The following is a 66,736-nucleotide window of genomic DNA, read 5'->3' on the forward strand; positions in this document are numbered from 1 at the left end:
AAAATCCGCCTAATCCGAACACGGCTAGGAGAAAATATAAAATTGCTAAAAAGGCAGGAAAATAAATTTAAACCAGTTATTATAGTAAAACGTAAGTTTTTAATTTCTCAAAGCATTTACTTACTGACATATAGAAACTGAAATTACATTTGAAACGTTAGATGATACATACATTGTAACGGAATTTATACTGTTAATAAATGAAACATAGTACTGTACTGTACTGTATTTATAATGTACAAACCCCTACGCAAGGCTTAGCAAATAATTTGTACTTTAACTTGGACACAATAAGGGATAAAAACGTAAAACAAAACACTGCAAAACCCAACACTTTCTTAAGACCTAAAAGTCAGTGATCTTCTTTTGACGCAAACACACTAAAACGACTGGACGATGCAATGTTTCGCCTAACGCCGAATGAACATTACGTCATTGGGGTAGCAGCGGCAATGTTGCTCGACGTAGCGTAGAGCGAGGTCAAAGGCACTTGCAGCTGCGCTGTGTGGAACAATATCGGTAGTTTGGGCGTCTCCCTCATCCTCAACTGCTACATGAGTCATCAGCTGGGACTCCTTGCACCTGTGGCCACGATGTCTTCGTTGTCTGTGTACTCCTCGAAGCCTTTGTCATCTACAGCCGTCCCACTCATCAACACACTCCTTCTCTACATTTTCGCATCCCGGTATTTTTTTTACAAGAGGAAGAAGTTCACATTCATTTACCGGTGGAACAACTTCTTCAACAAACTGCAGATCAGGCCAAAGATTTTTTCCAAGATTTCCTGCAGAGCTCTCCTACGCTTGTGTTCTCCCAAGCCTTCTGCCACCCAGAAAATTACATCTTTGATCGTGATTTTCTTAAGCTTTTTGGAGAATTGTGAGGTCTTCATTTTCCTCAAGCAGGCTTCGGAGCAGCTTTTTTCCGATAATTTTGCTTCAACGCTTGTAGAACTCCTTGGTCCATTGGTTGTATGATCGAAGTAACGTTCGGTGGTAGAAAAATGGCTTTTATATCACCAATAACCAGCTCTAAGTCATCCGGATGGGACGAGCGTTATCTATGAGTAACAACGCTCTATCAGGCAGTCCATTTTCTTCATTGTAGGCTCTCACGTTGGGCACAAATTGTTTCTCAAACCAATTCTTGAAACAAAAGCACGATCCATCCAAGCTTTCTTTTGGTTTTTATAGTAAACCGGCAGAGCGTTCATATTCATGTTTTTAAAACATCGAGGTTTTTTTTGGATTTACCGATAACCATCAAAGGTATCTTATTTGGTGGCAGGAAGCGTTGCTGCATGCTAATACGGTTAGTCGTTTGCTTAATCCATTTTAAATCCTGGAGCGGACTTTTCTTCTCTTGAAGCTAGGCTCCTTTGTTGGCAACGCTTTGAAATTTAGCCCCGTTTCATCAGCGTTGTACACTTGCTGGGGTGAGTAGGAGGATGTAATTTCTTTGAACTCCTGAAGATACTCTGCGGCTGCGTTGCTGTCTACAGACATCTTTTCGCCAGTTACAGTCAGTTGCCTGATACCGTGCCTTTTTTTTCCACCGATCTAAAAAACCGCAACTAGCCGAAAATGACGGATCGCCTCCCATAAGGATGTTTAGTAGAAGCGCCTTTTCTTTAATAAGAGGGCCGGTAATGGGAATGCCTTTTTTGTCTCTCTTGAGAAAACCACAAGTAAAGTGCTTCATCGAGTTTTGTCATACGATGACAACAGTAGTAGTTTGGACGTGTTTTCTAGAGTGTTTTCACTTGTAACAGAGCAAAATTGTTCGATTTTTGCCCGCTTCTTTTTTCCAGTCACTGATCGTCGCTTTAAACCGACACCAAATTCAATTGAAAGTTGAGTAGCACTTTCACCATTGTCCTAGTCCTTTGAGAACTTCGAGTTTTTCTTTTAACGTACACGAGTTGTGTTTTACGTTTACTAGCCATAATGATATCGGATATACGCACAGAGCAGAGCAAAGAACAAACAAAACTGCAAACCACAAACTACAGAATACACAGTAAGAGCACGTGCTGCACGTATGGAAGATTGCACTAAACTGTCGTCTCGCCACTCGTCACCGGGGGTGGGTGGTGGAGGGGATAGGGGTGAGGTAGTGGCAGGCCAATAGTTTTGCGCGCCACACTGTTTCAAGGTCACCGACCAACTCGCCCCGCCCACCACAGACAGGTGGCTTCTACTAGATTCATTACGCACAAACAATGGCACTCAGTTTCGACCACGCGATGTTACCGTACAAAGACAGTAAGCTGTAATATTATTATTACGTTTAATACGTACTTACTATTGTTTATTGCATTTGATTATTGTATGCATTTACTGTAATTGTTTTAAAACCACGTAAATTGCACTTGAAAGTTGATAAATGGTACTATTTAACAATAAAATCCGCCTAGTCCGAATTTCCTGTCAATCCGAACAAGGTTCGGTCCCAATTAGTTCGGATTGGCGGGACTCTACTGTATAGAGAAAAATGGAGAAGGATGGGACTTCCAGGTATTGATAATTTTAAAATATATGAAAAATGAAGCAGGAAAGTGGGGACGACAGCATATAAATAATTGGAAAAACTTTGAACAGTTTTATAGGAGTTTTAAAGGGATTGGTCCATAGGGGAACAGAAAAAATTTGAAAAAGAACTAATGGGTAGGTACATATAGGGTTGGATTTGATAATCTAGTAACCTATGTATTGGAATTTTATAATAAAAGCCAGTATTTAGAAACTGGAATTGACATGGGAACATTCCTAGCATACATAAGCAAACATGTCCCTAGAACCATAAGTAGTGCAATTGCTGCAGCCCAAAATGTTTGAAAGATCGGAAGATCTAGAAAACCTGTTGAATCAACTTAATATACTGAATAGTGACACAAATAGAAGTTATGACAGATCATTTGATATGAGAAATGAGACAACACTTAATAGGAATGTAAATCAATACAAGAATTTAAGACCTAGAGATACACCATATAGAGGGACACAAGTTAGAGGGAATATAAGAGGAAATAATTTGACTAGAGTAGGCTCATACTACAATAGGGACACATATAATAGGGAGAGAGTAGAGTTTGAGAATGATAGGAGAAGACAAAATGATAATAGGGGTAGAGGTACAAATGATTATGGAAAGGAAAAAGAAAGGTATGGAAACAACGAAACGAGGCATCAGAGAGATCAATATGAATATACAAGGGGAAGAGGAAGTATGAGAGGTAATAGATGACTAGAGGAAAACAGGATGGAAAACAAATGGGTAGGAACAGGCTAGAATGAAGGAAACAATTGAGAAAGAAGAACCTAATTTTGAGGGATACTAAATGATAGGAGGCTCTCAACTTAGGAGATTTGGGGAGAAAATAATGAATTTAAGAGGTGAATATAGAGAGAAAGGAGGAAAGAGAATTAACTTATGCATAGGAGGTCAGACAATTGAACAGTTGACCAGAGAGCTAAAACATACAAATAATTTAGAAAGACAGCTAATAGTAATGATAGGTACAAATGATTTATTAAGGGATAAAGAAGTAAAAAGCATTTGTAATGATTATGACAAACTAGTAGAGGTTTTACTGGAGAAAGCTGAAAAAATAATCTTGGTAACAATTCCACCCATACCAAAGTTAGGTGAGAATGACAGGTATCATTTAAATAAACTTGAGAGAATAAATGAACATATAAAAAGTAAAGAAAATAATGAAAAAGTTACAGTTTTAGAAGTGGCAGAGAAGTATTATGATAACTATGATAGTACAGACTGTAATGTGAAATTATATGAAAAAGAAATATTTTATAAAGGAAAATGGTGTGAAGATTTAATACATCTGAATAAAGAGGGTCTAAACAATTCTAGCAAATGAGCTTAGAAATCTGATAAGATCAGATAAGAAAAAATCCGGACTAAGACTAGGGGTGAATACAGCTTTTATACCAGAGAATGACATGTTTGATGAATTGACCAATGAAGATAATTATAATAAAATTCCCATAAAACCAGCAGCAGAAGCACTACCTGAGATACTTGGAAAAATAAATAAAGAGGAGTATCACATGATAATAGATTCAGGAAGCCAGACGACAATAATGTCAGAAAAATATTATAATGAGATAAAAGAAAGAAGTGTACTTAAAATTTTAGAGCTGCCGGTAACAAATTTGAGTATAATAGGAGTAACAGGTATTAGAAGTAAAAGGATAGATAAATAGGTCATGATAGAGGTGGAAATAGAGAATAAATTATTTTAAATAAATTTTCTAGTACTTAAAGCAGTGAACTTGGGAATAATACTAGGATGTGACTTCTTAAGAGAACACAATGCAAAAATTGACTTTAAACATGGTAAGATAAAGTTGGAGGTAAATAAGGAAGTAGTAAATGTTGAATTTACTGAATCAAACTGTGAATCAGAGGATATAGTCAATGGTATAAAGTTAATTAGGTGCAATTACATAAATACATTAGTAAGTGAAGATGAGCTGAAGAATTTCTTGGAACAACATAGAATTTTTATGTAAAACACATACAGAAAATATGAAGGACAAAGTTAATGATGAGAAGGATAAACAGGTTTTAGAAATATTAGAACATTGTCAAGTAAAGGAAAATGAAGATTTAAATAAATTAAAAAGTATACTGATGAAAAAATGAAGATATTTTTTCAGATGAACCAGGTTGTATAAAGAATTATGAGGCCAAATTAAATATAACAAATCAAAAGCCATTTGTAGGAAGATCCTATCCAATACCTTATTCTAAGAGGGAAGGTGTAAGAAAGGAAATAGAAAATATGTTGAAAGGAGACATAATAGAGGAGTCTGATAGTCCATATTCTAACCCATTGGTGTGTGTAGTTAAAAAGGATCTGTCATTGAGAATATGTCTAGATAGTAGGAATTTGAATCAACACATAATACCAGATAGGGAATCACCAATAAACATAGATGATGTATTAAAAAAGTTTATAGGAGTCAAATATATGACATCATTAGATTTATCACAGGGATTTCTACAAACACAATTAAGTAAAGAGTCCCGAAAATATGTAGCGTTTGTCTTCGAAGGGAGGAATTTACAATATAAAATACTACCATATGGTTTGAATGTTAGTACTGCGTTGTTCATTAAAGGGTTAAACAAAGTATTAGGTCATGACTTGACAGAATTTGTAACTACATATGTGGATGATATATTAATCACTTCAAACACATATGAAGAACATTTAAAACATGTAGAACAGGTCTTAAGTAGATTAAAAGAAGGAGGAATAACAGTCAAATTTAAAAAAAATCACAATTTTTAAGGAAAAGAGATAAATTATTTAGGATACATTATTTCAGCTGAAGGAATTAAAAATGGATAAAAATAAAATTGAACAGATAGTGAATTTCAAACGACCTACAAACATAAAAGAACTACAAATGTTTAATGGATTATGTTTGCATTATGCAAAGTTTCAAAGACATTATGGCTATTTAATAGGACAGTTAAATCATTTATTGAGTAATAAAATAGAATGGAAGTGGACAGAAAAAGAAGAAAAGGCATTTGGACAAATTAAAACAGAATTTTTAAATGCAGTCATTTTAAAACATCCAGATTTTAACAAACCATTTTATTTAAATACAGATGCAAGTGACCTTAACATTAGTGGAATATTATATCAGTTAGATGAAATCAATGAGGAACAGGTGATATCATTTTATAGCAAGGCTTTAACACAAGCGCAAAAATTTTACACTATCACAGAAAAGGAACTGTTAGCTGTAGTATTAACTTGCAAAAAATTTAGATCATATTTAATAGGACATCCCAGAGTGATAGTGAGAACAGATCATAAAGCATTGACATTCTTAAAAAGTTGTAAATTAACAAATGGTAGATTGTTGAGATGGGCTTTAGCATTACAAGAGTTTAATCTTGAAATAGAATTTGTTAAAGGGAAAGAGAACATTCCAGCAGACATACTGTCAAGGATTACACAAAAGGATAGTCAGAATTCAGTAGAAAAATACAGTATCAAGGTTTTGTACAACAAAATTGATTTAGGTTTTAAAGATAGTGAGATAAAGGAAATATTAAAGAATCTAGATAAAAAACAAGAACAGGATGAGTATTTGAGAAATATAAAAAATATCTTAAATGACAGCGAAGGAGTTCATTATGGAAAAATAAATAAAATATTTATGGAGTATAGAGGAATAATTTTTAAGAGAAAGGATGAAAATAGTGATGTATGGAAAGTATGTATTCCAGAAGGTATTAAAAAGGATTTAGTTAATTTTACACATTTAAAATATGGACATTTAGGAGGTCATAAAATATTCAATATACTTAAAGAGTATTGTATTTTCAAGAATATGGAAAGAAGTGTAAAGGAAACAGTTAAAAAAGTGTATATTGTGTCAAAAGAGTAAACATGGGAATGTAAGACAAGAAGGTAGACAAATGAATATAATATCTCAGAATGTGCTAGACTTGGTGTCAATAGATTTGATAGGTCCATTACCAAAGGGAAGAGGAAATGTACAATACATATTAACAATGGTAGATGTTTTTTCAAAATTTGTGAAATTATATGCCATAAAGAAACCAAACAGTAGAAGTGTATTAAGTAAAGTAACTAAAGAGTTTATACCTCAAGTAGGAAAAATGAAAGCAATAGTCAGCGACAATGGTCCATGTTTTAATTCAAATTTGTGGAACACAACTCGTAATAACTTAAATATCAAAGTTTATCACAGTACACCTTATCACCCACAAAGTTCAATAGTGGAAAGGACAAATAAAGAATTAAATAAAATTTGTAGGATATATTGTCACAAAAAACACACTCAATGGCCTGACATTCTGTTATTTGCTGAACAAGTGTTAAACAATTCAGTACAGGACACCATTGAAGCGATACCATATGAAGTAATGTTTGGAAGAAGATCTGATAATTTTCTAAGTAAAATAATTAAGTTTCCAATTGAATATAAATTTGATCATTTGAACAAAATTAGAATGGTAAGGGAAAACTTAATAAGTAAGGCAGAAAAAAGGAATAAAAGATATGATGAGAAATTAAATCCAATTAAGTATAGAATAGGTGACAAAGTATTAGTAAAAAACCATATTTTATCAAATGCATTAGATAAGAAGATTAAAAAATATTTTCTTACTTTATGAAGGACCATATGTAATTGCAGGCATTAAAAAGAGAAAATGCATATGCATTAACCAGACTAGACAATAATGAATTCGTTGGGATCCGCAATGTAAGGGAACTAAAGAGGTTCATAGAATAAGAGTATGAAAACTCTTCAAGTGTGAATGACCATACTGATGCTGAATGAGACCATTTATTTAAGAAATTTTTAAAACATGGTCTATAAACTGGCTTGTGTGGATCGATGAGTGTACAGAGAAGCACATAAAAAAACAATACATGCTTATGAAATAAAACTTGTGACCTTCTCTTTAATGAAATGTGCCAATAAAATAAATAACCCCTCCAATTATATAAATATTTTTTTTTTACCTGTCAAAATTTAACCTTGAGGGAAATAAGCCAGTTTTTCTTTTCAAATATTGTAGGCTCCCATGTAGTCAGCCTATGCCCCGTCATAATAATGACAAATAAACTTTTTCTAAAAACGGGCTGACATAAAAATATCTGACCATAATGGTCAGATAAAACAATAAAAAATATCAAATTCATTTGAAGCCAAAATAACTGACAATAATAGTCAGATTAGTATAAGGTTGTATAAATATTTAAAATAAGATGTGACAAGAATAATGTAATATAGTATATAGCGTGTGTAATATGTTTCCAGTAGGAGATGACAATATAAGGATTTTGCAATATTGTTTATCAGTAAGAATATGTTTAGGATTTTTACAAGGTATTTGTGTATTATCATAACTTGTGTGTGTACAATCTAGTAGTGTTTAACTTGTATTGAACATTATGTTATGTCAAATGGACACGTTAAACATTATATTCAAAACGTGTAGAAGTTACATGTATTCAGTTTAAAAATATTTAAAACTTTAGTACTGTTCTTATATACAGGGTGTCAATTAAGTCTGGAACCTCTTTTTTTAATTTTTAAACCACAATTTAAAAAAAATACCAAAGTTCACGTGCTTACTGGTGATAGTAATGCACATATCTGCCCAATTAACCGACCAGATAATCCCTTTGGGGGACGGTCCACAAGGAGTCAGACAAATTTCTTAAATAGCAGCATAGGTCAAGTTTGGTATCAAATTAAAGGTCTCACTTAGCAGAGTACAATGCCGCAAACCGGACTTCAAAAGGTGGATTCATTCAGTAGTTATAGCTATTTGAATTTTAAAACAATTGAACAATGTAAATTATTAAGTATTACAAGTAAACACCAATTTTTAAGTACCTGTGATCAAAGTAAGTGTTCAAAATGTTCCCCTACCATCGTCTGGCAATGTCCTAGGCGGTTGTAAAAGCCATTCACTGCATTTTGAAGGTAGTCACAAGGAATATATTGAGCTTCTTGGACTATGAGATTTCTTAGGTGCGCAAAATCTCGAGGCTTAATACGATAAACTTTATCTTTGAGGTATCCCCAAAGAAAAAAATCCAGCAGAGATAAATCAGGGGAACGAGCAGGCCACTCTACTGCACCACGTCTTCAAATCCATCTGTGAAGAAATATTGTATCCAACTATTCTCTAACAAGGAGAGCAAAGTGTGGTGGCGCGCCATCTTGTTGGAAATGAATTCTTTGAAATTGTCGATCAAGAGCAGCTTGTAGTGCAGGAATTATCTCATTTTGGAGCATTGCTAGATACGAGTCACCATTTAAATTACCATTGATAAATAATGGGCCCATAATTTGATTTCCTATAATACCTGCCCAAACGTTAAGTTTCTGTGGATGCTGTGTATGACTCAATCTGCCACTTTCACATTCTAACAGTAGTTGTGTTATTGGTAATAATTATTGATTCCTGGCTTCGATTACTACATTGTCAGATGATGGGAGGGGAACATTTTGAACACTTACTTTGATCACAGGTACTTAAAAATTGGTGTTTACTTGTAATACTTAATAATTTACATTGTTCAATTGTTTTAAAATTCAAATAGCTATAACTACTGAATGAATCCACCTTTTGAAGTCCGGTTTGCGGCATTGTACTCTGCTAAGTGAGACATTTAATTTGATACCAAACTTGACCTATGCTGCTATTTAAGAATTTTGTCTGACTCCTTGTGGACCGTCCCCCAAAGGGATTATCTGGTCGGTAATTGGGCAGATATGTGCATTACTATCACCAGTAAGCACGTGAACTTTGGTATTTTTTTAAATTGTGATTTTAAAAATTAAAAAAGAGGTTCCAGACTTAATTGACACCCTGTATATATTCATTGATATTTGTATAGTTAAATATATTAATTGAAATTTGTGTAATTGATTTATATGTACACTGTAATTTGTGTAATTATTTAATATTAGTTGTAATTTGTGTAATTGTTTAATATTAATTGTAATTTGTGTAGCTGATTTATATATTCATTGATATTTGTATAGTTAATTATATTCATTGAAATTTGTGTAATTGATTTATATGTGCACTGTAATTTGTGTAATTATTTAATATAAATTGTAATTTGTGTAGCTGATTTATATATTTATTGATATTTGTATAGTTTAATTATATTCATTGAAATTTGTGTAATTGATTTATATGTACACTGTAATTTTGTGTAATTATTTAATATACATTGTAATTTGTGTAGTTAATTTGTGTTATATAATTGTAAGCATTTTGCTTTGCTTTGATATTTTACTTTCTTTTAAATGAATACTCTTACAGGTGTTAACAAATTATTAAGAAATTTAAATAATAGTTTAATTGAACAAAAATTTAAAAGATTTAATTACTTGGGGAGAAATATAAATTGACAACAAATATGTGATCAATTTATATTTGGGGGTTGTGTAACAGGTCAAATTACGACATTTGAATATTCGCGGGGAATTGGCAGACTGTGACGTCAGTGAATCGGCAGACTGTGACGTCAGTGAATCACATGTTGTCGGAATTGAGATTTATTCAATTAATAACGGAGAAATATATTAAAACTTTATACGGGAACAAATTTAATTAATTAAAATGAATTAAACATAACCAAAATTCGTGTTTTACAAAAGTACTAAATAAAATTACGCAGAAAAGCCAATTGTGGGATAAAATGACTTGCATATTGATGACGTCATAAAGCACATGTTGCTAAAAATTTAAATAAAAAGCTTTGGAAAAGTAATAAAAGAAAATAGAAAGACTTAAATTGATTAATTATAGTGAACTTGATAAATTTCGACAATTATAAGAAAAGAATCAAATTATATTTAATCGTGAAGACGCTGATTTGAACGGGAGAGGGGATGAGTATTGTTTTGAGTCGGTATGCGTAGTTTTATACGGAGAATCCTTCTTCTCTTTCTAGACTTGAAGCAAGGAGGTTGTGCTCATGTGGATCCTCCTGGGACAGTAGTGATAAAAATTAATAGGAAACTGTATTATGGTGTATTGAAGTTTTAATAAGGGATGGGATGTTATGTTAGATTCTCAAGTTATCAAAGCAAGGTGAGTGGAATTATATATGTATGGACAGTGTAATATAAAATAAATTGACATCAAGGTCATTTGCTTTGACTTTTATTTGAGTATCCCATCTATAAAGAAGTGTGATAGGAACTTTAATGGAGTGATATTGAGTTTTTTAACCATTATTCAACCTATTTAAAAACCTGACATAGATATAGACTTGTTGTTGGTGATATCAACAACACCACAGACATTGTATTTTGATAGTTATTTGGTATCAACTAGGAATAATATGAGTTAGCCAACACGAAGTAATTTACATAACTAATGAGAGGGAGCACATTTTGAATACCGATTGGGAGAAAATTGGGACAACAAACGTGGGTCTGGAACGTGGCAGAGTTTCAAACAAACGAGGGGACCGTAGCAAAAGGACACAGCTAGCTTTGGGCAGATCTTGAGCAAGATGGCGACCAACGCGATCCGCAGCAAAATGGCACACAACAACGTGGGGCCTCAACAAACATTGAATACCGATACGCAGCAAAATTGGCACAGCAACGTGGGACTCGCAGCAATTATCGTCCTCTTTAATTCCTAAGAAAATCAGCCTGAGTATCTCTACGACTCATCTGTTTACTATGTATATTTTCAGTATAATTTTTTTTACCAAAATGATTTTTTACTACAACTTCTCATTAACTGTCTGTGAATTTCAGTTACACAGGCTATCTTGCATTAAAAAATGGATTTAACTGCCTCGCTATTTGGCAGATTTCAAATCTGTTGCGAAATTTTAATATCTACAATTTAACAGTTGTGGATTATTAATATCGAGCTGAAGCAAGGACATTGACAACAGTAAGGATCAATTGCAATATATCAGGTAAAAATTAAATTAACTATTGAAATTTTGTGGTTAAAACACTAACATGAAATACATTACAAAAGTGTTCGATTTAACTTGAATCTTTACATGTAGCTTTTTAATTAGTGTCAAACATATTAAAGTTTTTAACATGTACTGTACTTGTAATTGATACTATAGGAGAACTGGTGCCAGTTTACAAGACAGAATTGATCAATGCCTTCCTCTGTGGCACCAGAGACGAGGATTTCTTGGTGAGAGCCTCCAGCCTGTCCAACCTGGGAGAGCTGTGTCGCGTCCTGGGCTTCCGGGTCGGTCCCATCGTGGCTGAGGTAAATACATGGTTCAACAGTACCGTGGTCGTCTCTAAATATGAATACATATTTGAAATGTACAGTAATTAAGTTATTTCAAAGTGTATGTTGTAAAAATATCAAACCGTTTTTCAAATGACAGTTGAGAGAATTGTGTAAATCTGCTTTTAAAGAATTAGAACGTCTGACCTTGCCTTGTCTATATGTTTTAGAAACAATATTGCATTCAAAATATAAATGTAAATAAATCGTTTGAGGAAAAAGATTACTATGATCACAGCATGCGATATAATCGATTTAGACCTCAGTACCACGGACTAAATGTATTTAGAACTCTTCCAACACAAGCAGGAGTGAAATTTGCACTACGGTGTTGTAATCAATTATTTTCTATCTTGTGCAGTTCCCTATAGACAATAGACAATATTCTTTATTTACATATTCATAGAGAATAGTAACAGCGTCCTTTTAAAAACTGCTTTGAGGGAACTTCGTATCTAGATGGAAGAAAGTCTGAAGATTGAGATTTTTACAAATGGTGAGAAGGGCTGATTTAATTTGAAAGTTGAGTTTAGCTCCAGTTCACCTTCCTCTTAGTGTAACATCTGGAATCTGGTGTCATGTTCGTCTGAAGAGATTTAAAAAGTCTGTGATGAAGAAGCTCAAAATGAACTCTTTACATCGTTTGACTTCAGAGACACCTAGACTATAAATTACAGTGTGATCTAGGTGAAGAGTTGTTTCTCATTGTCTCATCAAAAATCGCAAATCTCTAAGTGTAGTGTATTTAGTGTGATAAATACTAAGTTGGTAATGTACCCATAGCAATATTTAATGTCTGCACCAGTTATGTTGGCAGTATGTATTGTCAGGCGATGTATCATACGATGTAGTCTGATTTAATCCATACGAATAAAGAATGCTCAGAGGCTGCTCTCCTGTGACGTCACATCACGCCACTACCCTACAACCAACTGTCCAAGCTAGCTAGCCAGCAGTCCGCCACCAGACACCGTCATGTAAACCTCCGTGTCCCGTCTGTTCCTTTATGAGCGGTCTTAGAGCAATGGTACTCTAAAATGTAATGTCTTATTATTTATCCCGACCCATATAGTGTACAGTGACGACCTGCATATCTTACACTAAGCTCGGTGGAGTAACCGAGTTTTGTACAGACATTTTTTGGATCTCTTCAGACAAACATGACTGTAGTTTCCAGGAGTCAAATCTGTCTCAGTATCAGATTCCAGAGGCTGCACCAAGAGGAAGATGAACTGGAGCTAAACTCAACTTTCACATTGAGATTTGTCCAAGAACTAACTGACCTCTGAAATGGAGATCATCAAACAGACATCAGATTTATGAGAATTGTTGACAGGAAGTTTGAATATGATCAATTATCATTTATTATAAAAGGAATGCATTTATTGATGCTCAGGTGTTGGACTGTTCACGATGCTTGGTGGCCAGAGACCCGTCCGTGGAAGTGCGCAGAGCAGGTGTCATGCTCGTCTCCTTGCTTCTCAAAGGACTACAGAAAGACGCTCTTGTGGTAAGTTTATTTCACACATACTCGTTGTTTCTGTTGGTAGGAGTTACTGCTGAAATACAAAAAGGATGGCATATTCTGTTGAAAGGACAGTAGGAATTTTGGGTTTTTGCCATCGTTATATGTTACAAAAAATATAACGCTACATTTCTAAAAACTTATTAACTAAAAATACGGCAATGAACTGCCACTCATCCTTTGCCGTAGAATTTTAGAAAATATGCCCGATTGGCTTGTGTGAAGCTTTAAACAGATATGTGATGAAATTTGAGTAGATATGATCTTACTAGCCAAACTGTAATTTGTATGAAATAATGATTTAATAAAACAATATATAAAATTGAAAACGCTTTGTATGTAATTTACTTGCCTCTATTAATTGTTACTAATCCAGGTTTAACAATACAATATTAATAGTGTTCCTTTTTAAAAATTAAAAAGTATTAGTGAATAGTACATAGTTTTATATAATGTATTTCAAAAATATTTTACTTGGGTTTTCTATGATAGCTAATTTACAATAATATTCATACATTCAAATATGTTACCGATATCAATGAATTATTATGTGAATTATAAAGACACAATAGTTTTTTTTTCATCAACTTTATTAAAGTGAGTTGAGGGGATGGAGTGCCGTGGAAAAAAGTATAAACCTAAATGGAGACTTGAGTCCAAAAAGTTTGAGAAACACTGCCTTAGACCAGTGGATGTTTATATGTATATCAATGTTTATAGTTGGTTAGAACTCGTCTGAGAACTGTGAGAAGTTTCCAAATAACATTGAGATGATATCCATGAGGTTATTAGATTGTTGCCATTGTTCAATATTGATTATTCATCCATTTTAATATTTATTTAAATAATAGCTGTTTCCCGCAGCTTTGCAAGCTTTTCGTAAGCTTTGCCCGTGAATGTGCATGCCTGGTTCAAGTGAATTATATTTACAATGCCGATGTAGCACATTAATCAGCTCATTGACTTTAAATCAGCCTGTTCAGAGTAAAACAGTTTAGAAAACTATACTTCCTGTTTGTGTAGTGTGTTAAACATGGTATTATGTTTAATAAATAGTACTAATCAGTTGTTTTTTATCCGATTTTAATGAAACAACCACTGTTAGATTTAGAATAAAATTTACAACATTTTAATATTCTTGTAAAATTTTCATACAGGGTATCAATTTTGCGGAATTTAACATCAAAATTTATGATTGGCTGCCATTTTGAAACTGGTAAAGATAATTTGTTCATATTTTTTTTCTCAAATGGGCATAAAATAGGCCAAAACAACTGCAAAGTTTCATAACTTTATCTTTACAGGTAAAAAAGATATAACTTTTTTGGTAAAAATCACATACAGACAGATAGACAGAAAACTAAACGTTTTAGGACATACCTCCATATGAAGTTTTTTGCCCATTCTCACGTCTAGAACAAAATACCAAGATATCGGAACACCTTTAGGAAACACCCTGTATATAGTATATATATTCTTTTCAAGATTTTGTTATATTCTACAGATTAAATGCGAAAGACATGATTATTATCACACCCAATCACAATATGTTATCTTGTAATGACCTTGTGTCTGCTGACCAACCAAGTGATTGGAAGTAGTATCCTGTATTGTAAAACAATAACAATACAGACAGAAGTACATACCTGGATTTCAGGTACAGAAACCTAACATCACACTAAGTTTTTCATAGTAATCATACAACGTTTATTGTATAATAAACACAACATTGTATATAACTAAGTTTAAAATTTTATATTAACATGTAATAAATAGTATTACAATTGTTTAGATATCCCCAATGTTATGCTTAATGTTATTTATTTTTAAATATTAGGATGTTAGTAGTAAAACACTTTTAAATTTAAAAAATTTTATTACATTACTGTAATTTGTTACATAAATTAATGACGTAATATCAATAATATTGTTATTATTGTATTTAATGTTTTAAACTGCAATTTGGTAACAATTATTTACAAAAAAGATTAAATTCACTGGACATAATTTTTAACAATAATGACACTATCAATTTAAAATAGTGTTGCATCACAGATTTTCATTGATCATGCGATTAAAGATGTCTTAATTGGAAGATAAATGTGATGTAACAGTTTGATAAACTTGGGAAAGGGATTGGAAATCAGTAAAAATCTGTGAAAATCTATCAATATATTGACAGGTCCTAACCAATAAAGTTATTAGTTGAGTACAAAATTAAGAACTTGATACTTTTTCCAATCCAGTTCTACTTCTGCTTCCTCATAAAGGATAGAATCTCTTAACCGATAATTTACAGGGTATACTGACAGTGTGATATTAGCGACAGTGTGATATTTAGTCATTATCGTGTCGTAGGTTCTGCAAGATGTGCTGTTGGAGTTGTACCGAACCCCTTAAGCACATCTACTCGTCTGACAGAGACGATGTTACGCGGCTTCACGCACAACTGGCGCTAGAGGAGCTCAATTCAGGCACATTGGCCTTCCTCCTCCCTGCACCATCAATGTCAAAGAGAATTTTTGTTCTAGACCCACCAACATAAAAGGTAGCCTACAGTTTGTAAATATTTTTTATGAATAAATTATATATTTTTAAACTTATCTTCGTGTGCAAGATTTTTTTCCAACTTACTGTTACTTGGTGTGACGCTGCCCGACACACTAAGTTCGTAATTTTAGAATAAAAAAATATTCCCAATGTCGGTTATTTTGGTATTTGCCTACACTATTACATCGAAGGTCTGTTACAATATTGTAACGTGTTCGATTTTGAAGCTGGTCAACTCTCTCGAAATCGATAGTTGCTTTACTGTTTCATCTGTAGATTGTTTGTTTTGATTAGTTGCCATCTGTAATGATGTCACAATAAAATGACATCTCTTTTCTGAGTTTTAGTAACTTTGTAAAGAATATACTACATGAAAGTAAAAATTAAGTGAGTGATGGTAACTTTGATGACAAAATTTTGAATAAAAGTGGTGATGAAGAATTTTAAGAAAATTATGTGACAAGGCCTAACCTTCAAACTTGGGAATGGCCAAGGAAAGCTAATGATACACATAATTTTATATTTAATGGTAGATCTGGTGTGAATCCAATTGTTGCTAGGCAACTAAATACTTAAAATATAAGAGAATAAAATTCAGTTTTAACATGTTAAATTGTCGATTATTTTAAATTGCCCTAAGCACCTACACAATGATTTCCATTGCAAAATTTTAAAATTAATTCAGTATCCGAGGGTAAAAATATTTGAATTTTAATTGGAAGGCAATGTGTTTAAAACTGGTTCAAAAACTGACCATGCCTTAGCTAACTCCATAAAAAGAATTATATCATCTCTTGATTCCAAAGAGCACATTCTGGGCCTCAGCAGGGAAGTTGATGTTGTAAATCGTAATATACTTCTCAATAAACTAGAAAGTTATGTATTTCGTGGAATGATACATCCAATATGTCCAATCCACAATAAATCCCAGCAGTATTTTACAGATCTTTCTGTAATCAAGACCGGAGCACCTCACGGATCTATTCCTTGGACCCCTACTTTTTCTCATATATGTTAATGATTTTCCAGATATACATAGATGTTTTGTTGGAACAGTATATAGTCATTACGTCTGATTTGTGACTGATTCTGTACAAATTTTTCAATAGCCTGCTCTTAAAAATTTCTAAAACAAATATTCTGGAATTTACTCTCAAAATTTTCCAAATTTGTTCCTAATATTATTTATACATTTGGTGGCAATCCAAGAACAGGTCTTGTTTTTTGACCTGAAATGGAATACCCATATAAACATATTATCGAAGCAACTAAATTCAGCTCTATTCACCCTGAGATGATTTTCTACATTTGTCTTAGAAGAAGGTTTTTAACTGGGTTACTTAGGGTTATTTGAGTTAAAGTTGAGGTTCAAAATAATATTTGTGGGATTTTCTAGTGTCAAATTTTTAACAGAGCATTTACCCATGAAAAGTGAGTCATCTGGGTAATGAGACCAGTGAAAAGCTGTTTAAAGATACCTGTTGAAAATTTGAATGGCATTCAATTGTTTTGAATGAGTCAACCAATGTGATTTTTTAAAGTATTAATTGTTAGGAAATCATTAAAATTTGTTCGAAGATAAATGAAACTAAACGTCAAATTATAAAAAAAACTCAAGGATATTACTACAAATGAAGGTAAATGTGTTTATGGCTCTAAACCAGGTTTAGTAGCATATGTTGAAAATGCTAACGGTGAAAAACTTATGAAATTACCCTATATTATTCACCAATAAATCATGTTCTTTATGAACCTTAAGGTTTCAGAAGTAATGCAAGTTGTTAAGATAGTGAATCAATGCTAGTTAGGCGTTTTCTTTTAAAAATCAAGAGTGAATCTCCAAGATGTGCTCTATCACTGTGATGTAAATTGCATAAGCAGTGTAAAAGAGCTGCAAAGATTTTGTTGCACTACATCAAGCTAATTGGTATCTTATGATTAAACAGGCCAAACTTGTTTAGGAGCTTTCAGATGACCACTGGCTTGCATTGGCAATATATCTTATCACTCATTTTGTTTTATTGAAGTAAATCAAAAAGTATTTATAAAAAATTTGTTCTAACATGTGAAGGTTTTTATGTGTGAATGGGATGAGCACCTCTGTACTGGCACATATTGAGATTGAGCTTTTTTAGTTTGCATATGGGATTGCTGTTTTTGCCCCTGTATCAAATCACCTGTAACACTAGAGGGACACCCATATTAACCTGCTTATTAGTGAATGTATTAAGCTAAAACAAAAAAAAAAATAGAGTAAATTTTGTATTACCTTAATTTTATGAATAGCTGAACCATATCATTACTAACATGCGGTTTTCATGAAAAACTAATCATAAACTACCAACATCTAGTTTCACAGATTTTTACAAAAACATTAAAATTTACATTAGCAGTATGTAAAGTGAGCATCATGTTTGGAACTTAAAGCTTTATACAGTGCATTTCTAGTATTAGTATATAATCAAAATTGAATGATCTTTTAAATGAATGATTTTATTATGTTTATGTTGGTACTTTTTTGTATATACAAACTAAAGGCCAAGTTTGAATTATCTTTTAAGAAAGTGATTTTGTTTATGTTTATGTGAGTTCCGTATTTGTATTTAAAAATTACATTATTGGCATTTCTGGATAAAAAATGCTCATAAATTAGTTTCAGGAATACGAGTATAATATATTTTGTATAAACCAATAATTAATTATTGAATAAATAGTGAGTTGAACTTTCGTTTTCAATATTTTGTACAAGTTTAAATTTAACAAAAGAAAAATTGTTAAACAATTGAAACTAAAACCCTAATTATCTAGAAACATTTTACTATTTCTAATACTAAACTTCTTCAGAAAGAAAAATACAAATTCTATTTTTATATGATTATAAATAACGATAATATTCTTTTTTTTAACGCTGTAAAATTTCTGAAACTGGGCTGGCAGCTTTTAAAAATGTGTGAAGCTATGGCAGTGTTGGAACAGGCTGGGAGCAAATCGCCTGGCAGCAAAAGGGTTAATGTTACTATTACATACTAAACATCCTGATGGACATGTTTAGAAACAGTTCAACCATTACTACAGGATACAGTTTTTCCAGGCATTTAACATTGCACCATATTACAAGAAACCAGTACCGCCAAATTTTGTATTACTGTACAGTGGAAAATCCGGGAATTCCTGTTTTCTTCACGATCCTTCTGTCATCAAAAAACTACAATCATTACTATTATCAGGGCATAAAGGGTTAATAAAACATATTTTCATATAAAAAACTAATAATTGCTATTAATATAAAAACACTTACATAGTAACATATTTTCATAAGTTAAAAAAACAGAACAAACAAACATAACCTACAAAATTTTACTCAAACTACATTTAAAAAATTTCTTATGTCTAAATTTATTTTAATTTTCAATTTGTTCACTAAAAACACTCTCAGTATTTATTCTAATTATTTTATGAGCTTTTTAATATAGTTTGCTTTTTATGAAAAGAGCTCACGTATTTGCTAGATCACATCATTTAGAACAGTATATATACAGTAGATCAGATTCATCATTGAACTGAAGTACATTACAGTTAGCCTACATTACACATCCTTGAGAGTAGATGGAATAATACGTACTCAAATCCAACTTCTTTCCCACATAACACCTTATATATACACAATTTCATTGAAAAAATGTATAAAACCTCACTAGTTTTATAGTTTCGAATTGTCATTTTTACCACAGTAACATTAATAAATATTTTTTAACCAATAATTCTGAATAACCCCATCACAACAAAAGTTTTACAGACATTTTAAGAAGAGTGTTATTTTTTTAAAGTACTGTAGCACAGAATACACGAACATCTTTTATGTAACAAAATGAAAAGTATTGAACATTTGTAATACATAAAAAAGTTAGGAGTTTTCTGACCTAGTTACAACACTCACTAGAGAAGAACATGTATTTTGCTTTTGGACAAATTGTATTATATAACATTTATAAAACAAATTTTAAGACTCAAACTTGGTTTTTTCAAGTTTTTTGTTTTCACATAAAAATTATTTAATATTGAATTTTTAGCCCTAATTTTTAGCTAATATCAATTTAGAATATACATCCAATATAGAGTTTCTTTGGCTTGCTGTGTAAATAAACCATAATTCCACAAAGTGGTGTATTGTTTCCACCATACATTCAATATCACAGTTAAAACTCAGTCGGCCGCTCACCGAGACACTGCCTGTCTCAGAGGAGGACGGCCCGGACCGGATGGTACCGAGTGTTCACCAGGTGTTCAGGCCTCTGATTGTGTCGCACACTCGATAGTGACGGTCTGAACAGGTTCCAGCGCCAGAGATACACAAGTTTCCTGCAAGATCTCGTTGCAGACCTTCCTTCCCTCAGGACGTTCTCTTCAATGTCTTCTTCACATACCTCTTGGATAGTCTCAAAGTCCAACACAGAGTCCCGCATGGAGTTCTCAAAATTTTCATAAATAGTGGAATTGGAAGTGTACACATTGTCGTCGGAGAGCATGGATAATCGCCCTGCAATCGAACAGCACAAATCTATTTCAATGTCTTTTTACACTGTAAAAGCAAAATATAACAATACAATTTGGACTTTCCTATTATTTCAGTGTGTGTAACAACTGTAAAAAGTGTGTAGATTCTCAGTACCATTGTTCTTGGACAAAGAGTAGGTCTTGGATCATCATTACTCAGAATTATGTGATGATGATACTTGCAAAGGTGATTGCAAAGCCATCTAGTTTTAAATGCTAGATCAAACTAAACATAATTAAAAATCAAACTGAATATTCATAACAAAATAATGAAATCAAAAAAATCAAAAATGTTGTTACAGCAATGAAATCATTGAGTAAACAAAGAATTTTACTTAAGACACAGTGTGCACTAAAATATACAGTACACTGCAGGATACGACAAAGAAAGAATAATGGAAAAGACATTTTTATATACTTCCACATTAAATTTATTAAAAAAGCGCTTTCCGCCGGTAAAAGGCATCATCAGTTTGACATTGGAAAAAAAAATGTCAAACTGGTGATGCCTTAACCGGCAAAAGCGCTTTTTTTAATAAATTTAATGTGGAAGTATATAAAAAATGTCTTTTCCATTAAAACCTACTTACTTCCACCAAGGATACAACGCAGAAAAAGAAAGAATAATTTAATAACATGAATAAATATGCTAACTTCAAACAACTCAAATAAATACAAGGTGGAAAAAAAGTATGGAAACGCTTTCACTAATTTTGTATGGCTTCACTTATACAAATTAAATTTTGTACATTACCACTTGTATTAAGAACCTAGTTTTTGAGACCAGTGGGGACATTTTATCTTCTCAGGGGGACGGCCCGTGAGGAGTCGGACGAAAATCTTAAATGTAAGCATAGGCCGAGTTTGGTATCAAATTAAAGGTCTAGTAAAAGAGAAACTCATTACCGCAAACCGCACTTAAAAAGGTTGACCCTATCCAGAGTACGGGGGCCCGTTTGAATTTCATAAGTAACGTTTGATTAATTATTATTTCTCCGCAATTTCACAGTCTCAAGTAAACTGTTCTGACTGAAAATGACACTTTATGGAACACAATTATTCAAAAGAATTAAATTTAAAATTATCTATGTATTACAAAAAATAACCATAACTTTTAAATGAGGTGCTCAAACTGCTCTCCGAACACTTGTTGGCAATGAGCTAGTCTATTATAAAAACCTACTGCAGTCACATTTTGAAGCATCTCGGGTGTAATTCTTCTTGCTTCTTCTAATAAACGATTTGTCAGCTCCTCAATGTTGGCTGGTTTAGTTTTATACACATTATCTTTTAAGAAGCCCCACAAAAAGAAATCTAGTGGATTAAGATCCGGTGACCTAGCCGGCCACTCAACGGTACCCCCTGCGACCAATTCAACGGTTAGGAAACACTAACAGATTGCGCACACACCGCAAATAGTAATGGGGCGGTGCTCCATCTTGCTGAAACCATACTGCATTAAAATTTGCCCCAAGAAGAGCACGCGCTGCTGGCAAAATGTTATTTGTCAACATATTGAAATAAATTTCGCCTGTTAGATTTACATCTATCACAAACGGTCCTACAATGTTATTGTTTATTATCCCAGCCCACATATTCACTTTCTGAGGCCTTTGTGTGTGGCCTTCTATCATCCAGTGTGGATTATGGTCGGCCCAGTAACGGCAATTATGCCTATTAACTTGTCCATTAACAAAGAATGTAGCTTCATCTGAAAACAATATCGAACTTAAAAAATTTTAAATTTCGTCACACTTTCTCATCATTATTTCGCAAAATTCAGTCCTTCGAACAAAATCGTCCTCTGCAAGTTCTTGGGTTAGGGTTACTTTAAAAGGGTGATACTTGTTTTTGTGTAAAACATTCAACACTGAGGTATGGCTCATATCAAGATCTTCTGCAGCCACTCTGGCCGAGGTGCTGGGATTTTCAACAAATGTTTGGAGTACATCCAAAGATTTTTGTTCATTTGTTGCCGATTTAGGCCTGCCACTTCTTTCGCGATCTTTGACTGTTCTAGTTTCTTCAAATCTTTTTACTGTCTTAAACACTGTTGATTTACTAATTGGGGGTCTATCAAGAAAAGTGTCATTAAACAAATGCGCTGTTTCTTCATAGGGACGAACTAGATATCCATACCCACGCATCATAAGCAGCGTGATTCTCTCAAACTCACTAAGTGACATTGCTTTTAAAACTAGTAAAATAAAATGTAAACACTTAAGTAAAAAAATGTATAACTATCGCAGTACCTGCTTATGAAAACTTTCAACTTTATCTTACGTGGACGAAATTATAACGTAGACTAAAAACCAAGCTGATATTAAAAATACAAAACTGTGGAGTTTTGCTGTGACAGTACTGTTTGTATTGCCTAAACCAGTTTATGTTTGCCTGAGATAAAAGGGCTGGAGGGACTGGACCTTGACCTCATGTTGATAAGGAGTTATGGTGGTATTATTGAATACTCTCAGTTTCTTGAAGACAAGACAGGAAAACCCCTATTTACTGTTATCCAACAAATGTAGAGGTAAAAAAAATAATTTTTTGTTGGAAATTGTTTTTTCAAATTTACATAACCGACATAAAAACATACTACTGAAAATAAATTAGTTACTTCACAAGACAGAATTACTAAATTTCTTTGTCATGAAATTCATACGGCCCGTACTCTGGATAGGGTCAACCTTTTTAAGTGCGGTTTGCGGTAATGAGTTTCTCTTTAATTGACCTTTAATTTGATACCAAACTCGGCCTATGCTTACATTTAAGATTTTCGTCCGACTCCTCACGGGGGCCGTCCCCCTGAAAAGATAAAATGTCCCCACTGGTCTCAAAAACTAGGTTCTTAATACAAGTGGAGATGTACAACATTTAATTTGTATAAGTGAAGCCATACAAAATTAGTGAAAGCGTTTCCATACTTTTTTTCCACCCTGTATACATGGAATGAAGTTATAATCTTTTAACTTTATCACTGTGATTCTCATGGAGAAGTATCAGAAATTTATTTAATTGTTGGATAAAGATTTACTTAACAACTTTCTTGAATTTATAATTGTCAAAGTCAAAAATCTTTATTACATGAACATTAAGTACAGTAATTTTATCAAGTTCTACAATAGAATATAATGTAAGATATAAATATAGAGAGAGTTTATACATCTTCCCTTGAACTCTTCTATGTTGTAAATTGTCTTCTTAAGAAAGAAATTTTTAGCCGTTCCTTAAGTGCATTCCAGTTAGACTTTGTAGTAGATTCTCTGGTAGTAGATTTCTAAATTTTCTTTCTGCATAGGATGGCTTTTTCTCAAAAAGAGCTGTTCGGTGCTGGGGCAGTATATATCTAGAGGCATGGCGTGTGTGGTAGTTGTGGACATCTTCAAGGGTTTACAGATTGAGTTGGGAAACATGTAAGATAGATTAAGATAGATATGCAGCCTTGGCTGCTGCTTGAGTACAAACTGTTTTTATACATTCCATAACGTATATTCCAGTACTACCTTATCCAGTATTATCTTATTGGAGATCGTGTTTATATGTTCAGTCCATGAAAGTCTACTGTCAAGTGTTAAGCCCAGAAATTTGACTTGGTTGAGGTTAGTTATATCTGGGATATCTGCAGGTACTCCTTTTTTTTTTCCTTTTTGTATTACTTATTTGGCCCAAGTTAGTCAAATATTATCTGTTTTACATTTAATTTAGTTAAAATTTACTCTCCAAAGCTGTAGTAATCTTTTATAAATAACAATACCTGAACAGCAAAGGTACTCAATGTTAATCACTCTCTTCCACATGAGTATGGTGGATCATATAAATATGCATAAAGTGAAAATGTTAACATTTAGCATTTTGACACTATTTCATATTGTACAACTGTATGTTATTTCTGCTATCTTAAACATCATTAATAGGTTCAAACTATCCTATTATTTTTTATGTTTTTCTTCCTCTTTTATCTTTGTCATAGCGATTGTAGCAGCTGAAACGGTGGTGTAACGTAGTGTAGTTTGTTTTGATAGCTGTGTGCTCTATTTATTTAACCCTCCACCTGATGACTATTTCACTTTAGGGCATTTTCAAGACATTTGCATGGTTTGTTTATAAAATTATAAAAAAATAGAAAATAGTGAGAAATTATCAAGTGTTGTACATCAAATTATTTGTAAGAATATGTTCTACAAGCTGGTAACAAAAATAAAAACTTAACTTTTTTCCAATTTTTTTTTCTTTTTTTAGCCGGGCATAATGATAAAAAAAATTAAAATTTCAACTTTGAGGTAATATATGTACACTAACTTGTTGTATTCTAAATTCCAAAATATACAAAATGTTACAAATTTAATGCTGAGTTGAAAACACATCGCATAACTTCATAAAAATAAAAACACTAACACTAACAACTTAAAAATAAAAAAATGGTACGTAGGTCAATTTTGACTATTGTTGTAATACTTCAAACCACTCATAAATGTTATTATTTTGGTTCAAATACAATCCTAAAAATATCTAATGTATAACAAAATTAAACCATGAGAAAAAAAAACATATTCTTCGTTATATACATATTTATATAACCCAAAATACATTTACATAGTCCGATTCAGATCCTGACTCCTCTGCTCTTCTCCTCCTCTCACCAACAATCTCCTAAGTGTCACTAATCTCTTCATCTAAACAGTGCCTAATCGCGCTAGAATGGCTAAGTTCACTCATAATAAAACATAAACTAGTATTGCAAACGATTTACAACAGTCAAGACAGTAAACAAACATGTGTCGAGAACAATAACAGCAAACCAAAGCAAGAGCTGAACGCAACAGTAAAGGCGTGGGCTCAGTGCAAATCAGCTGATTGTTACATCCCCACTACATTCCAAAGACCAACAATATCGATTCCAGTAATACTGGTGGAAAGGGCATTTCTTCCTCTTTCGTACTATATAAATAAACAGCTTATCGCATATCTCGTTATAGTTGTTATATGACGGCTAACTAAGGATCGCACTGTGCGACTCTATCAGTACAGACGGGTCTAATTGAGTCGCATCATGCGATCTTATCAGATGGAGGGTTAAAGCAATTATTATAACTGCCCTCTTAACATCACAATATTTAATAGGTCCAAAACTATCAATATATATATATATATATGAGTTTTTATAGTTTTCCTTCCACTTATGCCTGTGAGATAGTGATTGTAGCAGCTGAAGCGGTGATGTAACATAGTGTCAAATTTGTTTTGATACCTGCATGCTCTATTTATTAAAAAGTAACAATATAAATATGTGAAGAAAACATTGTGAATATTGACGTTATCTGTTACAACTCCTAGATGAAAACATCTGTTGGACATCCTTTCATTTGTGATAGGCCAGGTGATAGCAGCCAGTAATGTAGGGCTGTATTTTGTTGTTGTTTTTTTATCGCTAATAAACATGTGTTCTATATTAATTTAATTTATATAGCTATGGTGTATAAATACATGGTATAGAAATAATTTATATTTTAATTTAGACATAAAATTTGATTTAAAAAAAAAAACAAAGTTAACTTGTGTTTACAAATTTTGTGTTTAGTTAAAATGTATGTTTCGTTTATTTTTTATTATAATTTTAAACAGCAAAGTATTCATAACAAAATATTGGGCTTTAAACTAAATTCATTATTTAGTTTAAAGTAAGGAATGTGAACTTACTTGACTTAAACTTGATGGGGATGAACCACCACACGGTGAGGCCGATTGCCACGAAGCCCACTGCCACAATCACCACCAACATCACGATCTGGACCTCAGTTGCTTGCTCTAGAAAATAAGTTGACTATTCAGTCTTAACGACAGCGCCACACTTGCTAATTGACTTCCTAACTGTTGTTAATTGCTTTGTGTATATTACACCTACGTCAATCTCTTACAGTGCACCGGGCTTTTCTCATTTCTTTAGAAACAATTCTGTAAGAAAGTCTATGTTTTATCTTACTACGTCAATGTAGTTTTTCCAATGCTTATGAATTTTCGGGTTAGAGACACGTGATGTAGGATGTATGAATTGGTAGTGAAGGATGCAAATTTGTATTTAAATGAGTATTTTTGTAGTTTAAAAATGAGTTTTCCATTTAGCTTCGTTTTTAAACAACGATGAACCATGAGATCAATGAATGGAAGGTTATTTTAATTTAAAGCCTTTATTAAATTGTAATTATTTAGAGACAAAGAGAACACCTCTTCATCTAGATAGGAGTCAAGTCTGTGACAGCTTTAGATTTCAAACACCGCACTAAGTGGAAAGGAGCTAAATGCAATACCTACATCTATTGGCCAGTATTTAAAAATTAAATAAATTGCAGTTTAATGCTAATTAATTATAAAAATAAAGTATTTTAAAATATTTTAGCTAATGCAGTTATTACAGATTACAAGTAGTAAAACATTACAATTGTTTTCATAATAATCTTCCTGACCAACAAATAAAAAATCCCTTAAGATCATGAAACAAGATTAATAAATATAACATATTATTCAATTATTGTAAATATAACTTCAAACTAGTCAAACAATTGTTAAACACCAAATATTTGTGCATCCTTTGGTTTTACGTACATTATAATACGTACACTTACCTGATGACTGGTTGACTACTAGTAATGGACTGATGAACCTAAACGTAAATATTTGTTCAAGAAACTGACAACTCCGTCAGATGTGTCATGTTATCGTCTTTCATTAATGGACTTCAGAGTACGTTCACAAATAGTACACAATTTGGTTAACAATCGGGCCCTAATACTCTGTGCCTGCCGCCGATAGGAGAAATTGAGTGGTATCAGTACGTCACATTCGGTCAAAACATTGGGTTTACGTAAGCGTACTCACTTTACTTAATTTTATCGTCTTAAACTTCCTTGATAATAGTACCTTATTACCTGGATATTATTTTTATGTATATCCAAAATATTAAATTTCAATACAAGAGAGTTAAATATATTTTACCTGTTTTATTGCATAATTTTTAACAAAAATTACAGAAAGGGTAATAGGATTTCAGACATTTGCCATCGTTTTATGTTAAAACATTTTTGTTGTAATATAAATTAATTGAATGTCTGAAATCCTACTCTCCCTCAAATCATCTGTTGTTAATAACAAACATTAAAAATGGAAAAAGAAAGAAAGTTGTCTCTTGTTAGACTCACTATGTCTAATTTCTAAAGTCTATACACGGACTTCAACAAGCAGTAAAAGGAATAGAGAAGATTGTAGAGGTACAGAACGAGGAGGATAGTATTGATAAAATGTCCAACCCCTTATAGAACATACGGCTACTAGTGCTTGTACCTGTGTTTCATTTTAAACTAATCAAATTATATTAACTAAACAATTTTATTGTACAGGCTTTTCACAATAGAGTAGCATAAATATTTTTGTCATTCTAAAGGATGTTCTAACCAAACTTAAGTTATATTGTCCAAAGGCAGGCATTTTCAAGTAATGAATACATAAATATTTTTGAAAGGGAACTGTACATTCCCTGGGCAAAATGCTTGAAATTCTGTGTGGACTTAATCTGAAAATAATTTAAAACATTTAGTACATTATGTATACAATATCTAAAAAACTAACAGCATACAAAGTGCTCCTTTTTGAAGCCATCCTATCAATCTATTCTAATAGATAGAAAGTAATAGATGAAAATGGTTGGTAAATCAAATTTTATTCAAGAAACCCTCTGTGGGAAGAGGGTGAGTATATTAAAAGTTTGTGTAAAAACAATTTTGGTACATTAAGTTTCTCTAGTATTAAAACCACAATTTTTCTGGATTGAAAGTGAAAAATAGGATCAAATTTTATTAAGGATATACTAGCCTATATAAAACCCCCGGTAATATCCCATTCAGTATTTCCTTAGGGTATGAAATTCCCTGAAGCATGATACCACACACAAGACAACCTGTCACAGCCCTCACACATATATTGCGATTCTTGCCTGGCTCATTTCCATGTCTTTATTTTTTGCACATGTGACACTGTCGTGTTGGATACTCCTTTTTATCTGTTGAGGGAACACGTGTAGGGAAATGACTTTGAGTCAGCCTCAATGAAGGTTGATAAACAGTTTTGAGTCAGTTTTATATGTTATACCAATCAAATTTAACACTAATTAACATAGTATAACAGCTGTTACTATTTAAACAGGCAACTGATATCTTTAAAACAAGTCATTTCAGCCATTCGAGTCATCCTAAAAAATTACTATTGCACGATTATATCTGGCAGTTAAAGGGTTAACATTTAGTTCAATATAACTAGAATAGCTAAGAGCTAAGAGTATTTAATAACTAAGTTGGTAGTATTTAAAAATATAAAAAGACTTCAGAGCCACTATGAGTGGACCATGCCACTGAAACTGACTAAAGCTACCTCCAGAATTCTGTCCAATTAGAAAAATAAGATGTGGAATCACAACATTGCAGAAACATTTCTAGAGCCATGATGTGTCACTTAAACTGACAATAAATAAAAGCTACTTCCATTGTTCTGCACAATTAGAAAATACAAGATGTTTGTGGAATCACAACATTGCAGAAACATTTCTAGAGACATGATGTGTCACTTAAACTGATAATGAATAAAAGCTACTTCCAGTGTCCTGTCCAATTGGATTCCAATGTGGTGGAATCACAAGATTGCAGAAACATTTCTAGAGCCATGATGTGTCACTTAAACTGACAATAAATAAAAGCTACTTCCATTGTTCTGCACAATTAGAAAATACAAGATGTTGTGGAATCACAACATTGCAGAAACATTTCTAGAGCCATGATGTGTCACTTAAACTGACAATAAATAAAAGCTACTTCCATTGTTCTGCACAATTAGAAAATACAAGATGTTGTGGAATCACAACATTGCAGAAACATTTCTAGAGACATGATGTGTCACTTAAACTGATAATGAATAAAAGCTACTTCCAGTGAGTGCCCTGTCCAATTAGAAAAATGAGAGATGTGGTGGAATCACAAGATTGCAGAAACATTTCTAGAGAAATGATATGTCACTTAAACTGACAATTAATAAAAGCTACTTCCAGTGTTCTGTGCAAGTATAAAAATAAAATGTGGTGGAATCACAACATTGCAGAAACATTTCTAGAGCCATGATGTGTCATTTAAACTGACAATTAATAAAAGCTACTTCCAGTGTTCTGTGCAAGTATAAAAATAAGATGTGGTGGAATCACAACATTGCAGAAACATTTCTAGAGCCATGATGTGTCATTTAAACTGACAATTAATAAAAGCTACTTCCAGTGTTCTGTGCAAATATAAAAATAAGATGTGGTGGAATCACAAGATTGCAGAAACATTTCTAGAGACATGACGTGTCACTTAAACTGACAATAAATAAAAGCTACTTCCATTGTTCTGCACAATCAGAAAATACAAGATGTTGTGGAAGCACAACATTGCAGAAACATTTCTAGAGACATGAAGTGTCACTTAAACTGATAATGAATAAAACCTACTTCCAGTGAGTACCCTGTCCAATTAGAAAAAATGAGATGTGGTGGAATCACAAAATTGCAGAAACATTTCTAGAGAAATGATATGTCACTTAAACTGACAATAAATAAAAGCTACTTCCAGTGTACTGACCAATTGGATTCCAATGTGGTGGAATCACAAGATTGCAGAAACATTTCTAGAGCCATGACGTGTCATTTAAACTGACAATTAATAAAAGCTACTTCCAGTGTTCTGTGCAAGTATAAAAATAAGATGTGGTGGAATCACAACATTGCAGAAACATTTCTAGATACATGACGTGTCACTTAAACTGACAATTAATAAAAGCTACTTCCAGTGTCCTGTCCAATTACGTAGAAAAATGAGATGTGGTGGAATCACAACATTGCAGAAACATTTCTAGAGCCATGATGTGTCACTTAAACTCTTTCCATTGAATTTGACCATGATAAATTTGAATAGTGGCAATATACCGGGTGTATTGTTTTTATTAAATTTAGGGCAAGAATTTCTGCAGCTTCAGCATTTTTGGAGTGTGGTGTATAAACCACTGCACATCTACAACAGCACAATCAGCATATGAGCATTGTTGGTGTGGCTCGAGGACCTAGGGATCATATCGTGGTTGTGCTGACCTGTGTCAGAGCGGCCGGTCTCCCCCGGTAGTTGCAGTGCCGAGGCCTGCACGTTGTTGTCCATCACTTCGTCCATGGCGGTCGGTGCGTCCGGACTCGTCGATGGCAGGTTCAGCCTGTTGCATTATTCATACTGTCATTGTCAACAATAGACAATCAAAGTTTTGATTTAAAAAGCACATTGTTACCAGAATCTTTTTAATATATCTAAAAAGAATGTTTACTTATAATTTATGAAACATTGATTTAAATTAGGATTGTTCCCAAAATAAACTGTTTACCTGAAGAACAGATTTGTTTTAATTTTTGCAGAGACAGATACCAAACTGTTTTATTTTTTGTAATGTTAACAACAAATATTGTACACCTGTAACTTTTTATTCCTTATATTTGTCACAAAACTGTGTAAAGACATAAAATAGTTCAGTTCTGTGGTTGTAACTAAATTCCAGCAAAAATATTGAATTTAGTAATACATTTTAAACAATGAGGAACTCTTAAAATAAACTTTTTACAGTTTGAATAAGGTTTATTATAACCATTAAAGGACTTTGAAAGATCTTTTTGTAAATATCCACAATGATTTATTTTTGGATATAACTAGACATTAGCTATATCCACCGCTTACTTATATGATGATTATGTGGGTATGTGTGATCATTATGCTGATTATGTAGTTTTATATCTCGCAATATCCAGTTATAGTCTTATCTGCGATAAATGGTTTTAAACGGGAATCAGGTGTGTTTTATTCTCAAACCAAATAAAATAAAATAATTGTTACCTAGAGCCAGTTATAGTTAGTGACCCAAGGTCTAAGGATGTATTAATTTGTTTCATACACAGGGGGACAAGATTTGGAGGGCAGGACAATTTTATTTTTCATGTTTTATAATAAAATATTTGCATTAAAATAATTAAAATATGTTAATTTTGTAACTCAGAACTTGAGCCTTATATTAAAATATTTTCAAACTACAAGCCTGATACAATACTCTCTCCCTTAACACTTAGTGACCACCGCTTTAAATTCAATTATAAAACAATTTATTCAAAAACCATAATTTCAAATAAAAACCAATAAAAAACTCAGCTATAGAATAATTACCCCAAGAAGTCTACACATCTGTGGGTAGAGAAGAGCTCCTCCACAACATGTAGTGTTCGTGATTCTAAATATAAACTATAATAACTCGACAAACTTTTAACAAACATAGTAAACTATAATAATTTATGAGCATAAAAAATAAGTAAAAGTTAGTCGATCTATGAAAATATTTTAAAATAAAAGTCACAACCAACAAATTTCCGTTGAGACAGAAAAGGGATTAAGGTAGGTGATAACTTCACTAAAATTTTGAAGCACAGGGGTTGAAATATAGGATTTTTTTGTTAACTATTGTAACATAAACTAAAAATTAGTGGATAATGATTAAGCGTACGGTGGTTTGAGCTGTAACACTGCAGCATCAGAACTCACACGGAGGAACCACTCACAAATTGTGCTCCCGAAAACGACAGCAATGCTTCTCTCCAGTAGTATTACTGCTCTATATTCTATGGAATGCTTCTGTAAATAAGATTAGCTATAAAAAAATAGTTAGTAGTTTCAGTACTGAGGTTTATTCTCGGGGTCTGGAAGCCAATGTTTGTTCTATTCCTTGTTCACAATGAATTTGTGGAAATATTTTATTTTTATTACCTTTGATGAAAGTTAAAAGAATTTTGGTATATGCTCACGTTAAGTATAGGGAATCCGTTAAAAAGTATATTGGTACAGAGCCTTTTATATTTATTTAAGAGAATTTTAAAATGGTTTGTATGTGAGACCGCAAGTGGCGGAAGAACAGCCGAAAATGCGCCGCGCCACACTAGGATTCCAAATTGCAGAAAACGATTGCACATGGGCATAATGCACCATCCTGCAATGTGTCCGAGAGAGTACTCTACAAAGCTGAGTGAAGGCGTAACTACGTTTTCGAAGCAGTTGCGTAATGTTTGATCATATGTATGGAAGCCAAGAAAGTTTTCTACACCCTCAATATACCCACAGACACAGAGATTTACATGGTCTCTTTTTTCAAAACATTGATATCCTTTTAACTGGCCACTTTTTAGTAAAACATTGTGACTAGCCAAAAATGATTGTCAGCTATGTTTTTGTTTTATTACTGTACAGTCATAAATTCTTTAGTTCATTGAGAGTTTTTCAAGGTGTGTTGACAATAATGCAAATTATACAGTCCATCGTTTAATTAGTATCTGGTATTATTTACTATATTTCCTGATAAGCAAGTAGTAATTTAATAATATTGTCTGTGGGAAAGTAAATTTATAAACGTAAATTTAACAAACATGAATTTAATAAACGTAAACTTAATAAACGTAGATTTAATAAACATAAATTTGATAAACTTACATTTAATAAACGTAAATTTAATAAACGTTAATTTCATATTTATGTTGATCAAAGAAATACAAATTTTGTTCTAAAGAAATATGAAGTGTTAAGCGAGGACTGACCCAGCTCTCACTGTGAGAGTCTCTGGTTGGAAGGTGCAGAGTACCAGGAACCGCCGAGTGCTGTGAGTCAGGATCGGCAGATTCTCCTGGACAAGGATGAAGGTCTCCACTGCTGTCCTGTTAACCTTACTTCCGCACAGCTTGTGATCTATCCGCAAAGTGTAGAGATCCTTAGGACTGGCTCCGTCCCCATCGACGAGGCAGGGAGGGGTGTCGTTGGCTGTCTCCACTGCGATACGGCCACTGAAATATGGTCCGGTGGCAACCTCCACCTCGCTCACGTCCGGCAGGCACAGGCTCGCTCTCGCTGAAACTGGACAACTACAGTGTACAAACTCTAGTCACCTCATCAGTGAATATCATAGACAACATGTAAAATATGTTCATGGTAAAATATGTTAATAAATGATGGGTTGAATCAGAGGAATATTTAAAAACTCTTGGAGCAACTGGAAACAATTTTTAATTGTACTAAATGTTAACAAAACAATACTTTTCCAAATGATTTATTTCGGAAGGCCTTTCTTTCGGAACCAAAATTTTCATCATCAGGCGACTTCATTCTGACTCCACCAATAAATATTTTTATTAAAATACCTTATGGTTTAAATATGCAAATATAAACATTTTGGAAATAATTCAGCCAATAGGAAAAATTAGATGTGAGTACAGTTTAATTTTTTAATAAATTGAGAAGAAAGAAGACTATATTTTTCCATAGGGTCTTCTTCATTGTTTATGAGTTTTTCTTTATTTCTGTTTGTGTGTAGTACTTCCAAAGCATTTATGTCCATTGGTTTTGTTACTTCTTGTATTAATTTTAGATTTATAATTGATGTTCTGTGTCCTGATTCAATGCAGTGCTTGGCTACAGCAGATTTTTCAACTCTTCCATATTTTATGTGTGATAAATGCTCTTCAAATTGTATTTTTTATTGTTCTTTTTGTTTGTCCAATATAAATTTTATCACAGTCACCGCATCCAATTTTATAAATTCCTGATGTATTATCATTTGATTATCATTTTGTCTTTTGGGTTTCCTAAAATTTGGGATAGTTTGTTGCTTGCTCTGTGAGTTTTATTTGTATGTTTTTTTTAAAAACGTTTTGCATATTTGGTTTAAGAAGGTGCTGATTCTTATGCAAATAAATTCTTATTTTGTGTCTTGAGGTGGCCTTAATGTTGTCTTATCTTTTCTAGTTTTTTTCAATGCTTTTTTAAGCATATTGTCAATAAGTTGAACTCAGAACTCAGAACTCAAAAATCTTTATTTTTACAGTTTTTCAACCATACAATAGTGTCAACCAAAAATAAACGAAGTAATCCAGTACAACAGTAATTACATATGATTATCACATTGCACATTTTCTATGGGTTACAATAAGAAAAGAGCTATCTACAACTAGCTCGTTCCCATACCTATTTACATTCAATTCGTCATCAGGACAAGAAATCCCCGATGCTGTAACAACACCGCTGTAATAGAATTTTCTTTACCCCCGTTTCCGAAAGAATTGAAATTATTCTCTGACTTTAGCTCCCCTGGTAGTGCATTGTAAAGCCTGATCCCATTATATTTAAGGTGGTGTTCATAAAAAGCAGTTTTATGCCTAGGAACAGAGAGATTTTTCCCGATTCCCGGAGATCGTAGATGTGTGGAAGAGTGTCAGACTTGAACAAAGGTAAGTTTCTATGGACATACTTGACAACATGTAGAATGTAAATGGATGGAAAAGTTAATATGTTGTTGTCAGTAAAAAGAGTTTTGCAAGAAGAACGCCATGATTTCCAAATATTATTCTAATTGCTTTCTTTTGAAGCTTGAATAATACTTTGGTCCTTGTGCACTCAAAGCCCCAAATTTCAATGGCATAATGATAAAGAAGGATACACAATGCCATAATAAGCAGCTAGTAAGACATCGGTACCAGCGAAAGCAGACAGGCGCCTCAACACAAAGATTCCGAGCTAATCCTTTTTACAGACCGCATCAACTTGCTGAGCAAAATTAAGATTTCTGTCAACGATGATCCCAAGAAACTTAATGTTAAGACATGGTTCGATTGTATCATCCCCAATTTGAAACATTCTGTTATCATCACTGACAGAACTCGCAATCTTAAAATCAACGACTTTAGTTTTTTCACTGTTTAAGAGTAAGGCGGTTCTCTCCTGAAACCACTGCATTAAAGCACCTGTCTCCCTCATAAATAGCAACCTCAAGTTCATTGTGATGCCGAGCTGAAATTGAAAAGGTAGTGTCCGTCTGCAAAAAGGCAGACTTTTCCTCTAGTGACCTGTTTGGGTAGCTCATTCACAAAAAGAAGGAAGAGAATGGGACCAAGCACCGACCCCCTGGGGAACACCCCTAGAGAACCAATGCCTGTGACGACTGAACCGATGTTAGACAGCCACTGCCATCCACATAAGGTACTTTGAACCAATTGACCTCTTCCACCAAGATAGCTAGAAATCCACGAATGAGCGACACCCCTTAGTCCAAGACAAGACAGCCTACGTAACAGGATGTCATGATCAATCATGTCAAATGCTTTTGACAAGTCGAAAAAGATCCCAGTACTTTTCAAGCCAGAATCCAGGGACTGAACCACAGAAGAAACCAAACAATGCATTGGCATCAGATGTCGATCTATTCTTCATAAACCCAAACTGGTTCAAAAGAAAACACTTGGTTTGAATTCATGAATGACAGAGTCTTGTTAGGAATATGCGCTCAAATACCTTAGACAATGTGGAAGTGAGCGAGATGGCCTATAGTTGTTACAGTCGCCCTTCTGTCCCCTTTTATGAACTGGTCTTATAATTTGCATTTTTAGTGATGAAGGGAACTGACCCAGGTTGAATGACAGATTTATAAGATACGTAAGAGGTTTGACTATTGCATCAGCGACATGCTTCAATAGCTTTTGGAGAGATTTCATCAGGTCCAGCAGAACTTTTAGGCTTTAGAGATCTAATTTCCCTCATCACCTCTTCTTCTGAGGTATAGAAAAATGAAGAGTGTTTTACTGATCATTTCCGGCTGTACAACTCCGTGCGACGACCCAATACTACTGCCTGTAGACATTGGTTGACCGACACTAGAATAAAATGAACTAAACGCTTCAGCCACCAGATTGGGTTTCCACCATCTTGGATCCTTTCTCGTCAGACAGATGGATGAAATAAGTTCGCTCACTGTTGGATGATTTAAGGTCGTTAATGATTTCCCACGTTGTCTTTGTTTTGTTGGTAGACTTCTGGATCCTATTTAACACAGCATCAGACTTGTGCTTACGAATCTCCTTTTTGTACATCCTTCTCAGTTGCCGGTATTCAGATCGGAGAGGGTGAGCTGCTTCTAGATGATTCGAGTCAGAATAGAGAGAAAGCAGCTGATCCTTCATAGATAACAGTTGTGGAGTAAGTTTAGGTTTCAAAGTTGAGTTTTTCTACCCCTAATAGACTTCCTGAGTAAAGGGAAAGAAATATCAAAATAATATTTCAACTTATTCATGAAGACATCAAACAATGTATCAAGACTACCCAATTCAAAAACTTCACTCCAAAGCTCCCTTTTGAGATGAAAGTGGAAACTACGAATATTTTGCGGTGTGAATTGACGTGATAACCTGTACAAAGGGCCAGAGTTCAAGTCAGCGACAGAGAGGTTAAAAGTAGCTAACTGACCATGATGATCAGATAATGCGGTTAACACAACCTCACTGTTTACCAGCCGATCATCTATGTTTGTAAAAATGTTATCAATCACAGTCTTAGAGTCTTTTACCTCTCTAGTGTAGGATGTGATTGTATGACGCAGATCAAACGAGGCCATTGTGTGGAGAAATCTTTTACACCATGATGACGCAGATGATAAAATCTATATTAAAGTCGCCTACAACAACTAGGTGTTTTTCCCTGATAAAAAACACTGTCTAAACAATCACTTATACTACTCAGGAACTGTTCGCAATTATAGGTAGGAATCCTATAAACAGTTTGTGTAGTGTATCCATTGAACATAGCAATATATTTTATGTAATTTAATTTTTTTTGTAGTTTTCCGTTGAAAGTGGTGTATTTAAAAGTCTAAGAGGAATATTACTGTTTTAAATTGCCTAAAGTCAAATGATCCTTGGAAATTATGAAACAATAACTATATAATTTTCCTGAAGAATTACTCACAGCCTTTGGTTGGAATGACAATTCTCCTCGCAGATGGGTCTGGCACCCAGCGCTGGTATGACTGCATGTAAAATCTGGTCCGCCGGGATTCTCGGGGTAGGACCTCAAAGCTGTAGTTGGTAGCCATGCGCAGTCCACTCACTATAATAGAGTACGCTCTGAACTCTGGATCCCCCATGTTTGGTACTCCTGATGTAGCCTCCAGATACTGCAAAATTAATTATTTGTGATTGCAATCAATTGAAGAATTTTTGTTTTTGTTTTTTTGTTTTAAATTTATTATTAAATACAATATTATTTGAATTAGAATAACAATCCTTTAGTTATCTACTTTATTCCATATTTATAATAGGAGGAAGTATTATTGTGATGGATTTTTTTAAAAACTTTAAAATAATGCTGTAAAAGAAAAAAAGGATACTCCATAATTTATTACATGAATTTTTAAATTTTAGATTTTAATTCCACATCACTGTGTGTTCTTAATGTTTTATTTATTATATATTTATTATAACAGATATGACTGGAAACTAGTATATATTTACACTATATCACTTAAATCAAGCTAAAAAAATTGTTTTTTTTTACGAAGCCTATTGTAATTTTTTGGAGTTCTTAATGACTAATAAAACTTCTTATTTCTGATTTCTTGAATTTTAATTTCCAATTTTACTTCATTTTTAGAAACCATGTACTAAATAAAAAAGGAGTAGTGATTTTGTATGAAAATACTCACTTATGTATAAGTATTGGTAATAATTTATTGGAACCAATTTTTATAAGTGTAGCATATTTATATACATATTACTGTAATACCTTTGATTGTATTAAGTTACGCAGAAGATAAACATTTCATTGGTACAAAGTGTACTGAACTCCGAGGTATTATTTCACTTAGTTCTGACACTAGCGTTGCACCACGTAACTTTGATTGTTCTGTTCAATCATTTACTACATTGTGGTGACTGCCCACCACATATATCAGACTGCCGAATCAACGGTTAGGACCGGTCTTTCTGATAAGCGGCATGCTGATGGAGGACCGGTGGTCTGATAAGCCAGTCGAGATTGAGTGACGGAAGAGCGAAGACGTCTGATCGGCGAGTGGCGGTGACGGAGATTTGACTTACCAGTCGCAAGTCTTAAATTATTTGTTTGTGGTATTGTGTGTTACACTATGGATTGATTTAATAATCAAGGGGGGGGTTAGGTGCCGGAAAATTATAGGGGGTGATTATAAATTCTAAATTGTTAGTATGTTGGGGTGGTTTTGTCGTGATGGGAGGTCGGTGTGGGGTTGGTGTTGATATGTGTAAATTATCTTTGGCGGTTAATAAATTATTTTACGATTACTTTTACTGATTCGTCTTTAATTTATAGCTTTAAATACTTATCAAGCTGGCAGGAGGATATTGTGTAATTAGGATTATGGTCACTCCACGGGCTTCATCGTGCAGGCCGCTACAAGCCTAGTCCTGCACGGTGACACGTTGCTTCCAAACACCCCTACAACTAGTTACAACATGAAGTCCTGAACCATCACTTCACAGATAACAGTCTATGTATTGGATTAGTTATCTCTTGTGTAACTAATACCTAAATTTATTGTTTTCATTTTTTAGAATATGTTTACTTTTTTGTGTTTGTCTCAAAAATGCATTTTTTGGCTCAAAACCCCATACATTATAAAAAGTTGCTTTATCTTTTGATAATTTTTCACTATTTACAGATGTAATACAATCACAAAACTGCATCTTCAGAAAACTAACATTTTCCACACTTTAAATTTTTTTACCTATTTTTCAATAAATTCTACAAATAATAATTTATCAATCAACAAAAAAATAACAAATGAATCATGACTTTTACCAGTAAAAAAGTAATGTTTACTAAATGTGCGAAAAGCTATTTAAAAAAATACAATCCATCAAGGGATTTTATTTTAAATGTATCCAGTTTATAATCAATTAAAACCATTGCTAATGTTATAAACCACATTCAGCGACGTAACTAGGGGGGGGGCACGCGGGGCATGTGCCCGGGGCGCAAGTTGTTGGGGGGGGCGCCAACACACGGCCACAGATTTTTCTAATAAAAATTGTTGAAAATATTTTATTAATGCGAGGTGTGTTGCAAAAGAAAATCATTATATTTATATATTTTTATTTGATTTAAGTCTAAGAAAAATGCAAAGTGAAATGATGAATGCTATCTGACTATTTTAACGAATCATGTTTACGGTCTGCATGAACTTGTACAGAACGAGTATGGGCACACTGTGTTATCTGTGGAATGACTCACTAGGACGCGGCGCGGCGTCAGACACTTCCTTCCCCTCCCGGCTCCCACCCGCAGCTCCCCCATCCTCTCACCGCACCACACATGCCACATTGCCACAAACACAACACATCGATGCTCCGCGCTGGCCTGACCTTGACTAACAGACTAACTGCGTATGTTGTGCAGTTGTGCACTACTATGTTGACAATAGTTCATACTTCTACTTCATTATATACATCATCAGTGGTTCGGTTCACGTAAAGTGTTTGCGGAGCTGTTTCTTTGAGTGTTACTAGCAATATTATTTTTCGTGTTTGTGAATATTAGTCATGTCGAAAAAACTGTCCTGGTGCGGAAAATCGCAAAAGAGCTAAAGAGAGAAAAAAAAGAAGCACATCAATCCTCGTCTCTTCTATCATCATGGCTAAATGAAACAAACAGTAAAGGTAGGTAAGATAGATATACAGTACTTTGTTACTTTGTATTTATTAACTAATACAGATTAATGATTAACTTATTGAAACCTTAAAAATATATCATAATTAACTTTTCTGTAACTGTAGCAGCGTACTATTGATATGAATCTGTGTTTAAAAAATATATAAATTGAACACAGGGTTTAAGCTTTCTTCTTCTTAAGCTATTTCTTAGAAACGCTAACAAGCAGCAAATCTAGTCATCGTCACACTTGAAGACGACATTTCGCTTTAAACCAAGAACTAAGAACGTCATAATTTATTTAAAAAAATAGAGTATAGTAGGAGATGCTTTGTCGGCAGTATTGTTTTAATTTAGCGTTAAACTATGCTTTTAGATAAATACGGCACAATTTTAAACAGCTAAGTTCTACCACAAATTGACAAATATACCAATAATATTATTTTATCGAATGAAGGTAACTCGAATTTTTTTATTTTTTTCCAGATGAAATCAGCTGTAGTACAAGTACGACTTTTGAAGATGGAGGGTCATCAGCTGATGCAGTCCAAGACGTGTTTTCAACTAATGCTAATCTTGGTACGGAAAATCTTCAGCTGGAAGAACTTCCAGTTGTACCAACGGTCACCCAGGATGACGTCGAGGGTGAAGAGATCGAGATGTTTCAACCGGAGCAAAAGTATAATAATGGTACGTCTACGAGTTTGACAACTGATCCAACCCATGGTGAGTCTACTAAATCTATTGATCTAAAAGATCCGGGGAAGTGGCCTAATACCATTCGGATGCAGACAGATGTTTTCTCGTATCGAGATTATTGAATGAAGGGAAAATAGAACCTGATCTTAACAATACTTTAAGAGATGGGAGACAGTTGACTAAAGAGTGGTTTACAAAAATTATGCCTAATGGCTTAAAAGTACATCGAACATTGGCTAGTCCTATAGCAAATCAAACAATTCCTTGTATTGTATCCCATGCAAACTTTTTTCGCACACTGAACATCAACATCCACATAAGATTTCTGCTTTAGCCAAAGATGAAGGGTTCACTCAGTGGAAGAAATTGAGTGAACGGATTCCTGAGCATGAGAACTCCTTAAATCACAAACAGTGCTTTTGTGCTTGGAAAAATTTAGAATCTAGTTTTAAGTAAACGTTCTGCATTGACAAAGAACTACAAGACATGATTGCACTTGAAGAGGCACACTGGAAGGGTGTTTTGTATGCTATCATTGATGTAATCTTACAACCTAGCAAAAGATGGCAGCCCATTTACGAGGCTCCAATGAAAACCTGGATTTCAGTGACCCTAGATGCGGTAGGTTTTTGAACACTATTGAACTAGTATCTCATTACCATGCACCTCTGAAAGAGCACATTCTTCGCCATAAAAAAGGCCAAGTCAGTTACTTTTCGCCGCTCATCCAGAATGAATTTTTAGACATTATTGCAGGAAAAGTCAGAGAAAACAATATTTTGTGACATCAAGGCTTCAAATACTTTTCAATTATGTTTGACTGTACTCCCGACGTAAGTCATTTGGAGCAAATGTCTCAAGTCCTTCGTTTATGTGAAAATCACCGAACAGGGTCCGGAGGTAGTGGGAGTTTTATTGATTTTGTAAAAGTTGGTGAAAAAACTGGATTGGGTCTTTCGCAAGAAATTTCAGAGAAAATCAAAAAGATGGCTTAGATTTGAAGAACTGCCGGGGCCAGTGCTATGACAATGGTTCGAATATGGCTGGCAAATACAAAGGCGTCCAATCTAGGATTCTTGCCGAAAACAACCTGGCTTATTTTGTGCCTTGCGCGGCTCAATCCTTAAATTTAGTAGGTGCAAATGCTGCTAGTATGTCAGGGGGGAGGTACAGTCATACTTTGGAACTCTTAACTGCTTGTACAATTTTTTTGCTTCCTCGACCAATAGATGGGAGGTTTTTAATTAAAACATGTCCCTCTATCTCTAAAACTACAAAGTAACACCAGATGGTCGACTAAGAGGGAAGCTGTACAAGTTATATACAAGCATCTAGGTAAAATTATAAATGCTTTAAATGACCTCAGAACCAGCCAACTACCTCAGATGAAACAAAAACTGAAGCAGCTAATCTTTTTGAAAAAATGTCAAGCAGTTTGAGTTATAGTTCTCTCCTGTTTTTGGTACAAGCAATTGACCCGCATTGACATTGTGAACAAGCTCCTACAAGTGGAGAATATCACCATACATAGATCGGCCAAACACATCAGTCGATTGATCTCTGAAACTAGACTCGGAAAGGGCAAACTATTCAAACGCTGCAATGAAAAGAAGCCAAAGAAATGGCAACAAAATCTTGGCCTTGATCCTCATTTCAAAGTAGTTCGAAAGAGAAGAAAAAAGCGCTATGTTTGATGAGAATGCCGAAGATAAGCACCTGAATTCTCAGAAGAGAAGAAATTTCAACAGCAGCTATTAGAAATCGTCGATCGCATTCTTTGTGAACTCAGAGAAAGATTCAACTCTATTCAAAACATAAATCATTTGTTTGGTTTTTCTCAAACGGAGCTAGCTTTGGAACAATGAGTGGGGGATGACCTAAAGGCTAAAGCAATTGAATTAGCCTCCAAATATAAAGAAGACTTGGACAAAGACGAATTGGCAACTGAAGTGGAAAGTTTCAAATACCATGGTTTGGATTTAGTACCAAATATCCAAACAGCCAATTCGATTGATCTTCTGAAATTTTTGTGTGTGAACAAAATTGGAGGATGTATATCCAAACATAATGACTGCCTTACGGATCTTCTTGACAATTCCGGTTTCAGTGGCTTCGAATGAAAGAAGTTTTTAGTAAACTTAAAATAATAAAAAATTATTTACGGAATTTGACAGGGCAACAGAGGCTGACAAACCTAGGGATTATTTCCATTGAGCACCAGGTAGCCTCAAAACTATGCTTCAGTGAGATTGTCAGTACATTTGCTGCAAGAAAAGCCCGAAAAGTTAAATTCTAAGAACAATTAAATGTTTAAATCAATAATTTTAACATAATTTACTATCATAAGTGTTTTAGTAGTATAAATGGTGTTGTTTTGAAATAAAAACTATTTGTTTTGAAAATAAACGTATTCTATTATTTAACCAAATATATTTAGGCCTATATACTTTGAACTTGAGGTTGAGTATTTTAAGATCAAGATTCAAGATAGTATTAATGTAGCGTACCCGGTACCGATGGACACACCACACTTTTTTAAGAGGAGTTATAAGGAAATTAGTTTCAGTTCAATTTGGTGGGGGGAGGGGCGCCAAAATAGGTGTTTGCCCCGGGTGCTGAATAACCTAGTTACGTCGCTGACCACATTTACATACACATTCTCTCTTAAAACCATTAAACTTAAATTTTTTGTAAAAATGAAATTAAATCAAGGAAACCAAATTAACCATACCTGTTTAGATTTTCTAAAAAGCTCTCATTCTGTATAAACAGCAATATATCTATTATAGCATAAATACTATGGCACATTTTGCTACATTTTATTTCATTTTTTAATGTTACCTTTTGTTAACTTCATATAGTTTAACACCTTTAATATATTCACACTTTTATACAGAGTCACCAGTGGGTCATGCAACAGTGGTTTTTTAATGCTCTCTGAATATTATCCAGCTGGATTTTAGATGTTGAAAATATGTTCTTGGGCACATAACTTTAAAAAGTACGATAACTTTGGCAGTCACAATCATGTTAAGATGTTTCATATGTAATTACAAAACATAGGTATGGTTCTCTTAGAACAAGAAGCTGAGAAACCTCTCATTGCACTTAGTCCTAAAAGGACCTTTCCATTTGCTTCCAGAGTGATAGGATATTCACAATGGGTAAGGTTGGAAGTAGGGGCCACCTCTTATGGAGATCCAAGAGAAAGAATTTGAACCCTAATTTCAGTCATGGCTCCTTGGATTAAGAAGAGGCCAGACCTGTACCAACCTCTCCAGTCAAAGCGGGCAGGGTTGGGATGCCCTTATACCTAGGCTAAAAACTGCCTTTAACACTTGGGGATCCCCACCAATTCCAACAGTCATCCCCCATAGTAGACTAGATCTAGCGATCTACCCTAGCACCATAGGTAAGGTGGTGGCAAGTACCACCATATTATCGTTTTTTTCATCATTAGACTCTCTTACTGAAATTAAGGATAATTTATTTGTTTCATACAGTTTTGAGTCCCACTTCGACACATTATATGGTCAAGTTACGTCAACTAGACACAATATCATGAGTTTCTACTTTTAATTATATTTTTTACTGTCTAATGATGATCAGATATCTGAACACTCACGTGGTAATTTCTTCATATAAATTATGAACACTGAGACAGTAACAAATAGACTGACTAGCTTCAGTAGCGGCCTCCATGCCTGGTTTATACTCTTATTTTGTATATATATAATAGTATCTAGAGTATTTATTGTACTTTTTATTATGTACTCAGCTGAAGAGCTGTTTTTAATATAATAATAATAGTGGTGATATGTTAACCTTTGTGCGGCACCGGTTGGGTCCCCAGGCCTGCAACTCACAATAGTTGATCTGGAAGCTGTGCAGACCAGCTAGCTGACTTGGGTACTGCCAGTGTAGAGTCACAAACCTGTAGTCAGCCTCCCCATGCAGCTGGTAGATCTCTGTCACAACATATCGTACATTTATTGTTGATAAAATAGTTGATCTGGAAGCTGTGCAGACCAGCTAGCTGACTTGGGTACTGCCAGTGTAGAGTCACAAACCTGTAGTCAGCCTCCCCATGCAGCTGGTAGATCTCTGTCACAACATATCATACATTTATTGTTAAAATAGTTGATCTGGAAGCTGTGCAGACCAGCTAGCTGACTTGGGTACTGCCAGTGTAGAGTCACAAACCTGTAGTCAGCCTCCCCATGCAGCTGGTAGATCTCTGTCGCAACATATCATATATTTATTGTTGATAAAATAGTTGATTTGGAAACTGTGCAGACCAGCTAGCTGACTTGGTTACTGCCAGTGTAGAGTCACAAACCTGTGGTCAGCCTTCCCATGCAGCTGGTAGATCTCTGTCACAACATATCATACATTTATTGTTGATAAAATAGTTGATCTGAAAGCTGTGCAGACCAGCTAGCTGACTTGGTTACTGCAAGTGTAGAGTCACAATCCTGTAGTCAGCCTCCCCATGCAGCTGATAGATCTCTGTCACAACATATCGTACAATAACATAGCTGTGGTGGGAAGGGTTGATTCAATGCGAATATTGAGCTTAATTCCATATTTTGATATCTTCTAAAACCTTTGCCCTCCAAACGGAAATAGGTTTTACATCAGGACAAACTGAATTCTTTAGATTTTTCATCTCATGTATGTTATTCAAATGAGGAGTTGTTACATTCATAAATTATTGTAAATATTTATAAAACAGTCGATTTTGTAATACGAAAAAATAATTAGTTATGTAAGCTAACATTAATACTTGAAATGTTTTCGTTTCAATTTGTATAGTTCATAATGCTTATTGAGTGCTAGTGCCACATACTAGGATTTATTACTGTTTAATTCTAATTACACAATAAAACAGCTGTAAATGCAATAACTTTCTAATGGTTTTCCAATCTGATAACAACAACATTAGTTAACGAATTGTTAGTTAATTTAATTAATACATTCACAACAAACATCCAAGTGTACACGACTGACTATACACGACTACGCTCCTCCAAGCGTATCCTGACATATCCTGCTTTCAAGGTCAGTCCTGTACTGTAGTCCACAGGCTGGCATGGTGTATAACCTATGTAGCCCTCACCACCATTCTAGATTCGTTTGTGAGTAATAGGTTCCTCACTTTGTCACTATACGGTAAAGGTTGGTTGTCTAGGGGAATTAGACAAGTCAATGGTTTGTAAGAAAGAGTCTAGAGTTTCCAATCACAATGACTTGAGTTTTAGTCCATGTCTTAAAGTCTCAGTAACGATGCCGTTGATGTCAGTGTTCATGTCAGCGACAGAAACATGGAAACTCAACTGACAACACTTGTATGTTCGTCTATTTGCAGGTCCGTTGGCGTACAGATGCAAATTATAGTACTTTTGACATCATCAATGTAAATAGAAAAAAGAGAAGGCTAAAAACAGAACCTTGGGGAACCCAACATGTCACTGGTTTTCAATAAGATTCATTATCACAGTTTTTGATACTTTGGCGTGATGCGGTAAGAACTTTGGCGGTCAGATTAGTAAGAACACACCCAGTCAATGTAACCATTCCAAAATAAAATCCTATTAAGTTTTTTAAAAATAAGTGGACGATAAACACAACCATAAACCTTTAAAAAATCAAAAGAATCCAAATAAATACTTTTTTCTGTTTATAGCTGAGTCCATCATCTGTAATTTTCAAAAGGGTACTTGGTTATTTTGCTGTGGTTGGACAAAAATCAGACTGAAAGTGTAACATAATTTTATTGGACTCAAGAAAATATGATATTTGGTTATGGACTACTCTTTTAAGACATTTACAAACTTGGTAAAGCATAAGAAAGTGTAACAGAGCTGTCTACTGATTAATTTTATCTTTCAGACTATTCATTATTCATTTTGGCAACTTTAAGGTCCAGAAATTATTACTTATAAAACTGTTTCTCTCCACCATGGTCCTGTAGATAAATCTCTGTTGTTTCAACTTCATCCATTACATCTTCATGCAGCAGGGATTAGTTGTTGAATCGTTTTATACTAAATGGATTTAAAGACCACATTATTCATCTGTAAGTGAACACTAATTTGTACAGTGTTACATTTAACTGCATGTGGGATTTCAAATTTTGAAGCTCAGTCCTTATGATCTTTCACTGTAGCTAACATAACTCATTATTTTACGGTTTTAATCGTTACTGTACATTATATGTTATAAAATGATGCAAGTTCTGTAAAACTGCTTGTTTGATATTAATAAAATCAATAAATTCAAAATTTTTATTCTTTATGTATTATATTATATTAATTATTATATTATATTAATTATATGTATTATATAATTTATATGTATTATATTAATTTGGTTGATACTTAAATTTTTGCATACAATATGATATTTATTAAGTAAAATACCCACAATAACATATAAACATCTTTATTCCAGTATTTTCCAAAATTCAATAATATTCACATTGTACTGTAATTTGACAGAGTGTGTTTTATTAAGCTGTGTGTGATTGTGTAAACATCTTTAACACAACATAAAATTGTGTAAGTTGGAAAATCCAAACAAATTTTCTATATAAATTAGTTTAAAATTAGTGTTAGGAAATAAATAAGAGCAAAGGAGGAAAGAAGAAGAAGATTGAAGTTATGAGGTGATGGGTGCTGTGAAGCAAAGCTGAAATAAGTTTTAAGACTCTAAGATAATGGAAATTTAAAGAAACTAATGTTGAAAGAACTTAATTTAAAAAGATAAAAGAGGTTAATATTTTTAATACACTGATCTTTGTATTAAAATGCAATAGATCACTCTAACACATTCTCACCAGGATTTTGTATCTTAATTAAAATACAGGTAATCCATTTGAATGTACTTACCATTAGAGAGAGCAAGGATCGGTAGCAGGAGAGCTCCGAGGAACACTGTGCTCCACCAACACATCTGTAACATTTGGCATCTTCCCACAGCGTTGGTATTTATTTTAATTATTATTAAATTAAACTATTATAATATATTAATTATATATAATTATTAAATTGTGTGTAATTATGTATTATTTAACTTTTTCTATTTCATATTAGGCTCATTTTTACAAATGTTTTTGTACCACAAGAATGGGAAATTTTATATATACAGAGTGGCGCAAAAGTCACTGGACTGTAGGTTAAAAGAAGAAAAAAATAACAGCATAATCATTTGGCGTACTTGGACCATATTTTTTTGAAGGAACAGTGACAGGAGATAAATATTTGGATATGTTTCAGAATTACGCGGTACCAGGACTCGCGCTGGGTACCAGGACTCATGACGTTTGCAGAAAACTTTCAAGAACTTTACTTTCAACACGATGGTGCTCCACCACATTACGCCACTGCCGTTCGCGATTATTTAAACGAACGTTTCCAAAGAAAAGTTATTGGTCGAAGTGCAGATATTGACATGCCCCCACATTCACCAGATATCACACCAATGGATTTTTTCCTATGGGGATAGTCAAGGACTCTGTTTATTCTCGAAAGCCTCATACTATTGACGAACTGAAAGACTACATACATGACACATTTTATGATTTGGACAATGATCACTCACTATGCCGTAGAGTATGTAACAGTATTCCAGAAAGACTTCAAAGATGTATTAATGAAGACGGAAAACAATTAGAATATAAAAAATAATTGTAAGTATTGTTTGTAATAAAAAATAATTTCAAACAAATCTAGTCTTGTTTTAACCAACTGTCCAGTGACTTTTGCGCCACCCTGTATATATATATATATATATATATATATATATATATATATATATATATATATATACAGGGTGTATATTATGTCTGGAAACACCCAAATATATCCTTTAATAATTTAAATATAAATTTGAAACCTCTTACAATCGTGATAGAGATTGGGCATCTACTTTTTGGAACAATGTTTTGTTATGTCACACCAATGGGGGACGTCCTGCCGAGGGTATCGTGAATATTCTTAATGGAAGCCTATACCTTGTGAATAGACAAGATGGCGCCTAGAAACAAAAATTCGTTGTGTGGTGTTTGTTCTAAAAGGGTCACTAATAGCAGCGGTGGCATTATGTGCGAGGGAATTTGCAAGAGCTGGTTTCCACTTTCATTGTGCAGGAAAATCTAAAAGTGAATATTCATATTCAAAAGGGGAAAAATCGGATTTTAAGTGTGATGGCTGTCTGGGGGCAAACCGGTCTGCTAGACGACTTGAATACATCTTCTAGAGTTGCTGTGAGTACATCACCTGAAGTTGCTAGTGCTGTTGAGAGCAAAGGAATTGAGGACAGTATGTGTAAATGTTTTGATTTTATTAAAATTTTGACCGATCAAATTTCTGATCTAACACAAAATCAGCTAGAACTCAGAACTCAATTAAATATTATGCAAAATGAAAATGCCAAACTAACCTCAATCGTGAATAATCACACAGAGGCTATTGGTGACATTTATATTGGAAATAGCAGTGTTTCTTATGCTGGTGCCATAAAATCTGCTTTGCCGAAAATTGACTCTTCTTTGGAAACCAAAGATTTGAATTTTACAAATAACTGTATGAAGTCAGTTAGAAGCGTAAATGACAAACATATTTTGACGCCAGCAGTTAATTCACCTTTTTCCTGTAAGAGCAAAGAAATTTCAGTGCTACCACCTAAAACTTTTGCTAACGTGAAAAGAAACCTGTCTGAAATGGAAAAAAAACGACAAGGTGAGGTCAGCCAGGCTACATGAGAACCAGGCATTACCGTCCACATCACGTCCCAGGTCTGCAAAAACAACAGATGTTCCGTCTGTCCCATCGTCCAATGTGGAACAAGTGGTTTTGGAAGAGGAACGTGAGTACTCCAATAACGGATTTATTGAAGTGAAATACAGAAAGCGTAAACAAACGGAAAAGGTTAAAAATAACCCCAAAAGATATCAGTTCTTAACGGGCCGCGCTTCGGTTAATGACGATAGACTGAAGATTGTGGAAAAACATAAGTATATATTTGTTTCTAGGTTTGCCGAAGGTGTTGAAAGTGACAATATTAAGCAATATGTTAATGCTCGAGCCAAAGGTAAAAAATAATTTTGAAGTGACAAAGTTAAAAAATAAGTTTCCAGGATACAGTTCATTTAAAATAGGTGTCCCTTTGTCGCTGTGGACCACAGTATATGATGAAGAATTCTGGCCTGAAGGTTCTTATGTAAGTCGGTTTGTGTTTAAAAAACGCCAAAGTCCCGTGGAGAAAGAAGCCCATGAGGCTTCTTTTTTGGAAAATGTACAGGCGAATCTGCAAAATACTTAGGCCTAGTTTGTGGATCTAAGCTTGTACCCTCTATTGAGGATGGAACTAATGTTGAGGTTAGTGACACTACTACGATTAGGTGCGACGGTGCCTACCCAGGGTCGCCGACACAAGACGTCATATATAGGCCTACCTCAAAGCCTAACCTAAAGTTACTGTTCTTAAATGTACAAGGTTTGCAAGAAAAAGAAAATATTTTAAGTGTCCTGGGTGATGAAAATCATTATGACCTGCTGTGTTTTTGTGAACATTGGCTCAGTGATCAGGAACAGGATTGTGTGGATGTGGAGGGCTATGTGCGAGCATCTTTATTCTGCAGAAGTAATCACATTAGAGGTGGAACAGGCATATTTATTTCAGCTACTAGTAACTTAAGGTATGAGCGTATAGCGGTGGATCAATTCTGTGAAGAGCTCCATTTTGAATGTACAGCAGTTTTGCTTTCTTACCTCAACCTACTCACAATAACTCTTTATCACTCTCCAGCTGGTGATGCAAATATATTTTTAGAAAAACTGGAGCAGCTTTTAATTTATTTGGGTCGCTTCAAGGCTTACATAGTTATAGGTGGGGATGTTAATGCTAAATTTGACGTCACTATGAACTCGCCTACAGTTAAGAAGTTGAAAATTGTTCTTGCTCAGTTTAACTGTCACTACGTCAACAATCAACCCACAAGGAATAACAACTGTCTGGATAATATTTTCACAGATATTGAGACATCTGCTTATGAGTACAAAGTTGTATGCCCTGACATAGCAGATCATGAGGGTGTCGAGATGGAAATAAAATGTAATTGTTTGCTGGAAGTTGCGCCCAAAGAAACTCCTGCAGTAAAAATGGTTAGAAACATTTCTGTAAATAGCATTTTGTATTTTAAATTTTGCTTAAGTGAAATGAACTGGCTAGAACTTCTCAAGTGCAAAACAATGACAGCAGAAACCATGTTTGACCAGTTCTTCAACAAGTTTTTAGAAATATTCAATGATTGTTGCCCTTTGAAGTGTGTAAAAGCTAAAGCTCATACCGTGAAGAAACGGTCTATTAAATCACATCTTGCGTGGTATACTCCGGAGCTGGAAATTTTAAGGAAGAGGGTGATGGGTTACCGAACAGTTTTCAAAACTACTGGGAGCGAACAGGCTCTTAGGGCCTATAAGGAGATCAGATGTCGGTACAGGAAATCAGTAAATCAAGCCAAACTAGTAGCCAATGTCAACTTTATTGAGTCTGCGAGCAACCCTTGTCAGGCAGCCTGGTCTCTTATAAAAAAGAAGACATCCCCAGCCGTAAACGAGACAACAAACATTTCCGCTGATGAGTTCAACAACTTCTTCATCGAGTCAGTACACGCTATCAAGGCTGCGGAGTCACAACCTGTTGCGACTTCAAGCCACTTTCTGCGGAACATCGTGCAACCTCAGCAGCAACTTCATTGGGAAACTGTATCTGAAAAAAACTTGTTGTGTACAGTGAATAAAATGAAGTGCACCAAAAGCAAAGATGTATATGGCCTGTCTAGTTATATTTTGAAAATGGTGATTAGTGAAATAATGCTGCCTCTTATGCTGTGCATAAACGCTTGCCTTAAAGAGGGTGTGTTTCCTACTTCACAGAAAGTGTCCAGAGTTGTGCCGGTGTTCAAGAAGAATGACAGAAACCAGGTCTGTAACTACCGTCCTGTATCTCTTGTGCCTTGTATTGGTAAAATCATAGAACATGTTGTACATAGGCAATTGTGTACCTTTTTAAGTGAGAATGATATTTTTTCAAACTCACAATTTGGTTTCCGTAAAAATAGATCGACAGTTGATGCCCTTGAGTCCTTAATTTCAAAAATGTTACAGGCTTTCGAAGACGGACGCCTTGCTCAGATCACAGCTTGTGATCTGAGTAAGGCGTTTGACTGTATTGACCACCAGATTCTTTTGGAGAAACTTAATTATTATGGTGTTTGTGGTCACCAATTAGATTTCTTTAAATCGTACTTACTTGGAAGGTCGCAATATGTAGATAATGGTAAGGATCAATCTAAAAAAGTTGAGGTAAATGAAGGTGTGCCTCAGGGATCTATATTAGGCCCAACATTGTTTTCTTTTGATTATGAATGATCTGCCAAATAATATTAGTCGATCCTTTACCGCTATGTTTGCGGACGACACTACTTTTTTAAGTGTTGACAGTGATGTAAATAGTCTTTCATTAGTAGTAGAAAACACCATGAAGCAAGCAGTAGATTGGTTTGCAGCAAACAGTTTAACACTGAATCAGGGCAAAACCCAAAATCTTTTATGTAGCTTAAAAAATAGTGTAAGCCTAGGCCATATTGAATCCATCACAGAAATTAAAATATTAGGAATAATAGTAGATAATAAGTTAACTTGGACTCCCCAAATAGAATCAATGTGCACAAAGTTAGCCAAAGTAATTTACTTGCTCAAGAGTCTTTCTTCCATGTTACCATTACAATATTTACGTATAGTTTATTTTGCCTTTTTTCATTCTGTGATATGTTATGGTGTTCTCCTGTGGGGAAACAGCAGTCATGTAAATAATATTTTTATTGCTTCAAAAGAAGGCCATTAGGATTGTTACCAAATCTCTAGTCAAAGCTCATTGCAAAAACCCCTTTTTGTAGATAGTAGAATTTTAACTGTGATAAACCTGTATATATTTGTCTGTGTGGTAAATGTGAAAAAAAACTCAAATTTAGTTTCCGTACATAGTGATGTTCACAATCATGACACTCGCAATCAGTCTAAGGCAGTAATCCCACTTTGCAGATTAAGTAAGAGTACAAATAGTTACAATGTTGTTGGCCTCAAGTTGTACAATAAACTACATATTGCATCCAAGTCCTTACCTCTTAGTCTATTTAAGGTCAGATTTCACAAATGGTTAATTGCTAACCCTTTTTATGACTTAAAAGATTTTTTAAAGTTTGATAATATTATAATTTAACTAGGGCCTACTTGTTATATAGACTATTATTTTAGGCTACTTATGTTTCATACATTTAAATTATTGTAATAGCCTAACTTATTGTTACAAATTGACTATGTCTATCACATTTTTGTAATGTTTAATGACAATAAAGAACTTATGACTTATGACTTATGACATAATTTTAAAGGTAATAGCTTACTGAATTGAATGCCACAAAACCGCATCTCAAAGGAATTATTCTATCAGAAAATAGAGCATTTTTAGTATTGAAAATTTACTGATGTTCAACAATGTAATTTTAACATGGTTCTTGCCACAAAATGTGTTTACACTAATTTTTTAGCATTTTTTAAATGTTCAATTAAAATAAAATAAACAATTTATTTTTAAGCTGGTTTCATTAGTACAAATTTACCAGTTTTTATTACAATGAATAAGACTTATGAGTCACTTTCTCTGATTACTTATGAATCTGTATTTGGTGTTTTCCAGTCAGCAGGAAGGTTTAAAGAGACAAAGGTCACTAGCCTATGAGAAACATTATTGTGTTATTAATCATCTGGTCTACAGGTTTCAGTTTGTTGAGCATGGAGCTTTCACTAGACAGGTCTAAGCTTGGGAATTACAAATGGACAAAGGTCATATCATTCCTGTCGAGTTAATCAGTGTCTCTGAAGCATTGCTGTCAACAAGTTATCTAATTGCAGTAGTTCAGTTTTTATTTGGCATTTTAATGGAATTGTCCGAAAGAGAACGAATTACTCTGTTGATGATGCGAGGATATGGCGATCGTCAAAGATCTTATCGGGAAGTTTGTAATTTGTTTAATGACACTTTCCCAGAAAGGAATCCCCAGTGGTTAATTTCAGTGGGAACGCAAGGGAACGGCGTTCCCTTACCTCCCAAGAGTGCCGGAACGCAAGGGAACGCTTTTAAAACTACGAGTACAAGTTTTAGTTAAAAAAAAATTGTAGGTAGGTATCAATAATTATGCTATGCTTTGTTTGCGAGTGACTCGTAAGCAGATAGTAAGCGCCCGTACAAGCAGTTGTGAGCTGTGCTGTGATGATTCTTGCACGGAATCAGGCAGGAGGAAGGTGGACGGGCGAGGCATCCTAGTTCGCGCATGCGCGGCTGCGCCTCTCAATAACAAAGCAATACCCACCCCACCACCCCCTTCCATTCCCCCTCCATTCCTTTCACCGCGCCACCGCCCCAGTGATCACAAGTGTGTTGACTAGTTGACTTGACCTTGGTGTGTTTCGCGTTTAAGTTACAAGTTGCATCGCATCCCATCACGCTTAAGTTCGTTTTTGAGGTCAGGTCGTTGATTGTGTTCGTGTTTTATGCTTATTAGTGCTGGTGCAGCTAAATAGTTTCCTAATTGACTATGACTACCAGAAAAATTGTTGATTTCTTTAAACCTAACCCTAAGAAACAAAAAGGTTATGCGAATAATGAGAACTGCAGTTCGGAAGCATTGACTACAACTTCAATTGTTGATCAAGATAAAAAAAGAAGACGCAATCGGGATCAATGAGGATAATTGCGATTACCATTCCCCTTCGACTTCCTCGTCGGTCAATCAAATAGTATCCAGGTTGGTGGGTTTGGGATCTGATGCAGTACGAAGCTAAGGTTAGTAATGAAAATAATGATTTTTGTTAATAGGGGTGAACAGCCAGTTTGTTGGACTGAAGAACAAATTGTTGAATTTAAAGCTAAAAATCCATGGTTAATTGTGAACAGAGAACTAGGTTGCAAACGTTTGCCGTAGTGTGGAGTACTCTAGGTGCAGAGAAAAACGAAGGGCCTAAAGATTAGCGAAGAGTGTGTTTTAGGAACTGTTACCGCTGTATGGAGGAAACAATAAAAAAAGGACCAGCAAATCCTCCTCTCTTAGGAAAAAGATATTTTTACACCGTGGGTCTCGAGCTCATTCTTTAGCTGAAAAAATACTCATTGAAGCTAAGAAAGATACAATTAAAAAAGCTGTTGCTTCTATGCATAAAGAGCAGCAGATTGTAACTGAGCGCATTTTCCGCACGGCTTATAAGCAAGCTAAACTAAATAGGCCATTTTTTGAGTTTGAAACTGAAATTGATCTTCAAATAATAAATGGGCTTAGATATGGGGCGAATCCCTACATTCAAATGTTGCTTGCTCCAATATAATTCATCATATTTTCTGATGAAATGAAAATCAGACTTGATAAATGGCCTAATCAAGTCAGACTCCTAAATTTTCCCTGCTTTTGGATGAAGCCACTTCAGTTTCAAACAAAAATGCTTTGGTGGTTTTTTATCAGAACTGTTTCTAAAGGGAATGCAGAACCCTATCACAGTGTTCTTAACACTTTTTGAGCTAAATAGCACAACATCAGCTGGTATACTTACAAGAACTTTTTAAATCAGTTACAAGCATTAAGGTCTAAGCTTTGAATTCATGAAAGACCATATGATTGCTCTAACTTGTGATGGTGCTTCAGTGCTACTAGCAAAGAAATCTGGCCTTGCTATACAGCTTACTGAAACGTTCCCCAAACTTGTTCATTTGACATTGTTTGAACCGTCGTTTAGAGCTTGCCGTGCACGATTTCCATAGAAGAAGTAGCTGGGAATCAATCATTTTTAAGATATTCATGGATAAAATTAGAAACATGTTTAGTTGTTCACCGAAAAAACAGCAGGGAGTTGGCAGAAGTTGCTCTAAAGGACTAGAGGAGCAAATGTTGAAAATCGGCCGTGTTTTTAGATACTCGTTGGGTAGCCTCCAGCTTAATGGCGGTGAAAGCATTTTGGGACAGATTTTAAAGCTTTGTACAATCATTTCATTGAAGCATCTGAAGACAAACAAAGGGACTCGAAGCAACGTTTCAACTTACAAAGGGCTTTGGTAGTACATTATCTTCTACAACTTTTGTACACAAACCTGGCATTGATGTTCGATGCTCTAGAAGAGTTATCGGATTTGTCCTTACAGCTTCAAAAATCAAGCCTCAACCTTATCCAAGCCCACAGTGATGTAACACTGTTAATCAAAGTGTTTGAAAAACCGAGTTGAAAAACATGGGTAGACGTTTCAGTGGAAGCTAAAATTGCTATTGACGATTTGATGTTTCAAGATGTTAAACTTTGTGTAAGATCCAAGATACCCCAGTATTCCAGAAAAACAGTTCTATCGGAGGCTCGCTAACAACTTGACTTCAAGGTTGCTATCATCATCTTGAAATGCGGCTGAACACTACACCAAAATCATGAATGACATCAAAGTAATCCACCCCATGCATTGGCCAAAAAGACTTATCCATCACCTACGGAGAATGTGAGATCCAGCGAATCTGCGATAGATTTAAGATTAGCAGCTCTCAGGATATAATTAGAGAGACTTTAGACACTTCAAGCAGGGACTGAAGCCTATGTTAAGTGGAGAGAAACCTACTATTCTAGAGCAACCGCCGTCGTTTAAGAAACTGATTTCCATCATAAATAGTATTGCAGTGTCTAGTGCTGAATGTGAACGTGGGTTTTCTGCAATGAAATCTAATTATGTCTCCTCTTAGATCTTCACTCTACATTAGCACTGTTTGCGATTTATTGCGGATCAGGCTCCTAGGACCTCCTGTGGCTAGATACAATCCCGAGCGAACACGTCAAAACCTGGCTGGCGAAGGGACACCATTCTGCACTTGACACCAAGTCAAAACAACGAGGGCAGAAAACTTACCATGAAGACAGCATTGCATTGTGGGAACTTTTTTCCTAAATCTGTTTTTTAAATATCTTTTAGAATTTCAGAACATTAAGTTTTCATTAAAATAACTAGCCTATGCCTAACTTATAGTTGTGTTCTGAACTCAAGTTTCTGAGTTCTTTTTTTGTACTTACAGTTAGTTTTGTGTATTGTTGTTTTGTGTATTGTTGTTTTGTTTCTTTTGTAGTTTTTTCACTTTAAAATATTAACAAACAACTAAAACTAAGTTTACCACAGTCTTGGCATTGCCTTACAATATTATACTACAAATCCGTACATATTTGTTATAAGAACTAATAAGCAAATAAAATAATCAACCTTAAACTTTTTAAAACTACAACTAAATTTAAAAAAATGAAACCGTGTTACTCCACTTCTGTGTGTCATTTATTTTGTGTGTAATTAAACGCTTAACACCCTTTTCCTTTCCAAGAAGTTGGTTTTATTTTGAATGTATTAATATTGTTTTGTACCCATAAAGGTATGCAATTTTTTTGTAAAATATGCAAACTTTGTAAAAAAAGCTGTTTATATTAACAAACATCCATTTACATATTAATATGTATTATTATTACTACTGTAATGTGTATAAATAAAACTGTGAATAAGGCTCAATTTGTTTTTAATTTACCATTCATTAAAAATCTTAATATTGGCGAGCTTCATTGATTCAAACAAAATGGTCAATGAAATCAAACCAAATATTTCTGGGAAATTTAAAGTAGGCAACAAGGTGTTAATGGAGTATAGTAGAGTAGAGAGTAAACTCAATAATTTAAATTCATGTTTTTATTTTCTTACATACTAATCAAGCACCTTAAAGAAAATAAACAGCATTAAAATATCACTTGGTATTTTATAAAAATGAATGTATTATTATGTCTGGGTGGCCTAAAAACAAAGGTTTACAGTTATAATTTTCAAAAGTTTTCCTGGGTGAGGGCCCCCCTCCTTCCTGGGGTGTATTCCATACCCACCGGTCTGAGCTTCCCGCTTTAAAAGAGTTTCCCACACCTAAAATTTTAGAAATTAAGCACTGGGAATCCCATAAGTGTTTCAACAATATCAAAAACTATTGAGCGTTTTGAAATGACAGGGAGTGTACGTAATCGGCCAAAGTCGGGTAGGATACAATCTGCAACAGATGAAGAACATGCACTAGATGTTTTGCAAACATTTATTGAAGACCCACATACATCGCTCAGAAAAGCTGCACAGCAACATGATATGCACCCTATGTCTGTGAGTAAGATTTTGAAAATTAATAAATACAAACCATTTAAAGTTCATTTAGTCCAACAGTTAAGTGAGGATGATTACGACAGAAGAGTTGAGTTTTGTGAACTTGTGATGCGCAAATGTGATGACAATAGAGATTTTCTGACCAACATACTATTTTCTGATGAGGCAACTTTTTTCCTAAATGGCAATGTTAACAGGCACAATTGCCGTTACTGGGCTAGTGAAAACCCACATTGGATTACTGAGTCCCATTCACAGCAACCACAAAAACTGAACGTATGGTGTGGAATTTTAGGTAACAAAATTGTTGGACCCTTTTTCATCAATGGAAATTTAAATGCCGAACTTTACTACAATATGCTCCAAAATGAAATAATCCCAGCTATTCAAATTGCATCAGGAGAATACTTTGATAATGTATGGTTTCAGCAGGATGGTGCTCCACCCCATTATGGGAGACAGGTAAGAGAGTATTTGGATTTAAGGTTTCCTCATAAATGGATTGGCCGAAGAGGAGAAATCGAATGGCCTCCAAGATCTCCGGATTTTGTCACCAATCGATTATTTCCTATGGGGTCATTTAAAATCCAATGTTTATAGAAGAAAGCCTCATAATTTGGAAGACCTAAGAAACAGGATTATAGAGGAGATTGCTTTGATAACTGAAGAAATGTTAGGCAACTCTGTCGATTCATTTTACACAAGATTGGCTCATTGTCAAACCGTAGAAGGAACACAGTTGGAACAATTGCTTTGACACCAAATGCAGGTAAAAACGTTTGTTGTAAGACTTTTCTAACAAGCATACATTATTTTTTATTTGTAATAAGAAATCAATAACATAAGTATTTCCATAATTGTACTGTAATAAAAACTGGCAAATTTGTGCTAATAGAACCAGCTTAAAATGAAATGTTTGTTTTATTTAATTGAACATTTAAAAAATGCTAAAAAATTAGTGTAACACATTTTGTGGCAAGAACCATGTTAAAATTACATTGTTGAACATCAGTAAATTTTCAATACTAAAAATGCTCTATTTTCTGATAGAATAATTCCTTTGAGATGCGGTTTGTGGCATTCAATTCAGTAAGCTATTACCTTTAAAATTTTGTATCACAAGGTATAGGCTTCCATTAAGAATATTCACGATACCCTCGGCAGGACGTCCCCCGTTGGTGTGACATAACAAAACATTGTTCCAAAAAGTAGATGCCCCATCTCTATCACGATTGTAAGAGGTTTCAAATTTATATTTAAATTATTAAAGGATATATTTGGGTGTTTCCAGACATAATATACACCCTGTATATATATATATATATATATAAACATCCGGATGGTGTAAATTTAAGATATGGATTGTTGTAGGTATAAAGTTATCCTTCACAATTTTAATTTGTTTTATTTTATTAAAATTACACAATTAACTACAAATTGATTTTATAAATAAATATTTCTTGTATTATGCAAAATTATTTACTATTTGTACCTAATTCAAAATTAGTTTTTACATATGATGTTTATTATTTTTTGTTAGTATGTTTACATCTTTATATCTCTTAAAAATGTCGTATTTTAGACGAAATATAGAGAATTTTCGTTAAATTTTTCTATTTTCATTGATGATACATACACGTGTGTCAAAAAAATTTGAACATTAATTAGACAATTTGAAGGATGCAAACTTATAAGTCAAAGCAAACTATTAAAATATTAAATAAAACATTTACAAATTAAGAATAATTCATAAAGTAAAATGATTGATTTAATTATGTGGTTTGTAAAGACTTTGGTAAAGAAAACCATAACAAATCTTTTTTTAATAAATAAGACTCAGATGTGGAAATGACCATGTTAGAGCATAAAAAGAAAAACACCAAAAAGATTAAATGAACTCAAAACAGACTGTCTAAAATTTGAAATTTTATTGAGAGCTATTAATAATATTTTTATAACTATGTAATATAAATGAAAAACTAGTATCAGTTGGGTCTATGGTGGGAATTAGCTGAGTTAAAGTTTTTGCTAGAATATGAATAGGCGTCGTCTTGAAAATTTTCATTGGTTAAGATTAACAAACATCCCATAAACCCATGCATATATAAATGTTTTTGATTATGGTGGTTTTGATTTCTGGGGGATATGATCTGAAAAAATCCAAAAAACCTCCTGAAAATTCCATTACAGGAAGATTGCAATAGGCAGATTTGTATGAAATCTTTCAAAAACCAGCATTTTAAAATAAATATAAAAATAAGACATCTTTGTACATAATAAAGTTAATAATAAATATACCATTTAACAGCATTATTTGTATATTTATATTATTCTTGATCTTAATTTTCTTTACATATCTACCAACATCAAATCGTACAATTCAAATAAATCTTCACAGCTCTGGCTGGCATAACTAATGTCTTCCAATTATTACTGAGCACGCTATCTATCGCCAAAATATAACAACAGTAGTTCCCTACAAACTCACCAGAAGTGCCTTTAACGGCTTATGAAGGGAAATCGGCGCTTCCCGCTCCGTTATCTACGTACATATCATGCTTACTTACCGCTCACATACATATCAAAGCCTCAACAATATTTTATTTTCCCATTTGCATGTTTATATTCAACTTTTTTAAAGAATTAATTACAACGCGAGTGTTTTTAGTCATCAACTCCAGGAAAGGTCCTCCGCCACTTTCAGTCTCAACTAAGGTTAGTGCTACTCACGCCAAAACATAAGTTTTAAATTATTTTTATATTTCTTTGATACAGTCCACTACTTTTGAAGAATCCACAAAACAAATTCTTTGACTTATAGTATAAGGGATTCAAATAATGAAGAAATAATCGGAAAGTTTTATGAATATCCAATTCAATTCAATGTTTTATTGCACAAAAGACTATATAAATTGCATCGCAATTGTCATGACATTTAAAAGCTAAAATTTTGCGTTCGTCATTACAGTGGCTCTCATTCAGACTTACAGTTTTTCATTCACCCAAATTCTCATTCATTACATAATTTTCCCACTACAATCACATGGTCAGTCAATTACGTGGTTCCCCAATCGTTTGCCATGAACTCGTCTGTACTATAAAAAACTTCCAAGATCAGCGCGGTTTTCAGACGAGTTTTAAATGCCTTTGGCTTTGTGGCATTTTTTAGCGAATTTGGCAATTTGTTGACCAACTGAACTGCCTGCGAAGGCAATCGTTCATGAGACACCGCCCTGTCTTCCAGTACGGTAGTTATTCCTGCCTCTAGTGTCAAAGAGTCACTACCTCTTATGGTCTCGCATTTTTATTTGAAAAAAGATATGTTTTCAGAATATAGAGGCAGTTTGAGATTTTTGAATACTGCATGACTCTCTCTGTTGAAGTTTTGCAATTCTTCTAATTGCTTTTTTCTGCAGGGTGAACATTCTATGAAAATGTATATTTGCACAACCTCCCCACAAGATCACTCCGTACAAGAGATGTGGGTAGATTATTCCATAATACGCAATCATCAGTACCTGAATTGGGCAGTATTTGGAAAGCTGTCTCAAAACAAAAATGCCTGAAGACAGTTTTGAACAGACATTGTCCACGTGAGAATTCCATGTCAGCCCTCTATCGAAGTATATTCCAAGGAATTTAGTCGAGAGGACTTGTTCGACTTTAGTTTCATCCAACACGGCTGTTGGATTCTAATTTGAGTCTGTATTTCGCAAACAAAATTTAAGATAAATAAGAAGAGAAGCGGACCGAGTATGGAACCTTGAGGGACTCCACAGCTCAGGCACTCCTCCCCCGATTGTATGTTTGAAAATTTTGACGAATTGTTTTCTATCTCTAGGATGAGATTTGAGCCACTTGTGAGGCACTCACCGTATCCCGTAATATTCCAGGTTTTATTCAAGGTGTAATGATCAACGCAGTCAAAAGCTTTCAATAATTCTAGAAACACACTTAGTGTGTTTCTTTGACCTTCAAGTCCATCTACTATCAAGTCAACTAGACGCACGACTGCGTCTAATGTTGGCTTCCTATTTCGGAATCCGAACTGGTTTATTGATAACAGTTTGTGACTATCTAAAAAAATTCACGATCCGATTTAAGAAGGCCTTTTCAAAAACTTTGCTGAAAGACGGTAAGATCGAAATCGGGCGGTAATTTTGAACGGAACACGGGTTGGGGTGACTTTGGCTGTTTTGAGACAGGAGGGAAAAGTTCCAGAGCGAAAAGAGAGATTAATTAGGTGTTAGAGTGGCTTCAGCAAATGGTTTGAGCACTGTTTCAGAAGCCACGTTGACACATAATTCAAATCAGTCGACTTTTTGGGTGGGAAATCCCTTATTATTCTGGCAATTTCCTCCTCTGTGACCGAAGACAAAGGAGGCTAGTGGGATCCGTACTACATTATGAGTTGGAAAAAACAAAACTTCATATACATTTTGTCTATCTGCTAGACCAGAAAATATAGGCTGCCGTACTGGAAGGTGCCTGTCCAAGATAATTGTTTATGTTTCTCCCCCACTTCCGTTCCGTGCAGACGCACAACTAACGACACTCCGTTACAGATGCACTGCTCCCAGATTGCGCATCTGCTGACGCCTCCTGCGGAAGGCGCGACCTGTTACCAGAGCACACGAGCACGGCACGAGCCGCTCTGCACGGCACGGGAGTCGACTAACTGTACCCCGATGACAGTCAAATAGCGGAGACCCAACATGCAACAGAGGCAGTCATTGTAAACAATGGTACCGTAACTTACCGGATGGTCATCGACATCCAGCAGCTGTTTGGACGTTGCTGACCCACTGAACATCTGTTTTTTTCATCTGTGTGTTTGACATTTCTGGACCAATCTCTCAATTCCTTTTGGTGTGCAAGGCATGCTAATCTGTTTAACGAATTCATGATAAGCCGCTGGGATATTTGAGTGTTGGATCTGAGGTCAATGTGATTATGTGAATGATTGTATGAAATTGTGTGTGTGTGAATGTGTAGATGAAACCCTGTATATTGACGATTGCGATACGATGTAAAAACTGTTAAAATGATGCAATAAAGAGATTATTATCATTAGCGTGTCCGGGATAGCCTACCTCCGTGGCGGTCATCTTGATTTTATTTCGTCAGAATAATGTTACAAAATAAACCATTTGCTGCCTCGTGTTTGGTTCAAAAGTTTGCAAGTTTGTCTCATTTTTAAATACGGATTACACGCGCCTTATAGTTTTTTCCTTTGATATTGTTTCGTTATGCAATAAAATATTAACTTCCTTAAGTTAAAAGATTTTCAATTTTGTACGTATTCGTAAAATTCATTTGGACGCATTAAAAATGAATAAACTTGCAAAACCAAGTAACCACAAATAGTGAAGAAAATGGTTTCAGGTGATTATTGTTTTTGTGGAGCAAAATAGAAGCTAGTTTCTAAACCAGCCGATTTTAACTTGGCTAAATTAGTAAAGAGCTGTGATGTGGAAATCAATTCACCACCTTCCCTTATCTGCAATAGGTACCATATTTTGTTCTATTTTAAACTGAAACTAATCAAAAATGTGGAGTTGAACCAATAATACGAGATTACATTTTTTAGAAAAAGTGCAACCGTTGTGTAGTTGGTAGATGTTTTCAACAGCGTTCCCTGCAAACAAAATAAAAAATGTTTCTTGTCATTCTGTGCGTATTTGGGTTTATCTACAAGATATTTTGTAACATGAAATGTTTAATTGCTGTGAATTCACAGAGGCGGCAACACAAACACAGAAGATGCGAATTCCTGTAGATGACCTCCTTTCCTCAGTAAAGAGTATCAGGTAACCGATCTTGCTTGAGCGTACTCGGAATTCAATTTCTCAGGTTTTACTAGAATAGCAGAGAAACAAACCTGTATATATAGTCTGTCTGTGCTAGCATGTTTCGAACGGAAATAGAACAGTGACAAATTACATCAACGATCAACACTCTTCTCCAATATATTTTACAAGCCAGCTCGTATGTGTTAATATTTGTCGATACAAAGTAAAATAAATTTCTTAAGATCTGGACATTTCAAAGGCGAATTTTAAATCCAATAAGCGTTATGTTTGCGAAATTTCCGATTTTGAGAATGACATTGGTGGTAAGTTTTTTTGAACATATTGAGAAGAACACAGGATTTTTCCGGACATTTTCCTTCGTTCAGTGATACAAAAAAACCACTGAAAGATGGCAAATGTTTGGAAAATCCTCTTTCCTTCACAATCCTTCCATCGTCAAAAACAAACTTCAAAGAAAGAATCTACATATTGTTAAAAAGTGTCTAATAAAGGTAGTTTTCATGCAAATACCTGAAGAGTAGCAATTCATGGAAAACTTTCCCCCCATGTTAATAAATACACATATGTCCTTTCATGTTTTATGCAAAGTGACAAATTATTACAATTCTGAAGTTCCACTTGTTTATATTTTTTAGACCCTTCTCCAGATACTCTCACGAAGTGAGGAGGGAGGGGTTCTAGGCTTAACCTTAACCTTCCGGGTTACATTACCAATGCCTACTACTGTTGCTCAAGATATCTACTTTTCCGTGGTACATTTTTATCAACGCGTACTAAATATGTCAGATCTCTTGCGGAGTTTACAGTAAGTATACCACAGTAAATCGATGGTCAAATCGAAACAGTCGATTCAGTACTCACAATTCAAATCCGCACGTGCACAACCGAAATTTCTACATTTGTCATGTTCGAACTGTGGATAAGCCAACAGTAATTTCACATTTGGCTCGCACGATGGTGAGATGAGCCAGAGTCGGTCGCAGGACACGGTACGGCTACAGGATGAGTGAGCCACCACGCCCCCTATTCGTGCAGCGGCACACTACGCTGCTGTACACGTTCTGGCGAGTCAGCTGGTTCGAAAAACTTTGCATATTCTTTATCTGTGTTTATGTACAAATCAGACTAATGCAGCCTGGATGAATGAAAAACCAATAATAATTTTCAATAGGTAATAAAAAAATGAGTTTTCACTCACTTATCATCCAGTCTTAATGGTATTGAATATTACTTTTGTTATTTACGCTTGTGCGTTCTTGTTTTCCTGGGCATTAGCCGTAGTTCAGAGTTCAGTATTAGTTGACTGCAGTGCCATTATTGCAATAGATTTGCAAAGCATTCTTCTATAAGGGAAAGGTATATTTTGTTAGCCTACATCAAACCTTGCAACGTTGTATATGAATAATCTTACTGTTACTGTTATTAGTAAGGTCTTGGTGTATATTCTGTGAAGAGTAATTTATCTTGTTTTACAAGAACGGGGGCCGGATAACGATCCTGTCTGCGAAATTCCTGTCTTATCTTATCGAGTAATGCTTCCAGTTAGTACGGAATGTTGCAGCACCTTTGATTCTGCCCCTTACCGACAGCAACGAAAGATAAAACATCCCCCTGGATAGTGCCTGTCAGAGAGAGAAGGGGGAGAAAGAGACAGGTAGGGAGGGAGAGATAGAGAATTTTATAATATTTATAAACCTATAGAAAAGTTTGAGTAGGTTTTTGGTGGGCTAAAAGAACCTAAAGAAAGACATCCAGACTTTATCCCAAGTATATTATTTACCTGTCTGCTGAAATCATTATTTAAGAAACCGGGAATCTCGGAGAGAATGTAGTAATAAAAAAATGTTCTTATAAAAAGTCGCTTAAAAATACCAAGCTTATGTAATGCATACTAAAATTATGTTTTGCTCCTAATCTGTTGTATAGAAGGAGTTCCTAACTAAATTGGATTGTTGTTTAGAAGGATCTAACTAAATTATTCGTTTATTCCTTCTTTTTCTTTGAACTATAGAAAAATGCGTTTCTGAAAAATAAGTTTTCTATCTATTGTTTAGAGCACGAATTAATTAATTCAAAATGTGCAATCTAAACACTCACTACACGTTTTAAATCTTTCAGGAACCAGATGCAGCTAGAAGAGTCATTGGTCTGGAATGAACCGGTCCACATCCACGTTTCCAGCAGTCCAGCAAGTCCTGTAAACAAGTTTCCGCCCCTCCATCGCGTTGTCTTGTCTATCTCGACAACAGCTGATTATTACCGTACCTCCGTCTTCGCCTGGTAGTTGCTCGTATTTTATTTTCTTTCGCAATTTGCATAAATTGTCCTCCTTCTCTCCCTGGATTCACGCTCATTAGCGTATCCTAATCCATTCATAGGGCGGTTTGCACCTCTATGTGTTGGAAAAAACTATTCAGTAACATAGTAAAACGAGTTACGCTGTATTTCTAGAAATACAGCGTTGCGTTATTAATAATTTGAAGTCCCGACTAAAACGATGAACTAAGAATGCTCATAAATTAAGAACACTGGGCTGAGAGGTGAGTTGATGACAATGAGAGAGAAGTAGGAGTTTAGAAAACGAAATAGGGAAAGAGAGAGTGAATGAATGAGAGACGGAAGAAATGCAGAGAGACCGGGAGGGTGTATGTAAAATACACGGGCATAGCGAGGAGTAAGATAAATGTTTCTGTATTTCCTCGAGAGATGTGTTTGTAATGTTTTTTCTTCATCTTTTCCCCTTGTTTTTTATTTGTCTTTTAGAACGTGAATATTTTTATAAACACAATGTTCTTCACCAATACATATTTTTATTTAAATTAAACTCCTCATTTAGAGATTTAAATTGTAATATATCATATTTTTATTTTAATAAATGATTAGATTATATTTAAATTTTTTGCTTATAAGTTAAGATT

At 34.4% G+C, this 66,736-nt stretch overlaps 2 protein-coding genes across 2 annotated transcripts; one reads left to right on the forward strand and one right to left on the reverse strand.

Annotated features, from left to right (window-relative positions):
• Positions 1-11,065: 11,065 nt before the first annotated feature.
• LOC124373665 (transport and Golgi organization protein 6 homolog) lies at positions 11,066-15,951 on the forward strand. The gene is made up of 4 exons (XM_046832018.1): positions 11,066-11,107; positions 11,611-11,799; positions 13,220-13,333; positions 15,707-15,951. The coding sequence occupies exons 1-4, from the start codon at positions 11,066-11,068 to the stop codon at positions 15,746-15,748; spliced, it is 387 nt and encodes a 128-aa protein (XP_046687974.1). The 3' UTR covers positions 15,749-15,951.
• Positions 15,952-20,133: 4,182 nt separating this feature from the next.
• LOC124373666 lies at positions 20,134-44,829 on the reverse strand. The gene is made up of 7 exons (XM_046832019.1): positions 44,811-44,829; positions 44,566-44,759; positions 37,324-37,531; positions 33,135-33,447; positions 30,612-30,727; positions 26,150-26,257; positions 20,134-20,456 (listed from the first exon to the last, which is right to left on the reverse strand). The coding sequence occupies exons 1-7, from the start codon at positions 44,827-44,829 to the stop codon at positions 20,134-20,136; spliced, it is 1,281 nt and encodes a 426-aa protein (XP_046687975.1).
• Between the last annotated feature and the right edge of the window lie 21,907 nt (positions 44,830-66,736).

This window comes from Homalodisca vitripennis, unplaced genomic scaffold, assembly GCF_021130785.1.
Source record: "Homalodisca vitripennis isolate AUS2020 unplaced genomic scaffold, UT_GWSS_2.1 ScUCBcl_6107;HRSCAF=13165, whole genome shotgun sequence".
Taxonomy (NCBI): domain Eukaryota; kingdom Metazoa; phylum Arthropoda; class Insecta; order Hemiptera; family Cicadellidae; genus Homalodisca; species Homalodisca vitripennis.

Excerpts from the sequence above, each read along its gene's own strand:
- LOC124373665 (XM_046832018.1), top strand. The coding sequence starts at position 11,066 with ATGGCGACCAACGCGATCCGCAGCAAAATGGCACACAACAAC. Across the intron at positions 11,108-11,610 it reads GCAAAATGGCACACAACAAC|TTTTTAACATGTACTGTACT; the intron begins GTGGGGCCTCAA and ends AACATATTAAAG. Across the intron at positions 13,334-15,706 it reads TACAGAAAGACGCTCTTGTG|GTTCTGCAAGATGTGCTGTT; the intron begins GTAAGTTTATTT and ends ATCGTGTCGTAG.
- LOC124373666 (XM_046832019.1), bottom strand. Across the intron at positions 37,532-44,565 it reads CCAACCGGTGCCGCACAAAG|TATCTGGAGGCTACATCAGG; the intron begins GTTAACATATCA and ends TTAATTTTGCAG. Across the intron at positions 26,258-30,611 it reads GACCGGCCGCTCTGACACAG|AGCAAGCAACTGAGGTCCAG; the intron begins GTCAGCACAACC and ends CTTATTTTCTAG.